Source organism: Ixodes scapularis, unplaced genomic scaffold (assembly GCF_016920785.2).
Source record: "Ixodes scapularis isolate PalLabHiFi unplaced genomic scaffold, ASM1692078v2 PGA_scaffold8__174_contigs__length_109621045, whole genome shotgun sequence".
NCBI classification, from domain to species: Eukaryota; Metazoa; Arthropoda; class Arachnida; order Ixodida; family Ixodidae; genus Ixodes; species Ixodes scapularis.
Window position 1 is genome coordinate 50,733,017 of NW_024609883.1, and position 72,089 is coordinate 50,805,105.

Consider the following 72,089-nt stretch of genomic DNA (forward strand, 5'->3'; position numbering starts at 1 on the left):
GAGGATTCATTATTTGACCCAAATCCCTTGAGCAGAGTGTAGGTTGGAATATGGTCACTCCCATGGCATTCGATGTCTGTGAACCACGTAATTAAATTCGAAAGACCTGCGCTAGCAAATGTCAGATCCAAGCAGCTACTCATCGTAGTTCCACGGAAAAAAGTAGGACTTCCATCGTTCAGCGAAAAGAGGCCATGCTGATGGGTAAGTGTCGCAAGTGAGGTTCCCCGTATAGTTGTCTTCACACTTCCCCATAAGGGGTGATGGGCGTTAAAGTCGCCCGTTAGGATGTGCGGAGAAGGAGTGTTGTCAATAATAGAGTTAATACGTTGGGTGTTAAACTGAGTATTTGGCGGAATATACGCCGCGATTATGGTGAATATACGGTGATCGTTTTTGACAGTCAACGCTACGTACTCGTTGTTAGCGTCAGGTGGAAGGGCGTGAGAAATATAGGTAAGGTCTTTCCGAACCGCGACTAGTACTCGACTTGGAGCTGTACCTCGCGTCGAGTGAAAAACCTCGTAACCGGATAGACGAAAATCACTAGCAATGTTTGATTCCGACAAGGCCATGATAGGAAATCGGTACTTATGGCAAAATTGTCGAAAGTCAGATAGTCGGCTGCGGAGACCCCTTGCATTCCATTGTAAAATGGTTGCTTGTGTCCGAATTTGCTCTACTGATAACATATGTAGGCTAGGAGGGAGGGCTTGGACAGAGCATAAAGTCAATCAAAACCAAAATTGTAAGCGCTATACTTGCAGGCGCCGTGCCTTCCATACCTTGTAAAATAGATCTTTGCGATTTTAAAGATAAATAAATAAATAGGCTGTGTTGGTACATGTATGGTGAAAATCGGTAGTTGCCTTGAAGCAAAAATGTACCGTTGAAAGCCAGAGTGTTAGCTTGTGAATCAAGAGTACAGTAACAAAATTTGTAAATAAAATTAAAAAAAAAAAGTTTACGAAATTTTTGTGCATTTTCCTGTAGTCGGGGGTTCCCTGGGGTCTGTTTTTCTAGTGATTGAAGCATAACATGACCAGTGTCCGTTTCTTCGGGTGAGGCGAGAGTGGTAAAACTTCAGAGTACCCTTACAATGAAGGACTCTAACGAAAGGATCGCTTCAATCGCGAGATGGAACGTTGATGCCGGTGGAATCGTTTTCAATATTTGACGAAGTGCGGTGAATACCAGTGGTATTATGGTTTTGAAAAACGATGTAGTACCTGTTTCCCCAGCCTGGTTTGGTGCCGAGGTACGCGAATCGGAAGGCGCGTGTGAAGTGATGTCTTTGATGTTTTGTTTTTCCCAAAAAGATGGTTTTCGTGCTTCTCTGAGTGCGGCTGTTGTAGTAGTCGCTACAGCTCCAGGGTCGTCGATTTTGTTCTCCAGGTTCTTAAGAGGAGGGTACTCCTGAGCATTTAGTGACGGCACACTACTGGTGGTGATTCTGGACGCTGGTTTGCCACCTTCAGCCGTTTCCTTGTTTGCCTGACGTTTAGCTTGCACGGCATATTTTGCCTCGCGAAAAGTGGTGTTGTGTTCTAGCCGATACCTTGTAACTTCAGTCTCTCGTACCTTGACTGGGCACTCGGCTGAGTTAGAGGCGTGCTGTCCTTGACAGTTAACGCAGTTGGGATTGGCTTCACACGTGCCTTCGTGACGCAGTCCACATCGATAACACAATTGAAACTCTGCTGTGCACGCAGCTGCAATATGGCCGAACTTGTAACATCTATAGCACTGCAAGGGGCGTGCTCGGTAGGGGATCACCTCAGTTCTTACAAGCCCCACTTTGACGTGTTGAGGAGCTACTTTCCCTGTGAAGGCGACTCGCACTACGGGTGACGTCTTCCCAAGTCGCTTCACCTCTGCCACGCCAACGGAGGACTGCAGATGTGTTTTAATGTCGTCTTCTGTGCAGTCAGGGTCAATGTCTCGCAGAATGCCAAAACAGTTTGAGCGATCTCTCGGCAGAAAGGCTCTGACCGGTACTGCGCATAGCTTGGACAGCTTGAGAAGCTCCGCTTTAAAGAGAGGTCGCTTCACATCAACTGCGACAATGTTCCGAGCTTTGTTAATCCGGACAACACTCACCATGCCTGGAGCAACGTTGTTCAGGTAGTCTGTAAGCTTGAGTTTGCTGAGCGACTCGACCTTGTGGTTCTCAGTCGGGATGAACAATACCGTGGATCCAACTTGTAGGTTGCCTTCATCCTTGAGAGATGAAGCATGACACCGTGGGTCCGTCTTACGTCTCTTCTTTCCCTGAGCAGTCTCGAATTCATCGTCGTCGGGCAGCATGTCGTCGTCATCGCAGGCAGACACGATTGTAGAGGAAGTGCAAGTCATTGCATCTGTTGTCGGTTCCTTGGTCGGAATTTGATAGCCGTCTTTGAAAGACGTCCCCGAATCTGTTATGTCTTGTAGGGCGGCGAGCATCAGTTGGTCTGTTGATTCAGGGTTCATTTTTGCAGGAAGCTTGGCCTCCCTGAAGGGGGCCCTTCGCGAAGAGAGGTCCGATACTTCTCTGCTGTTACGTAATCGGTGGATACGAAGTGCAGGCCCGCTATTTAGCAAATATTTCGTTAAATCTCAGGAGACACAAATAGTGTCTCCTGAGATACGGTACTGTGTACGTCCCTTTTTGTTTCCTTGTCTCAAGGCTTTATTTCTTAATTATGACTAAAAATAGACGCGAATTATCATCATCCCCAATTACGTCTGCGTCCATCGCTGGATTTTTATCCGATATGCTACTCACTTTTCCTTCAGTGGTGCTTGACGTGCTTGCGGAAGCGCCAGCAGTATCCATCGTTCGTGGTTTCGGTTTTTTTCGGATTTGGCTCGGCTACAACACCGGCAGTGAAGTGGTCTTCTCAAACAGCTCGCTCCCCCCTCAAAGGCCACGTGAGGGCGTTTCTGAGCGGCCATTGGCGGCGCCCTCGGAGTGATTGACAGGACTCGGCAAAGTTTCAGCAAAACCTCGCTCCAGAAGCGAAGTCTGCGCGCAGCTTTTTTTTTAGATGCGCGCGTCCTTTTCGGGCTCGTTCAGACGGCGCAACCATTTCGCGAAACTACGTTTCGCGACTCTAGATGCGCCAGAAAAATGCATCGTGTGAACGGTCATGAAACGATTTTCCTAGTTCTCCCTCCTTATCTTTGATTCTCAACTCAAATGCAAATTGTGAAATCATGTTGTCGTGACATTCTTCGGCACCAGTGCGATGACTCCTAGCTTCCACCGTGCTTTTTATGCACACCATAGAACTTGTCATTCCCCAGTGACGATAAGTTTTGTCAGGGCACTCACTGGCCACAAACACGAATCCAAATATTCGTCGACGGATTGATTGTTGACGAGCGCATACGTCCGAGTGACGCAGTTCTCGTGTCCAATGCGTGAGCTGGGCTCGGCTGACGTCAGGTTGGCACCGCTGACGCGCCTTGGGAACCGCTGATGTATCATAGTGAAAAGGCGGAGAGCTTTTGAAGGAAAGAAAATACAAAATAGTCCACTATATTTTCAAATGTTCGTACCGAAAAGCTGGCTGTTGACTTTCTACCCTCTTTCTTTTGGCCAACTAACCAACATGCGATTAGTAAAGTCCCAATTTAAAATCATTCATCCCAGCCCAAAATTCGTTTCATGGCCCCTTTAAGCCCTTCGACGTGTTTGCGTTGGTCTTTCAAGTAACGTCAAATGTGCTAGTGCACGAGGCCTGTTTCTCGAGCGGCCCTTGGAAGCAAATAGCGGTGTAGCACCCACTCGTGGAACGTGTCTTGCGCGTTTCCAAGACAATGGTTGGCGGTGCTCGTAAAAAACGCATTTATCAAGGGGCTTTAGCAGGGACCCTGGGTTCAGTCGCCTATCTGCATTCTACCGTTGTGCGATCATGTATCACATATGCTGCGTGATGCACGTTAAGAACCCTGAGCTAACAGGCGTACTGCGCTGGCTAAATTTATAGTCTACAACGGGTAACAATGTCGCCCTACAAAACTCCTGCTCTCTAGAAAACTAACGACTAATTTTGAATGCGCCGTTACATTGCATTTTTAATGTGTGTACGCGTGTTTCCGTTCTTTTTTTTTTTTCGTCTACATCTCTGATTATGCGGCTCTCTTATGATAAAACAGACTATAGTTAACGGATTGTAGAAAAATATTATATAACTAAGAAAATAATACGCTAACGCAAAAGACAAAAAAAAAAACAAAAAAAACATAGGCGCACTTAATTAAAAAATAAAATAATAGAATTGATTATAATTATGTTTTAAAAGGTTTGAGCGCACCAAAAGCTATAAACGCGAGCTCCATGCTTTGAACTGTGCGCTTGTTCACTTGAAGAGTAGTTCAAGGAAGCATGCTCGCGCTTGTATGTTCCGCTTCGCTCGCACGATAAAACTAAATACTTTACTGGTAATGTATTTAGAGAAACATACCTTACCTTCTGCATATCTGCATTGCCTCCAGTTTTCATGTCATTACACACTTATTTATCCTTATTTTTTTCGTTCCCCACTGTGATTCAGCTTGTGCTCTTTTGTGTGCTACATGGATTAGAGACCAAGGTAACCCAGGAGAGTTCTATTTCGCGGATTGATAAAAACCCTATACTACTTGCCACGTGTGCCTCAATCAATACAAAATATTCTAAGTTTCCCATATGGCCACTTGCGTGAGTAAACGGTGCTGGTTGTCATGAACAACTGCGATTGTATGAAATCTCGTGGGAAAAACTGGTTCTGAGCACTCGACCGTTGGCGTGCAGTGAATACTCAAAATTGGCGCCGAGATGATTGGTAGCTATCAGCAGGTGGAGTTTTTCTATCAACCCAGAATTAGAATCTTTCCTTCTTTCTGTTGTTAGCAATCAGGAGACAAATTACACCAAATCTGAGGCTAATTAAGTACTATGAACATTCAAACATAACAGTCTGAGCAGTATATGGGTACATGCTTTAGCTTTCGATGCACACTTAACTTTCGATACGCTCAACGCTAGTGTAAAATGTAGAGCTATTTAAGTCTTAACCAGAGTACCATATTCGTGCTGGTAACCGGACAAAAGCTCAACCGCTCTTCCACAGACCGAGACAAAAAGTCACCTCACATTCTTTTTTTTTTTTGCAATTTGTGAGAAACACGGGCTGGGATAAAGTTTCGGACGCAATGGACATTGCACCTTTTTTTACCAGAACTGGTACCCCATCCCATGCAAAGGTGTCGACAAATAAGCCATAAGAGGCAGAGAAGCAACGATTTGGGACCAAAATTTAGGTCACCGAAACTGAATGGAGCTTTTAAGGTCAAGCTTCCTTGACTCGAGATATGCAGGAGCATCTTTGTGCCACAACGACAATTATGCCGTTGCGCAAATATGGTTTATCAGAATGGTTTATGAGCACGCAACCACTCAAAAAAAAAAAAAGTATCGTAGTGCTATTTTATGCAGTCAAACCATAAGGAGCAGGATATTGTCCCGAATGACAAATGATGAGGCGACGATGACTGAAGCATAGCCTCCTCTATTGGGGTATCAGCACGAAGGAGAAATCCGCCACTTTTCTCCGCGGAGCGCGCATCACTTGAGAAGTGCGTCATCCCTTTTTGACGCCTCGCGGCACCGTTCTCCTTCGTGGCGGAGGCGCGGAGGCTTCGCACTGTTAGCACGAGAGCTCCGCAGGTGGGCGGCGGAGCCGAAGACGGAGTTTCCCGGGTTGCTGACGTCACGAAATCCGTCCGCGGAGTTCTCCTTCGTGTGGATACCCCTTTAACGGAGAAAGCCTGGCACATCGACGACGGACCATAGGGCACGCGGCCGCAGGAAAAGGGAGAGGAGAAGCGCGCGGAGCGGTGCCCAATATGGTAGCGCTGAGCAGAAAGGGCAGAGATAGTCTGCGAGCGCTTGGGTCATGGGCGGCCGCTCCCCGAACCACGTTTGTTTTCGTGTTTTCGTTGCCATCGGTTTCGTACTCCGGGAGCAACGCCTGCGGCGATTCGAAAGGAAGGTGGCAACAATGCACCATGCCGGTGGCGCCGGCGGTGTTGTCGGTGTGTCAGTGGAGTGCGCCGTCGTCGGACTATCGTGTCGTGGAGCGGAAGAACCAAACAGTTTTGACTAAGTAGTTTCGACGCCCAGGTGCCGAGGATGTATACAAGTAACAGCGCTACAGGACGAAAGTTCGGCGTGTTCCAGCGAGCACTGCGGCCAACTGCGACGGGAAACGAAGCTGCGTGCGCGCGTCGCGAAGACGAACGCTTTCAGGCAAGAGAGGGACAGTGTACGAACGTCGGATAAATATGTGATCAGTGGCAAAAGGCCACGAATTTACACTACCCGGAGACATGAGAAGAGCTTCCGAAGTACATATACTTCTGTACTTCCGAAGTACATATACTAAAATTGGAACGATAAAGAGAAGATTAGCATGGCCCCTGCGCAAGGATGACACGCAAAATCGTGAAGCGTTCCACATTTTTTTTTTAGGGGGATCGGTGGCCGAGTGGGCTGAAGCGCACACCCAGCTCGACGCGCGTGGAGCGAAAGCTCGCGCTGCAGAACCCAGGGATCCTGGGTTCGAGCCCCACCCCTGCCCGTTTCGATCTGGATGAGCATCGTACCGGCGTGCAATCGTGTATCACTACTGCGTGAGCACGTGAAAGACCCCAGGCTAGCGGTTGTACTGCACTGGCTAAATTGCTCATCTACAGCGTGTGACTCGTCGCAACTTTAATGGCAGACCAACTACACGCTGTATAAATATCCCCACAACCCAATTCAATTCAAGAGCTTCTTTGACCACCATCGGCAGTGGGTGGCATGGGCCGTTGTGGCTGCGTCGTGCGAGGCTGAGAAGCGATTGTGCATGAGGTGCGGGATTCGTTTTACAATTACAACTACGATGTTTACGTACCGCAAGCCTAGCACTGCCTTCGCTCGCACATAAGATCACACGAAGTATATCTTTGGCTTCGTTCAAACCTAAGGTGAAACGAAATATATGGCCCATGAATCGCCGCACACTCCAAGCACCAGATACCGACCTTTCCGGGCAGTTCGTCGAACCTCCAGCGCAAACGAAAGCGACGACCGGGACCGTAGCGGAGATGCGGACATGCGGACGCAGGGACGGCGAAGGGAAAGGGTGTGCGTTGAATTTCTCTTCTCCGCGATTCCAAAAAGAGAAGAGGAAAAAAAAAAATAGACTGTTTCTGCGTTTGGCCGCTCGCTCTTTTGTGGCGCTAGCAGACAAGCTTCCCTAGAGTGCCTTCATACACACGCGCGCTTTTGCTTGAGTGGTGACATCTCAGCCATTTTTCCGCCCAGTCGTTTCTTTATGCATTTTGAAGTGCGCGCAATCCGGTGTCAGTCAGCTCGAGCGCGTAGCTTTGGCTAACGCATAGACGCCATTTTACCGCCCAAGTCACGCACCGAGCGCTCGAGAGCGTCACGCGCTGACACATCCAGGGCAACAATGGATGTCTTCACCCTGAGACAGACAGACATGTAGGCACCCTAAGCTTCCCTAGGGTGCCTACATGTCTGTCTGTCTCAGGGTGAAGACATCCATTGTTGCACTGAATGTGCCAGCGCGTGACACTCTCGCGCACTCGGTGCGTGACTTGGGCGATAAAATGGCGTCTATGCATTAGCCAAAGCTGCACGCTCGAGCTGAGTAACACCGTATTGGGCGCACTTCAAAATGCATAAAAAAACGATTGGGCGTGAAAATGGCTGAGATGTCACCACTCAAGCAAAAGCGCGCGTGTGTATGAAGGCACTCTAAGCTTCCCTCTGCTCCGGATTCCCCGCCCCTCCTCTCCTACTTTCGGCGGCCACTTTTTTTCGCGACGTGCCAGGCTTTCTCCGTATAGAGGAGGTTATGACTGAAGAGACTAAACGTTTAATGGGGCGAAGTTGTGCCCAAAACAAAATAGAGAAAGGCTAGTGTCGCAAGAGTCGGTGTCGGCGAAACAGCAGGATCGAGCGCTGGTGCAACACTAGAGAGTTTTATACCTCGTTTCAGCTTCGGTCCGAGCGTGGCCGATGTTATTAGCCGAAGGGCCAATCAAACAGCGCAAAAAGCGCAGCGTCATGACGTGCTCTCTGCGCTTGATAGGACTAGCCGGCGGAGGAGCGCGCACAGAGGGACGGCGAATACCGGCTGGTCCTATCAACTTCGGAAAGCACGCCATGAGGTTGTGCTTCTTTCGCTGTTTGATTGGCCCTTCGGCTCATAACATTGGCTACGCTCGGACCGAAGCTGAAACGAAGTATAGTAGACCGTTTTCATCTTCCGCTCCGCTCTGAGGGTGCCAAACTGCGCATGCGTGGCCCGCTTGGCCGGAATGGAAAGTGGAGGTCCAAAAACGCGTTTTAGTAGAGCGTTTTTCTTCAGCGTAAGAGCGTTTTGAGCGGGTTCGAAAAATTTGCTTGCGTAGCCCCACAAGTGGACGTTTATAGTACTAGTAAGACCAAAAAACCTAAGCGTTAGTACCAAGAGCGTAAAAGGGAGCGTGATTGTAGAGGTAGTAAAAACGAAGGCGACAATAATAAACACAAAAGAGTAGGCACACACCTGAAGAAATATTAAGCTATAAAATATAAATACAATCGTTCCACCTTGTGTGCGAGTGAAGCCGAAGGTATAAGCATGAGCATGTTGCTCTAAACGGTACCTGCACTGCACGAGCGCGCGTGCTGGTCAAGGAGGCTGAAAGGCCGGCGCTCGCTCTTGTAGCTTCTGCTCCACTCGAATTAAAAATGAGACAGAGTTACTCAGTCGAAGTAGAAAAATGAAAGGAAAGGACGAAGTTTGCGCATTGCGAGTACATTCTTTTGCGAAGTACGAGTACAGCGTTGCTCAAGGCTAGCAAGGCATCAGCACGATGAATCCCCGCTGTTGTCAAGGAAGGAGACTTCTACTAACTAGATTAAGCTGGCGAGACATCGAATCTATGATTCGTATCCCTCGTGCCATCAAGCGCCGAAGCTTCCTTTCCGAACGCGGTTTGCTGGATATTTCCAACGTAGAAAAGAAACCCTTTAGGAAGCTATCCTGCTTAAAGAAGGACCTGGCAGTTCTGCGTGCGGGCCTCCAAATACCAGCACCCGACAGATCGGCGCAGGGTGTTGCCAATCTGGCGAGACGCTTTGCATGGTTCTTCCTCGACTGGCCTATCCCAACCGTCTGTTCGTACTTGTATGAGCGTTTGGACGGAACTTGTTGGTGTTCTTCAGTTCTGTGAACCTCATCGTGGGTCACATCAACGAGAGGTTCGGCCACCTGCTCGCTGACATGAACAAACATAGGTGGTTGACCCTGGCGAAACTAGAGCTGTGCTCACAGGTGAGACCCTGCATGGTTTGTGTAAATTTCGCGTTTCCATTGTTTCTAGCACAGCTGCTCTGTCTGGTAAAAAGTTACTTTTTTCTATACACCAAAGATGTACATGGGCAGTGTCAGGACAAGTCACGACGAGCGCGTTCGTAATCTATAAGTATTAGTAGGCCACTTTTGTGAGCCCTCTTTGCTCTACTTTACGCTCTGCGAGAAGCATCGTCCCCACCGCGCATGCGTCGCCCGCTCTGAGTTGGAGCGTATAGTTAGCGGAGTGAGCGTGCGCTCCGCTTCGCAAGTTGTAGAGCGGACTGCCCTCAGCGTCCTTAGCGTGATCGCTTAGATCCCAAGATGGCTGCACTTACTCAATACGCGTCGATGTTTTTGACCGTGACCTCAGCTTGAAAGAGGTCGAATCACGAACTAAAGCGTACGCCCCGCGCGTAAAAAGTAAACCATTCGATTTGAGTTCTATGTAACACAAAACAGCATAATCAAACGAAGCGAACGAGTATCACTTTGCAACCAGCCCGGCGTCGGTAAAGTCGTCGCGTTTTGTGGACGTCCTATGGCTATGCAGTCAGATGTACGGGTGCGCGTGCTTGAACGCCCATTATATCTGTGCATGCGCCCTCCTGTCGAAAATGCCACTGAAAGCTGACCACGAGCATAGCGCTCGCAAGCTGCACCAAAGAAACCATTCCTCTCAGCTTTATTTATTCACACTCGCTCACAATCTTTGAATTGTTTAACTTTCCTCAAAAAATGTTTGCATTAAATTTCCTTTGTAGATTTAGAAAATAATAGAAACTTGAATGCAGCCTTTTTAAAAGTGCAACCTATGGTGCCGCTAGTCTTCGAGGCCGCCTTATTTTGGCCAAGTGTATAGGGAGCAAGAGAGGTACGGTCATTGTTTGTCGCGGATGCGAGTCTAAATGTATTAGACACGAATGCTGCGTCAATACTGAATATGAAATGAGTTCTAGTCACAAGTCTCGCACTAAAAACGATGCCCAAAATATGGCGGCCGAATATGTTACCAGGTGGTGTTTTGAAAAGAGTTACCAATAACGGTCGAAAGAATATTCCACGTCAATTTTTTGTCTGGTGAAAACCAGACAGGCATAAACAATGCAAAATTTAGCAAACACAACCCTGGACTTCAAAGCAATAGTGGTAGATTAGAACAGTTTTCAGAAGTTTCGTTTTGAATTCTGGCGTAGCGGGCCTCGCATGCACAGTTTGACGGCCTCATACCTTAGCAGGATTAAGGAACAACTATATATATATGTATATTAATTTACGATACTGTCACAAATTCAGGCTTTTCTTGATTTTGTTTTTCATTTTTATTATCTTTTTTTTTTTTTTTTTTTCTCGGACCACTTTAAGTGTCGGTACGGTCCGGGAACGGGGAGTGCCGTGCCGCTTTTAATCTCCAGTTCGTCCCGTCGTATTATCCTTTCTACCTCCCCAACGGGTTTGCTCGTTTTCGGGGTAGGTATTTGTGGACGGGCGACTCAGATTAGGCTTCACCCCGGGGCAAAGTTAATTTGTGGCTTGGGCCTCGCGGACGGAGGGGTGCGTTTGCGGACTCTGGTGCCGATTTGACACGCGAAGGCGACGCCGGGATACAAAGATGTCTAAGCTGGCTGGCGCGCCTTTTGAAGGCGGCGACTGTCTTCAGTCTGGCGCCGGTCGTTGTTGTCGGGTTCTACGTATCGACGATAATTGATGTTTTGGACTCGTACGGGGGAAATGGATGGCCTGTATGTTTTCCCATTTGGGTCGGCGCCGGATACCTTTGCTTTTCTGGGAAGTGGACTGACCCGAAAGGCGGGAAAACGGGAGGTTGGTCGGTAGTCGAACCTATAAAAAGGGGTTCTGGAACAAAGGAGGTAGTCGAGCCCCGGAGCTGGCCGGGGGTGCTGCTCGACGCAGTCACTCCCTGCACGTGAGTTTTTGAACGTTTAATTTTTCGGCTTCTGCCCTGCCTGTCGGGCAAGTGTTTGAGTTGGTTGTGCTGAAGCGTGGGTGGATGTGTGGTGCGCGGTGTCGACCTCATCAAGCTTCTAACCGGACCGCCTGACTCCGAGACATCGTTCTTCGGCCGACATCTCCAGACAACGGACTGCTCTGGACTCAGCACCTACCGGAAAGCTAAGCTGTTTTTTGTTTGTTTTGTCTACTCCATCCTCCGGCTCTGAAGTACGAACTGTTGAACTTTGGGACATTTTTATACGTAGCGCTACTTCCTGTCGCGACTGTTTTGGGGGATTGTCCCTTTTGGGTAGCGGTAACGTTCGAGTTCCGTCTCGGTTTGCCCTTGTTTTTGGTTAGTGTTGGGATTTCGTCGCGGTTTTGTCGGCTCGATCCTGTTTTACGAGTGTCGTGACTTTTTTAGTATTAGTTTCTGGCCCGCGGGACCCCATTGCGTTTAACTGGAGCGAGGTTTGTGTAGAGTGCTCTTTTGCCGTCCGCGGCGTAGTATTTCACTTTATTAAATTTTTAATCTTTTGTTTGCTTATCCTCCCTGTGTCATCGTCTCTCTTTCCTGATTTTACACCTGGCGTGGACCTAGCGCTAGTCACCGGTCGAACTTAGCTCTTTTGTTTTTTTTCCGTAATTTCTCGTTTATCCTCAGAGTGGATCATTGCTTTATTTTTATTAATTTAACCACCCACTCCGTGAAAAACTGGCGTCCGCGACAGGACCGGTGGCATGGTGTAAGGTTGGGGAGACGACCCCACTGCGAAGGAAGGCCGCGAGGAAGAACGAGGGCGGGCGATTTGAGTAATCGTTTGTTTCTTGCTTTGAGTGTGAGAGTTATTGTGCTACCATGTCGCGAGTGGAATTAACCGCGCTTGGGAGAGAGCTGGGCTACGATGGGGTGGAACTGCGAAACTGGGTGAGAGATGAGATGGATCGAGAGGACGTGCGGCAAGCAAAGGCAAAAGAAATGATAGAGTTGAGGATTCGGCTGAAGGAAGTCGAAAATGCGAGCCCTACGAATGGGTCTGGGGCGAATCACGGCGCCGTGCTAACGAGTCCTCAACGCTGGATGGCGGCCTTTGATGAAAAGAAAGACGACTTAGACGCATATCTCCTTCGGTTCGAGCGTTTAGCCCTGGGACAACTCTGGCCTCGCGACCAATGGGCTACGATGCTGGCATTGTGTTTGAAGGGCGAGGCACTGTCGGTAATTTCCAGACTCACACCGGAAGAGTCCGTTGACTACGAGGGCGTGAAGAAGGCATTGATGAGACGGTTCCGTCTGACTGCAGAGGGATTTCGTGAAAAGTTTCGGAACGCCAAACCGGAAAACGGGGAAACGGGAGCACAGTTTGCAGCGCGCCTGGCGAGCCTATTCGACCGTTGGGTCGAACTTGCCGAGACGATGAAGGAGTACGACACTCTCCGGAACCTAGTACTCACCGAACAATTCATAAAGGGGTGCTCGCCGAAGCTTGCCATCTTCATCAAGGAGAGAGGATCAAAGACTCTGGACGACATGGCCGACTTGGCCGATCGGTTTCTGGAAGCACAAGGGGCCCAGTCTCTTGGGTTCAAGTCGGAAGAGAAGAGACCGAACCCTGATGCTCCACAATACGTCAACAAGAACCCTGCGGGAGAAGGACGGCCTCCCTTGAGATGCTTTCTCTGCAACCGCTTGGGACACCGGGCTGCTGACTGCCGAGAGAAAGGCCCGAAGACTCCCTCCTGCTGGAGATGTGGTCGGACAGGCCACACCGCAAATTCCTGCCAGGGAGGATCCCAAGATGGACCCCGGGGGCGATCTCAAGCTTCCTGCTGTGTGACTACTGAGAACGGCCAGATGAACGACGGGCTCAATCAGAACGGTTACGGGAAATTGAAGAACGAGGAGCGACTCCAGATCGTAAGTTCGATCATTGCGGTCGAAACGAAGCACTTGACGGATCGACTACCAGTACGAACGGGAAAAGCGGGAAAGCGAGTCGTCACGATCCTCCGCGACACCGGGTGCAACACCGTTGTCGTTCGGAGAAGCCTTATCTCAGACGAAGACCTCACAGGAACGTCTAAAGCAGTTTACCTGGTGGATGGAACGGTCAGGGTACTCCCCGAAGCCAGGCTGTCGATGTGCACTCCTTTCTTCAGCGGCGAAGTAACAGCACTCTGCATGGAGAGTCCAATATATGACATCATTCTGGGCAACATTCCCGGGGCTCTGGCAGCAGGAGAGTCCAATCCCGACTGGGATGTTGAAGCCGCTGATAACGGGATCACCACCGAAGACAACAACGGCAAGGAAGTCGAATCTACCATGAGTGCCGCCGTGGAAACCAGGCTTCAAAAGAAGAGCAGCCAGACGGCTGGACCTAAGCCACACAAGGTCCCGGAAATCCCGAATGAAACTGTCACTCCCGAAGCTCTGTTGGCAGAACAACGTAGGCACGAGGGCCTCCCGAGCTGTTTCCTGAACGAGGGCAAAGAAAATGACTGTCAAGAAGAAAAGACACCCTTGCGAGTTCTTTATGAAGAACGTAGATCTGGGGCACTCGACAGGGTTGTTTCACGGCAACCTCCTGACAAAGTACGAAGAGCGACAGACGGAGGGGGAGACCAATGTCTGCAACGTCGTAACTTAGGAAGAAGAGGATCGCGAACGGGATTTCTCCTTGCTGAGAATGGAAACAAGCGAGAGATCGAAAGACGTCGTGTTTGGGACGGGCCTTAGCGCTCAACAGAGGACGGACACTATTCTTTGCAGTTCGAGGCGCCATCGAACAGCAAGTTTAGTACACAAAGGGCGGGGAAACGTTGGAGCCGATTATTTAGGCCGGCTTTAAGTTTTCTTTTTGTCATTTTTAATTAATATTATTTTCATATTTGTAGAGTCCTGCTTACAGGGGCGTCGAAGCGCTCTCTCTGGTTCGTTTGTTTGTATGTTCTTTGCCGCCTGAAGACGTGTGTGTTTGTTTCTCCCTTTGCGTTTTGAGGCAGCTGTTTGGCTTCATGGTGTCTGAATTTGTGCTGTGTTTTGAATTTTCACGCGTGAAAAGTTCTTGAAGTGGGGAGTAGTGTCACAAATTCAGGCTTTTCTTGATTTTGTTTTTCATTTTTATTATCTTTTTTTTTTTTTTTTTTCTCGGACCACTTTAAGTGTCGGTACGGTCCGGGAACGGGGAGTGCCGTGCCGCTTTTAATCTCCAGTTCGTCCCGTCGTATTATCCTTTCTACCTCCCCAACGGGTTTGCTCGTTTTCGGGGTAGGTATTTGTGGACGGGCGACTCAGATTAGGCTTCACCCCGGGGCAAAGTTAATTTGTGGCTTGGGCCTCGCGGACGGAGGGGTGCGTTTGCGGACTCTGGTGCCGATTTGACACGCGAAGGCGACGCCGGGATACAAAGATGTCTAAGCTGGCTGGCGCGCCTTTTGAAGGCGGCGACTGTCTTCAGTCTGGCGCCGGTCGTTGTTGTCGGGTTCTACGTATCGACGATAATTGATGTTTTGGACTCGTACGGGGGAAATGGATGGCCTGTATGTTTTCCCATTTGGGTCGGCGCCGGATACCTTTGCTTTTCTGGGAAGTGGACTGACCCGAAAGGCGGGAAAACGGGAGGTTGGTCGGTAGTCGAACCTATAAAAAGGGGTTCTGGAACAAAGGAGGTAGTCGAGCCCCGGAGCTGGCCGGGGGTGCTGCTCGACGCAGTCACTCCCTGCACGTGAGTTTTTGAACGTTTAATTTTTCGGCTTCTGCCCTGCCTGTCGGGCAAGTGTTTGAGTTGGTTGTGCTGAAGCGTGGGTGGATGTGTGGTGCGCGGTGTCGACCTCATCAAGCTTCTAACCGGACCGCCTGACTCCGAGACATCGTTCTTCGGCCGACATCTCCAGACAACGGACTGCTCTGGACTCAGCACCTACCGGAAAGCTAAGCTGTTTTTTGTTTGTTTTGTCTACTCCATCCTCCGGCTCTGAAGTACGAACTGTTGAACTTTGGGACATTTTTATACGTAGCGCTACTTCCTGTCGCGACTGTTTTGGGGGATTGTCCCTTTTGGGTAGCGGTAACGTTCGAGTTCCGTCTCGGTTTGCCCTTGTTTTTGGTTAGTGTTGGGATTTCGTCGCGGTTTTGTCGGCTCGATCCTGTTTTACGAGTGTCGTGACTTTTTTAGTATTAGTTTCTGGCCCGCGGGACCCCATTGCGTTTAACTGGAGCGAGGTTTGTGTAGAGTGCTCTTTTGCCGTCCGCGGCGTAGTATTTCACTTTATTAAATTTTTAATCTTTTGTTTGCTTATCCTCCCTGTGTCATCGTCTCTCTTTCCTGATTTTACACCTGGCGTGGACCTAGCGCTAGTCACCGGTCGAACTTAGCTCTTTTGTTTTTTTTCCGTAATTTCTCGTTTATCCTCAGAGTGGATCATTGCTTTATTTTTATTAATTTAACCACCCACTCCGTGACAGATACCCAGTTTTTTACAACCCTACAATGGAAATACGCTTCATCTTAGAGGAGTAACATGTCCCATATCACATGTTTTGGTGGTGTTTAAATACTGCCGTGTTGTAAGAGTGCTTTTCTTTGTCTTTTTTATTAGGCCGTCAAGGACAAGGGAACACCCCTGAACAACTGTTGGGGTTTTGTTGACCGCACAGCATGCCCATATGCCGTCCATCAAAAAAATTAGAAGAAGACCACAAGAGGGTGCTCGTCGTGAAGCACCAGGCAGTGATGTGCGCAGACTGAGACGGCATAATTTGACGGCTGGACGAAACCTACAAAGACTATGGGCATTTTTTTGTTTGTTTAATATTAGAATTCATAAAATTATCACAGTAAATCATGTTCAAGCTTTTGTACTGAGCGAAATACCTGTCCAACTGGGCTGAAAGGCATCTAGAAATATTTTAATAAAAAAACGTTTACTAAAGACTCCCATTTTACTTCTCAGATTTGCGTGTGAATATTGCATCTAACCAAATTACAGTGTTACTGTTGAATTCAGAATTGTAAGAGTAGACTATGTTGCGTGGCCTTCTATTGCAAGAAAAGACCGTAGCACAAGTGAGGCAGAAACTGGGCAGGAGCTTAAGCTGAAAAACGCACTTTCATAAACACACAAAAGAAATAAAAAGAAGTGTATAGTCAAGCAAAATGGTTCCATGTCACCCCCCAAGGCAGATACATACACTGCGCTCCACTGTTAATACGAACACGAAAAAAAATCGCTTTTATTTGAGGTTTATTTCTTTGACAGCTATTGAAAAAGCTGAAAATTTGTCGCTCAGATTAGTGCCCCAAACGAGCGCTTTATTCCACACCAATAGGCTGATGTCAGCCCCTCGAATTTAAGGTGAAAAATGAAAACAGGATATTGAATGCTCCCGCTAACAGTGTCGCGCAGTGTACATAAACACCAAGGCACCATATCACAAACCGAAGCATACGAAGAAAAAAAGACTCATTTCATTGGGGAAAAAAAGTAGAGATATAAATGGAGCACTCGCTTTCGCTAATTTTCACTGTCTTGCTGCCTGGTGTAACCAAACAAAATATCTGTCCGTTTGCCGACTGCTTTAGTCCTTGGTCTTTAACCTTTAATTTTTGGCTCTGGAGAGCCGCGGCACCGCGGAAAGCAGCAGCCCGTACCACCGAGGCCCGCGGTGCCGCGTCTAGGGAACATGGTAATGTGATGAGTATATACGTGCAAGATGATGACGACGACATGGGTTGTTGGTATTGGGGAGGGTGGCAGTCCGATTTGCAGAAGTCCAGACTTCGTGGAGGCGGGTTGGGCGGGTGAGCAGCGAGCTATGAAGATCTTGCACGCCGTTCGATCAGTGCATGAAGGAGCACCAGGAACATAATGGCGCTATTGCTCACTGGGGTCCACTGGGGCCAAAGAATCATGGTCCAAGGAGGTAGTCCAGCCGAAGTAGAAGCTGCCGCCTCCGATGAACCGAGGCCCAGGGCTCAGATTGAGACACCGCCGTCGCCCGGTGTGTCATCCTCTCAACGTCGTCGTCGTCATCTCGCATAGAAAAATCGAGCCCGCTGGCTTAGACAAGGCAGCACCTGTTCCCACCGTTCAGGGGCTGTGAAAGGATTGCGGCCAGCGATTTCTCGGAGCAGCCAGAGGTTCTTGACCACCGTGAAACGTTTCCTGGGGGACGCCTTTTCAAACAAAGTCTACGCAGCTTCTTAGTGCAGCGAGGTTCATAACGGTCAAGCGCACTCCCAAGCATGATTTCAAATAGCGAGCACCCACCTTTCCAGAAAAGTACCGTCTAGTGAACCTTTACTGAGAGTGGAACGTACTTCTTAAAATGGCGACGATAGCGGAGCTGACGCTCCACGCTCAAATCCCAGAGCGGGTCGCGCATGCGCGATGGCGACTCCGCTTTCCATAGAGCGGAGCGGGAAAGCGAAAACGGTCTACTAAAACTCTCTACTGACTCTGGGCCGCCACTCGGAGCACCTTTTGTACCCGCGTGGGATTCTGGAACATTCCTCGTAGAACGTTCGGCGCGTGGAACATTCCTAACTCGATCAGACGACAGGGTTCTTGAACTTACTAGATTTTCAACTTGAAAAAAGAAATAAGAGAGGAGACCGCTCCCTGGTATCGAACCTGGAGTCTCCGCGCGAGAGCCAAGCGCGCGGTAACCATTCAACCACGCGCTCGCTTTCTTTTTTTTTTTTTACACAATATTTCTAAAAGTAAAATTATGCGCGCAAACAACTACGCGCACATAAACTTTAAAATCCCTTCAGCTGCTCCAGAACATCCTGTATGGATAACCACTCAGGCGGGCAAACCAATATGACATACGAAGCTTTTACACGGCGCACATTTTCAATAAAATACAATCTTAAAGGGCGCGCATCTACTTCACCATTGCGCACATCCATTTTGCAACGCCATATTGCGTGCAGGCCCAGGACCATGACAAAATCAACAGGAAGTTCAGCGTGTTTTTTCTACGGGAAGGAACCGAATTCCGTGAGGTGTTATCGGGAAGTTTTTTTTTTTTTTGTAATAGTTTGAGGACACCTAGAACAGGAAAGTTTCCCAACAATCTAAAAATACATGCTCTATTGTCTCCGGTACTTTGCATAGAAAACAGTGAACACCCAACGAAACGAATATATTTTTCTGATGCAGCCAAGTTTTCACGGCAAGTGTACCCGTGTGTAGTTGAAAGAGAAAAGTGTTTATAGATGGTCGCCCACGCACTCGCTGGTCAACGCGCGTGGCAATATCACCGATACATGTAACAACTCAATTCTGGGACAACAAGAAAGTGGTCGCTTTAGCTATCGGGGAAGAGATTAAGGCCAAAGAGATCAGACCGTCGCGCCTCAAGCGGTTAACTTTAGAACTACACGAATGGCGACAACGAATAACAATGCTCAGCGCTCGGTGGACATAACCGAACGCGGAGTCAGCGTTCGGCTGGAGTTCGTGTTCTCCAGAGAGGTGGAGGAGGGACTCTTTTGTTACCACTCCGGCCTGCATGAACAATGTAGCATGCACGGTGCCCAGCTCAGCACAAAAGTCCAAGTAGGTAAAGCTCGCATCCTCTGACGGCTGCTTTCGGGAGACATCCGGCACTTAACGTCACTTCACTAATTACTGGTATTTTTACATTACACTGTGCCCCGCACTGTATTAAAAAAGATGACATGAACATGTCCTGAAGGTCTGTGGGCATGTGCACAGGCCTTGTGTTGGGTAAACACCGAGAGGGGGCGGGGGGCAACAAGCGGGTCAGAGCGGCTCGCCAATAGTGACATCGCTGAATATTACGTCCTGCGGCGCTCCTTAGACGCATCGTTTAACTACAATCCATATTCCCTATATGGGGAATTCACTATAAACGAACTTGGGATACGGACATGAGTGAATGGATAACAAAGATAACCCCCATAATAGCCATGGCAGTGGTCGCAACTTCTTCAAGTAGGTTGCTTCAGAAAGGCACTCAACGTTGGGGGACACTTTGTTGGCATTTGGAGAGGTCATCCAGCTCGTTGTTCGTTTCCTGTCCTGGTCTCTGCTTATCAGTGTTCGATTACAGACAGTGTTCGCAAGAGCGATAAGTGGAGGGACTGACGACAGAAAGAAAAGATACAAAAGGAAAGCTGGACGTTTTGCCGTAGCGGGGTCGAATATACAAAAAGCAAAACAAAAATGTCTTTTTTAGTGTGTGTCCACTTCTCATTTTCTTCTATTTGTTATTATATTGACTCTCAAGTCTGCATTGTTGTCATAGGTCGTTTCTCGGTCTGCGTTGCACCTCAGTGTGGCAATCTTTACTTCCGTAAAACCACATTCTTTGTTTGAGGATACTTCGTGTGAAACTTCTAACTCCTAAACAAAAGGCGTCTTTGTGAAGGCGAGGGGGAAACCTTCATTGTTCAAAATTTGGGCAGAAATATGAGTCACAATCGGCAAAAAAGTGATGTTTTCACGAGCTCAGTCAAAGTCACCGTAGCTAAACGGAGCTATCAACAGGATCTGGTTGCTCGAAAGAATGTTTACATTTGCTCGTGCCACGCCTACGTCACTTCATACCGAAAAACTCTGAAAATGGAGAAATGTCAAAAATGTGTTTGGGACAATGAGTACAAGGTATTCAGAAATGTAATTAAAAGAGAGTATCAAATACTCTCGATGAAAAGTATTTGCAGGAAACCAAGACACTTCAAAAAGTATTTGGAATACAGTATCTTGAGTAGAGTATTTGAGATACGCACAAGTCTTGTCAAAATAAACACCCAGCTACTAATCCATCCCCCCCCCCCCCAAAAAAAAAAAAAGTTAATTTGTTTTGATTTTTGAGGTATTTAATTCTTCAAGCTAGAATTTTTTAAAACTCGTCTATCGCGTCATCACGTTTTCCTGGAAATCCACAGTTGGCCAAACACATCGACGACAAAAAGGGTGGCTCGTCATATAAATCTGATCACATTGAAATATGTGTAATTGCCCTCCGAAATCCCCGTGGGGTGCTAACGGCGCACAGGCGATTTTATATTTTTTAGCGCGTCAGTTGTTTTGTTGTGCATGTGTCTCGCCATTTGGCCCTGGACGATTTTGCATTTCGCTCTGACCACATGTGCTGGAGACGTGAGCTCGGAGCGTAGGCAACTGGCCACCTTGCACGAGAACTGGCACAGTCATGCGCGTTCCAAAGAAAGCTCGCGCAGAGACAAATAAGCGAAGGAGCAGGGATGTCAAATTCAGGATATAGAAAAATACCCCACTGTATCGAAGCGCCACCACACACGATTTCTCGCAGTGATGTACAGGTCTGAAAGGCGATCCCACCGCCATCTCTTTGTTCAGAATCACACTAACCAAGGGTTGCGTTGCACCTTAAAACTGGATCACACAGCCTCGATTCCTTACATTACGTTACGTAAGCTTACGTACAAGCCACCGGGATATCTGTGCTTTATATCAAGCGTGGCTACCGATTGGAGGAGGTATACCGGGCACACGACATTCGAGACACGAATGTTTCGGTGACTTAGACGTAACGCAAGATAACGGTGCTGTGTGAAACGTTGAACCAAACTCAACTCCTTACGTTACGTTACAACGAGCCTCGTGTCCTTGGTTGCCACGGCAACTCACCGTCCTAGCTCGTCGTCACCGAAACATTCGTGTCTCGAATGTCGTGTGCAAGGCTATCTCCTTGGATTGGTAGCCACGTTTAATACAAAGCAGAGGTTTCCCGAGGTGACTTCGACATAAGCTTTCAGAACGTAACGTAATGCAAGAAAACGGGTCTGTGCCAACCAGTCTTTAGATTCGTTGCTAGGAAGATTGTGTAATAATTCTTTGCTCTGTCGCGAACTGTTTAAACACTTGCGGAGAATAAAAAATCGTTTCCTGTGATTTCAGATAAAACTTCAAATAACTGGTAACCATGATTTTAAGCTACAAGATGGGTAAATGTTGTTATTCTGAACGGTAGCTCATTTAGTGGCTCTAGTGGAAGCTAACTGGAAGTTCGTGCTGAGCGGGGACGGGCCAAACTATGGCCGCTAATGACCGCCACCTTCGGCACCCCGACACGCTTGAGCCTAGGCTTGAGCGCGCATGGAGTCAACAATCTTTGTGCGTGATCGCCGAAGAGCACATAAAACTAAGGCCACTAAAACATAATATAACAAGCAGAAATCGTTCGCTGGGTCGCCTGAAAACGCAGCAGCAAGACACGGCAAAAGAGGTGGCAGTACGAACAAGAAACCTCCTTGAAAACGATGATGACATCAGGGCACGATGTTGTTTGACAAATAGCCAAACCAGTGAATGCCGGCTGAGAAGCTGGAGGTGGCATTATTAGTTCATTTCTTAAATGGATCGGGGTTTCTCAATAGTGTAATATGTAGGCAGTGCTCGTATTTAGTATTCATAAGTCTATATCAGTCATTTACTTTGGTTCGCCTTTTGACCGGAGTTACCCTTTGAATACTTCCATTTTGACCTCCTATGAATACTATCTTAACACAAAAATAATATTTTCGCAGATAGAGCGAATTCCGAAATTTTATAAATTTTTTGCAACAAATGTTTGCTGGCTATCGCGCATTCGTTCGCCTGGACACTTCAAGTTTTCGTAGCACATCAGTATTATATAAATATTTTAGGCAGTCAAGCTAAATAGAGGCCTCGCTTAATAATAAAATATAAAGTATTCGTTTCTATTTTTTTCTTTGACAAGAAAGCTTTTAAGTGCTCTATCACACAAGTTGTCTCCACTGCGAAAAGGCGCAAGAGAGTGGCACTGCAAAATCATTGCGTATTGGCGAGCACTCGCGCGCGCTTTTGAAACTTCCATGATCGCACTTTGTATTTTTTACGCTGCTGAGGATGATTCTCTTCAGACTTGTCGCCATAGAGAAAAAAATGAACAAATTTCGCCCGGTGGTGTTCTCTCTGCGCGCGACGCCAGGAAAGTGGCTGCAGCGGCCCCCGGGCAAAACGAACGTGCCACCGGACAAATTTCTTCGGTTTCTGGTCGAATTTTTCCTCCCTGAAGCTTAGGCTTTAGAAAGAGTATTAGCCATTTTCTTCAAGTGTTCTTGAACCTACTTTCACGGCTTCACCTCTTAACCGCCAGGCGCTGTGAATATCGGCTTCGCTCGAGGACGCTGGACGGCAAACTGGCCTCCACCGCTTTCTGCTCTAGCTGGCAGGTGCCATCGATTTCAAAGGAGTCGCTTAGAGAACCTGTATTACAGACAGTTTTCATCTGTTCGATTCCTCCTGCTTGCCTACTAGCCACGCCAAAACGCAGTGCTTGCGCACTGTGGCGACCAAATGCAAAAAGAGGTGTCTGCCACTAAATTGCAAACGCTCCCCGTAGTTTTAGATCAACCCTTTCTTCAATCTATGCTATCTAGAGTAGCCAATTAATAGCCCAGCACCACGAAATTTCAAGCAGTTTGAGAAAATGTCAAGACATGATAGTTTCTACTTACTGCGCTTGTTTGTTTGTGTCCACATGAAACCAGTATTCTTCCTCTCTCTTTATAGCAGCCTGGGAGGGTAAAAAAGCAGGCGGTGCGAATTGTGTGTTGCAATTTTCTATCTTAAATGTTCTTGTAACCTTTATAAAACATTAAAAAAAAATCAAACAGTACGGTTAGTGTTTTGGTTGCCGCACCTGTGAACTAACGTGTGCACGGCTCCGCATACATTTTTTCTCGAGACCGCCGAGAAATAAACTTACCCCTTCGCAGGAATATTTGAGTACGGTTGGTATATAGTTTCGCCTGTGAAATGCTTGTTAGTCACATAACCTCTACGAATATATTTCCGAAAAAATCAGAAGAAATGTGGTAGTGTCATTCTTGAAATATTTCCTTACGCAGGCCTACGTATTGTTACCAATGTTGTAATCGCCGAGTGTGTTATTACTTCCCAACATTAATTTTTTCTACCTCTAAAAACGTTAGCTTTTCAAAAGATAAAATAATCATTTAGTTTTACGCAATTTATTTCAGTATTCTACGTTATTCCTTTTTGTTAACCTATATGTGTTTTACTTTCAGACTCTTATAGGGACACTAAACTCCCCAAAAACATTGTTAAATGCCGGAATAAAAAAAAAAGGCTACCACACACACCCATTAAAAATTATTAGCCTAATACGTGGAAACCCAAACACGCCTCTATTCCGTGGTTAAGGGCTCAAAATAGAAGCACATTTAGGAATCCATGCTAACAAAAAATCTGTTTTTCGACGAAACTTTGCACTTAATAATTTTATGGAATATCTATATTATACATTAAAATAAGTTTTCCCTCCAGGTACTTACATTTTCAATAGTTCAGTGTCCAAGCAGCATTTCCGAAACACACTTCTACATCGGGGGTTGACGTCTTAAAGTAGCCGTCTGCCACTGGAGTGCTCCGAAACAACTTGTCTCACCACGTAAATATTTCCCTCATTTTTTTTACAGGTAAAACTTTATTTTGTTTTAATATTGCGTGTCCCATTCAGTACTGAAAATGTTTTTCTCAGACTTCAACATGCTCTGATGAATTCCAAAACACACGCTCCTATGTAGAGGTGGGTATATATTAATTCGTACCTTTTTACGCCTTTTTTTTATTATTATGTTGTGAGATCTCTGGAGCTTCTCATGTACGCGGATCATATCAACGTAAGTTTTTTCTTTAACTTCCAAAGTTCTTTCAGAATCTATGGCGAATGGGCACATATCACCCATCTGGTGATTGGGCTTCAAATTAACACTTACAACTAGACGTTAAGTAAATTACATAAATTGTTTTCACACCTGCGAAGTAATGCGACAACATTGTCATACCAATACGGGCACAGGATCTTCCCACATGACAAAATTGTCAGCAAATAGGGCCTAGTAAATGGTGAAAATATATAATACTTTATGTTACTAAAATAATAAACAGCAGAAAGCGCGTTGTCATTCATCTAGATAATATAAATAATTATACTATTCAAACACAGAATCAGACGACCTGCCAGAATACAGACAAATTATGGTAAGCAGACAAAATAAAAGTTTCGTCTCAAAATGCCCTAACGTAATTGATGGTCAAATCTACTTTAACTGCACTTTAATCAAATGTAAAAAAAAGAAAACACCAAGACGTTTCTGGTGGGCATTGACGTTGCTTTCTAATATCCTTTTTTGAAACGAGTCCCAAGTATACTTGATCAGCATGGTTCCACGTGTTCTTTAGTGGTTTCCGATGGAGGATGGTTGATTTTAAGTCGAATAAATAAAAAAAAAAAACGAGGGCTGGAGTTACACGAGTGCCAATTTCAACATGCTTTTGTCAGGCTCAACGGGCAATATATGGGAGATAGTTGTCAGGATAAATGGGATAATTAACTAAAATTGTTAATTAACGCTTCTAATTGGAGGTTTGATTGGTCATGTCGCAATTGCGGATATTGATTGATATTCATTGATCAACTCTTACGTTTTATATAGCCCAATTTAAAAATTGTACTCAAAGAAAACACCGCAAGTCCTTCCCCCATTAACGCTGGGAAGAGAAACGTAGTTCCAATCATGTCGTCACAATCTCGGCAGAGTGTCTTGGTGGGTGCGCGATCGACACATATGACGACGTGAACAGCCTGTATATATTCTTTTCATATTCGACTAGATCGATCTTTTGTTAAAAACAATTATTATTTTATTTTATGTTTTATTGAGAAGCTGATGTACATCTTCCCTATGTTTGTTCCTGGTGTTGTTTTTTTTTGCTATACATTTTGTGTTGCTTTTTGTGCTGCCACTGCTACAAGCGCAGAGACATCGTCAGGCATCACGCTTTATAGTCCCTTCCACCTTTCAATGAAAAGGAAACAGATATATAAGTAAAATAGATGAAAGTTTAATAATTGTGAGAAGTGCTGCCGAGTGCTTATGATAGGAGTTTAATTGCTGTTTGAAATTCACCTACCATTGATCCAACTCGTTTGCATACTGTTATAAAAACTCGAAGTGGTACTGTTTTAAAACTGCTGGATTACACTAAAATAAAATAGAATGTTGACTCGTATTCCTCAAAATATGCGGACAACATTTAGAACCATAAAATTCGGTTTTTGAGGTGTAAGGGGTGTTTGGTTACGAGCAGCTTTTCTCAGCTCGGAGGTTGCGCTAAGTCTGGCGGTCGTGTAACGAGTTTCTGTAACATTCTTCGTGACGTTTCATTGGTATAATATACAAGCCAGCCGTAGAGCACGTGGTGAGGTAAATGTTCCCGTAGGGCCGCTTTCCCGCACAACTAACTCGTTCATGGACCCACTTGAAAATCATGCTTCATCTATAGTGACCGCTGCACCAAGTACTAGATTTCTCAATTCTTTCATCACGCACTCTGAGCGTGTGGTTACACAAGGGCTGCGTCAGCGTTCAGCGAGGACTTGTATCCAATCACAAGCCTCGTGCCTTCGATGAGACTTCGAAAATAGTCTTTTGACGAGGATGCAAAGCAGGTTTGGACGAAAAGTTATATTTCAGTTGTCACTCTACAAATATATTTGCACGTGAGAGGTTCTGTTCTGCGCCGGAGAAAATGCGTGATTTGTTGACTGAAATGTCTACAATATAAGCACGAAATACCGGGAATCAAAAAAGAACACAAACAAAAACTAAGCGAGTTTTAGGACATTTATATTTCTCGTCGTTGTATCGGTTTTAACAGCTCCGTTTTAAAACGAAAGTAGCAGCTCCGGCTTGCAAGCGCGTTTGAGCTCGAAAATTCTTAAATCATACAAAACCAAGGAAAATAATTTCGTGAGGAAATGCACTCGTTGCTGACTAAAGTGAACTTTGACTTTCAGATTCCAAGTTAAAGCATTTGCGTCAGACCTACGGGGTGAGTGCTCCCCTCTTCTGAGTGCCTGGGAGTTGATCGTGAACTCTCGTTATTTTCGTCTTATAATTTCCGTAACACCGGTGACAAAACGTTCGCGGGCTCGTTGCCCCGAGCCGCAAGTAAAGCGGTAGCCGTACAGTCGCGCTGTTTTGCAACGAGTGGTGCATTCGCACCGCGCAAGGGGGACTCTGAATATTGAGTATGAAACACGAATCACTTAGATTTTTGTTGAAATGTGGTTGTTTTTTTGTTCTTGTTTTTTTCTAAGCCGCAGTCTTACTATTTGTACGTCATACGGAATACACCGTGTTCGCTGCAGGCATTGCGACAGATTTATCTACAGACACGCCTCAGTCATGTTCACACCATGTTTGCTTGATGTGTATGTTTCGGACATGTCTGCAGAACAGATATAGGTTTTGTATGAGCAATGTGGCAGGGACGACACGCAAGGAAGAAGCAGACCTTATGCAGTGCCTGAAGACTTCCTTTTGTAAGAACGTTTTAGCAGCGTTACTGGAGTTTAAAAGTTTCCCATAACACCGCAAATCGCATCAACGCACACCAGGCACGTAGCCAGAATTTTGTTTCGGGGGGGAGGGGGGGGGGGGGGGGGGGCCTGCCCATGACAAAATGCTGTATGAGGGGGAGGGGGAAGAGGAGGTCCCAGCAGAATGGGAAGATTTCGGGGGGGGGGGAGGGGGGGGGAAGCCGGGCCCCATGCCCCCCCCCCCCCCTGACTACGTGCCTGACGCGCACATCACAGGCCTATGTTTTCAGTAAAATTCATCACAAAGCTCGCATACTCACGACAATTTGCCTTCACCGCAGCTACACTATTCCGGCATTTGGTTGGCGAGACGAAACCGATAAGGCTTGGCTCTCTTTCCTTAGTGGCCTCTTCATCCGAGTGATCGTGAACATGCTTCAGTGACATCCTGGATGCACAATGAACTGCTTTGCAGCAGCCTACAGACAGGTCAGAGGTTCGATTCCTGCTGAGAGACGTAGAGTCATTTTGGAAGACAACGGACCGTCATATTTTCTTTCCCGTAGGTAACCCACTCGGTTTTGACGACGAACACGCAGCAAGGTCGACTCGACAGCATACCTCGGCAAACCTCACTCATGAGGGCCCTCACTCACCCTCACTCACCCTATTCTTCACAGGTGAGGTGAGGGTGAGTGGGTTTCTGAACCAGGAAATTTCATGAGTGTGAGGGTGAGTGAGGGCCGTGAGGGTTGTGAGGGCGGTGAGGGCCGCGAATGCGTGAGGGCCGTGGGGGCGGTGAGGGGTATGAGGGCCATGAGCGCGTAAGGGGCGTGAGGGCGATGAGTAACGTGAGGGCCATGATTGCGTGAGGGGTGTAAGGGCGGTGAGCGCGTTAAGGGTGTGAGGGCCATGAGTGCGTGAGGGCGGTGAGAGGCTTGAGTGGTGTGAGGGCCGTGAGTGCGGTGAGTTCATGAGGGGTGTGAGGGCCATAAGTGCGTGAGGGGCGCGAGGCCCCCTGCAGACGGAGCAACTTTCTCAGCAGTTTTGGTGTTGATGGCGGGTTGTTCTCTAGCTTTCCCTAGATCGACACGAATTGCTGAGATCGGGTCCGGCTCGAAATAGGCAAGCAACTCGGAGCAATTCGAAGACGTTTGAAGCGGCTGCATCCAACCAGGGACGCAAAATTTTCACATGATACCTCGTGCCGGAGATGATAACACCGAAAGACTTGGTTCTGATTTGAAATCGATCGCGTTTGGAAATATACTGTTTCAGAAAGGTGCATTTGTATTCTCAACGAGATTTAAACGCATAAAAACACTTTTATAACGCGTAATTGTGTGTAAATAGTGCAAGAAAAATAAAAGTTTATGATAATGATGGCAAAATGCAGCAATTGGTTGATGCGTGTGATCGCGGGCGGCCCGTGATGCTGGTATTGCGACGTCAAGTTTCTGGGCAAAATTGCCCCATCTTAAGCTGGCCTCAGTGGCGTGAGGACCATGAGTGCCCGAAGGGCGTGAGGGGTGTGAGGGCCGTGAGGGCGGTGAGTGCGTGAGGCCGGTGTGTGGCGTGAGGGCCATGAGTGCGTAAGGGCGGTGAGTGCGAGGGGGGGCGTGAGGGTGGTGAGGGCGGTGAGTGGCGTGAGGGCGGTGAGTGGCGTGAGGGTTATGAGTGCGTGAGGGGCATGAGGGCGGTGAGTGCGTGAGGGCGGTAAGTGACGTGAGAGCCATGAGTGCGTGACGGCGGTGAGTGCGTGAGGGGCGTGAGGGCGGTGAGTGGCGTGAGGGCGGTGAGTGGCGTGAGGGCTATGAGTGCGTGAGGGGCGTGAGGGTGGTGAGTGGCGTGAGGGCCATGAGTGCGTGAGGGGCGTGAGGGGCATGAGGGCCATGAGTGCGTGAGGGCCATGAGTGTGTGAGGGGCGTGAGGTTCAGTGAGGGTGAGTGAAGGGCTGAAGGTGAGTGTGACTGTGAGGATGAGGGTGAGTGAGGGGCTGAAGGCGAGTGTAGCTGTGAGGGTGAGGGTGAGTGAGGGGCTTAGGTGAGTGTGGCTGTGAGGGTGAGGGTGAGTGAGGGCGACCTAAAATGCCGACCTCTGCTCGACAGTTACGTGCAATAGATATACGGTTACCGCTGTAAAAGGAAATACACAGCACGGAGTCTGGAGGGGTCGTATTACTTAAATAAAAGAAATATATATATATTGTAAGGAAACGATGTTACAAACTGATGGGGGTTTATTATTTACAGTGTGGTAGCTAGGTTGAGAGAAAGGCCGTTGGGAATCCAGCTAGTCGCGCGCTCTGCCCGAACGAACCTCTTCCTCCTCGTCTTCCCTCAGCCTCCGTGTTTTTCCCCAACGCACCGTAGATCTCATCTTCGTCACAATGCCCTCTTGGTAGAGATAGCCATCCTGGCGAAGCTGGTATTAGGTGTGGTCAGTAGGGGGGCAGTAGAGTTTAAGGCGGTTGACATGGGCCGTTTCACGAGAACGTCGGCGGCGATCGGCAGGTGGGGAGAGAGGCTCAATTTCGTAGTTTACAGGTGAGGTCTGACGAAGCACGCGATATGGGCCTGTGTAGTTTGACAACAGTTTCTCGGAGAGACCGGGTTGGCGTTGTGGAATCCACAAAAGGACGAGATCGCCGGGTGTGAAAGAAGTTGGGTGGGATGTATCATCGTGATGGCTTTTTTGCTGTCCTTGCAGGTGTGTCGTGTGTGCTCGTGCTAGCTGGTGGCATTGTTCAGCATGATTTCTGATTTCGGTGACTGGAAGGCATTCAGAAGGATCGGGTGAATAGGGTAACAAGCGATCTAACGTTGAAGAGACCTGCCTCCCGTAAATAAGGAAAAATGGTGAAAATTGAGTAGTGCTTTGAACGGCGGTATTGTAGGCGAAGGTTACGAACGGAAGAACCTTGTCCCAATTACGATGATCGGGGGAAATGTACATGGCCAGCATATCGGCAAGTGTTCGGTTGAAGCGCTCGGTCATGCCGTTGGTCTGCGGATGATATGGTGATGTTGTTCGATGGACGACACTGCAAGCTCGCAAGACCTCTTGGATGATTTTAGAGAGAAACACAGTTCCGCGGTCGCTGAGGAGTTCTTTCGGGGCACCATGACGGAGAACAACCTGGTTCAAGAGAAAGTTGGCCACATTTTACGCTGTGGCGGTAGGCAAAGCAGCAGTTTCAACATAACGCGTTAGGTGATCAATGGCGACGATGATCCAGCGATTTTTAGAGGAGGAGTGAGGAAGTGGGCCAAAAAGATATATTCCGACACGGTCGAATGGTTGTTCTGGGCACGGAATGGGTTGAAGCAGGCCTTGAGATGAATATAAAGGCCGCTTACGGCGTTGGCATGGGAGGCATGATTTCAAAAACTTTTGGACGCTTCCATAAAGCCCTGGCCAGTAGTACCGTGAGCGTACCCGATTGTAGGTCTTGAGTAGACCTCCGTGACCACATGTTGGGTCGTTGTGGAGGCATTCTAAAACCTCACGTCGCAAGTGACGGGGAATGGTAAGAAGCCAATGGCAGCCTTCGGGCGAATAGTTGCGCCGGTAGAGAAGGCCATTTCGAATGCGAAAATGCATGGACTGTCTTTGTAGTGAGCGGTTTGGGGAAGATGCAGGGTCTCTGACAACAGCCGAAATTTTAGATATCCAAGGATCTCTTGCTTGTTCTTGCTCCATGTCGTCAATGTTTAACGCCGATAAGGTGATAGTGTCTTCATCAGTGTCAGGTAGGTCTGGTGGTTCAGAGTGCAGAAGACATCTAGAGAGACCATCGGCGTCGCCATGTTTGCGGCCGGATTTGTACAGAACAACGAAGTCGTACTCTTGCAGCCGCAGCATCCATCGACCAAGGCGTCCCGTGAGATCTTTCAAAGATGACAGCCAGCAAAGCGCGTGGTGGTCGGTCACAACGTTGAATTTTCGGCCATAAAGATATGGACGGAACTTGGCAACTGCCCAGACGACTGCCAAGCATTCTTTTTCAGTTACGGTGTAATTTCGTTCTGGTTTTGTGAGAGCCCTGCTTGCATAGGCAACAACTTAGTCGCCGAAACCTCTCTTGGTTTGTGCGAGCACAGCCCCAACTCCAAAGCCGCTAGCATCAGTGCGAAGTTCTGTTGGGGCAGTGGGATCAAAATGCCGAAGTATCGGGGCAGATGTTAAAATATCTTTAAGCTGGTTGAAAGCAGCCTCGCACTGCGATGTCCAAGAAAATGGGTGTGAGGATTTCTTTAGAAGATCCTGCAGGGGTGCCGCTATGGATGCGAATCCGCGTACAAAACGTCGAAAATAGGAGCAAAGTCCAAGAAAACTTCGAATTTCTTTTTGGGTGGTTGGCCTGGGCATGTCAGAAACGGCCTGAATTTTGCTAGGGTCGGGTTGAACGCCTTCTTTGGACACGAGATGGCCAAGCACTTTAATTTGCCGCGCTGCAAATCGACATTTCTTTGCGTTGAGCTGAAGGCCGGCGTTGCTGAGACAGGACAATACGGCGGTTAATCTACACAGGTGCTACTGAAATGTGTTTGAAAATATTACTACGTCGTCTAAATAGCACAGGCATATTTTCCACTTGAGGCCGCGCAACACTGCATCCATCATACGTTCGAATGTTGCCGGCGTGTTGCATAAGCCGAAGGGCATGACGGTGAACTGGTACAGGCCATCGGGTGTTACGAAAGCTGTTTTTTCTTGGTCGTTGGAGGCCATAGGAATTTGCCAATAGCCTGAACGGAGGTTTAGACATGAAAAGTACTCTGCTCCCTGCAAGCAGTCGAGGGCATCGTCGATTCTTGGCATTGGGTATACATCTTTTCGGGTGATCTCGTTTAATCTTCGGTAGTCAACACAAAATCTGATGGTGCCATCCTTTTTCTTGACAAGGACGACTGGTGACGCCCATGGACTCGTAGAGGGCGTGACGACACCTTTGTCAATCATGTCGCTTACCTGGTTATCGATGACGCTTCGTTCAGACGCTGAAACTCGGTATGGGCGTTGACGCAGGGGATTCTCGTTGCCCGTATCGATGTGGTGAACTACCGACGTGGAACGTCCCAAGGTGGATTGCGGGCGATCAAATATGGAGCTAAACTTGCGTAGAACGGCAAGGAGTGAGGCCTTTAGGGACGAATCAAGGTGGTTATCTATAGTCGCTAACAAGAACTGGTCCTCCTCCTCTTGCTGCGGGGCTAATGGACAACAATATTCAGAAAAAGAATTATTGAAATCAAAAACTTCGATAGCTTCGTATGGCTCAGCGAAAGCAACGACTGTATTTGCAGGAAGCATTATTGAAAGAGAAGACATATTTAAAGCCATAAGGAATGCGGTGCCATTGTGAAGCTGTAGTAGAGAAAAAGGAACAAGGATACCTGTCTTACGAAAAAAAACTGCGGAAGGGGAGACCATTAGAGGAGACGCCGAGACTCTGGATGATTGAATCGGTAAAGGAACAGATGAAAATGGAGGAATTTGTACGTCATCAAGGAGGGATAATTTGATCGTGTGCACAGCAATGTTATCGTCGGGAAGATGGATTTGAGCGAAATCTACTTCTGCACGTCCACAGTCGATAACAGCGTTTGTTGCTTTTAAAAAGTCCCACCCAAGAATGACGTCGTGAGAGCAGGAAGACAACACCAGTAATTGGACACAGTAACACACTTCTTGAATGACAACACGTGCTGTACAGACACCGGTCGGGACAACATTTTGTGCTCCAATTGCTTTAAAGGGGCGACCGGAAAACGGGGTTGTGACTTTCTTCAACTTACGACAAAGTTCAGCCCGAAGAACTGACACTGCGGCACCGGTGTCAATTAATGCTTGAGTGCGCAAACCATCAATAACTATATCTATCATATTTCGGGTAACTGGACGAGGACTTAAGGATGTGAAAGGATTTGCAGCTCTCGCCTCTGGAACTGCTCCTAGCAGTTTCCCCCTGCAATGGGCGATGTAGTGCGTGGTCGCAGGGGAGACAGCGAACGCCGCCTGGGAGATGGAGATCTGCCTTGCCTTTGCCGTGGTTGTGGTCCAGTGTAATCTTGGTGTGAATACTGATCACTGCGTCGACCAGAACCGAAAGCTGGTCGATACTGCGCTTGCAGTGGGGCAGCGTAACTCTCAGAGTTTCCACGGCGACAAAAACGGGCGATATGCCCAACATAGCCACATGAAAACCAAATGGGACGATTTTCTGGCGTCCTCCATTGGTCAGCCCTGCGTGCTTGCCAGCGAGGAGGAGAAAATGGCGGCTGTGGTTGGAAGACCCGAGCAGGTATCGGGCGTGTTAGCATCTCGGCATACGTTGGCACCTGAGGCACTAGCGGCGGTGACCCGGCCGGCGGCATAACGGCGCAAGGAATCGCGGCTTTGACTTGATCCTCAATTAGCGCTCTGATCGAAGGCGAGATAAAGGACTCCGGAGGGGTCGAAGGCTTTCCTAATTGGCGAGCCACTTCGTCACGTACGATGTCTTGAATGACGCATCGGAGTTCGGCCCATTTGTCGACGGAGCCTTCGATTGCAGTTGTCAGGCTGGCCAGCTCTGCGGAAGGTTCCAGTTTGCGTTTGGCTGGCAAACGCTGAAGGCGCAGCTCAGAGAAGTTCTGGCAGATGTCGATGACTTCAGAGACAGTCGTTGGCGCTTTGACGACAAGGATCTGGAAAGCATCTTCGGCAATGCCTTTCATGATGTTCTTCAGTTTTTCATCTTCGGTCATGCGGGTGTCAACGCGCTTGCACAACTTCAGGACATCTTCGATGTAGCTAACGAAGCTTTCATCGTGCAGTTGGGTGCGTGATGCCAATGTCCTCTTCGCGACGAGCTTCCGCTGGGCAGGCTTCCCAAATACTTCCTGGATCTTTGCTTTGAACTGGGGCCAGGTCACCAGCTCTGACTCATGGTTGGTATACCATAGTTTTGCAACGTCGGTCAAATAAAAAATTACGTTATTGAGCTTCACGGTGTCATCCCATTTGTTGTGGAGGCTCACCCTTTCAACTGACTCCAACCAGTCCTCAATGTCATCGTCACCGATTCCGCTGAAGAGCTTTGGGTCCCGCTGACGGAGGGCTCCCGCGCATAGGATAGTGGTTGCACTTGCAACAGTAGGTGCCTGGCCAGGAGTGGTGTCCTGCGCTGCCTCGTCCGAGGCTCCTTGGCGTGATACCAATTGGCGTCGCATCGATTTCAGTGGTGTAGGATGCAGGAACACTTACGAGTGAAGTCCGGATAGTTGGGGAAACCCGCACCTCCACCAATTGTAAGGAAACGATGTTACAAACTGATGGGGGTTTATTATTTACAGTGTGGTAGCTAGGTTGAGAGAAAGGCCGTTGGGAATCCAGCTAGTCGCGCGCTCTGCCCGAACGAACCTCTTCCTCCTCGTCTTCCCTCAGCCTCCGTGTTTTTCCCCAACGCACCGTAGATCTCATCTTCGTCACAATATATATATATGATTTCCTTAATCTACTTATCAGAAGTTGCGTAAATTACATAAGGAGTCTTTAAGCGGTAAATAGGTTATTGTTTGATCTTATATGTTCTCGTACGTTTATTGGACACATTTATATATATTGTCTAACCATGGTGTGTTTCCTTCCTCCTCCTTTTTACTCTCGCTTCCCGCCTCTAAAGGATGGTTCACGCATTTGCGTTTAAGTGTGTTCGAGTCCGTTGCAACCACTTGTAAATGCTTATAACTCTAGAACACACTGGTTCACTGACGCCACCTATCAGGTAGTTCTGGAACTGCATGTAACGGTACTCCATGTTTCGCAGTATTTCTGAGACCAAATCTAAGCAGTATCCGCGAAACAAATGGTCGCTAATGACATATTGTTTTAATTATTTCAAGCCCGTGGTGAAAAAATAATGCGTAAAATATTTAGATATGTACTCTTAGCAAAAAGCTAGTAAAAATCTAGTTCCTGCAACAGTTACTACCTTTTTCTGACTGTTAGTACCTTTTAATAATTATTTAATACCTCTAACGCGCGATAGGTACCGCAGTAAAACGTTTGCAAATGCTGCAGTTATTACCTTTTCCTGAGCGTTACTATCTTTTTACAAGCCTTTTACTACCTCAAACAAGCTACAGGTAGTAACTGCAGCTGCTATACTGGGAAGCCAGGACATGACTGCTGGGAACCTACGCGGACACTGTTTCATACACTGTCGCAAATAATTACTGCGTCTACCGTTACTTCTTGGAAAGAGATACATTCCTTGGAAGCTTTACCAACAATACTGGAGAACAAAATTGCTGCAAAAGCAGCACCATATTTATAACGTCGTTCACAAACGAGGTGGTCACTGACCAACCGACTTCTTTCAAGTGATCAGTATACGAGACGCATGGGTAGCCATTGAATCCGTAAGTGATGACGTAATAACATGGTGCTCCGTTCCAAACAAACTGTTCCTAAGGTCGTTGTTATGAACAAATGTTGTTATGGCCCTACCTGAGGTTAGAAATTGTCTGATAGAAAAAATGTAAATATTGTCACGAGTGACAAGGTGAAACAAAGAGTAACTAGGGAAACTAAAACATTTAATGAGGCGAACTGGTGCCCAAAATAAAAAGGGAACAGAAGAAAAGAGAGCGTCGCGGCCGTCGGAGTCGGCGTAACAGCACAGTCGAACACTGGGGCGAAACTGACTGCGGCTTGCCACGCGGAACCCCTCATGTACACGCGTGGGCTTCTGGAATAATCGGCGTAGAAGTTTCGGCGTGTAAAACATTCTGACCTCGAACAAGCAACACGTACGGTTCTCGAATTTACCAGAACATTACGTTAGAGTCACCAAAAATGCGTCCCCACGGCCAAGAATTGAACCCTGGCTTTCTGCGTGGAAGGCCACGAGCGCGCTGTCTGCTTGGTCAGCTGCACTCGCGGCAATATGTCTTTGTAAGCATTATGTCTTCTTAATATCGAATAATGAAGACTTTTTTTATCGTCTCAGTACGGCAAAGCGATGACAAAATCCTCTAATCAAGTTTCACAACCGGTTTTGCCGTGCTAGCAGACAACACGATGACTCCGCAGGTTCAGTGGTTCTTTCTGAATGAGTACGCGAGTGCGTTCAATAAAGTTGGTGATGATGGACAAAACTTCTATTCTCGGGGCCAAATTTCTGTGGGATTTTGGAAGCGAAGTGTGCCCGTGCACAGCTTTCATCGACTCTCGAGGTGGGCGAGCGCGCCAACGACTTCCCGTGGAGCTCGCTTCCGCCATATTTGAGAAGGTGAAAACCACTGTGAAACCAAATCACGTACGAAGACGACGTGAAGTATATCGAGGTCTGCGTTTACATGTATACGACAATAGTGTATCGAATCGAGATTTGACTATTTGGATTGGTAGTATATAGATGGGTAGAAGAGGACGAGGTAGAGAGACATCCCGTCTCTCTACCGCGTGTGATTGCTCTCTACGCGTTAGGATGCGCTACGATCGCATTCATGTAAACACAGCCAGTGTCGAAGTGCAGGCCAGCACAAGATTCAAGGTCGTCAAGAGAACCTGAGTGAGTCGGCAAGGCTCATGCTCGAATCCTTATCTAATGTACTCGGCATTTCAAACATTCGAGCTAGAATGTTCGAGACTGACTAGGTAAGGTAAGGACACCCTGACCTCCTTATCTTTTACATTCAGGGTAAGAGTAAACACGAATCTTTTAGAATGAATAAATAAATGTTTATTACAGAAATTTATACCGAGCCCTCTTAACTTAAGCCATTTGGGCCCGAACTTTCTAGATGCAAAGAGAAGCGCTCCTTCTCGATCATGCAACCGGTAATATCACCTGATGTTTTTTTTCCAGCGCCTTCGCTATTTGGGGTCTTACTTAAAACTGAAGAATCAGTAGGATCTTTTTTTTTTCGATGTGACGATTACAAGCAGGTACAAAACACACACCCAGACTGCGAGCCTGACAAATGAAGTTTGGGGCCTGAGACCGCTCATGTTACACTTCGTTTCAGCTTCGGTCCGAGCGCGGCCGATGTTATGAGCCGAAGGACCAATCAAACAGCGAAAGAGGCACAACGTCATGGCGTGCTTTCTGCAGTTGATAGGACCAGCCGGTATTCGCCATCTCTCTGTGCGCGCTGCTCCGCCGGCTATCCTACCAAGCGCAGAGAGCACGCCATAACGCTGCGCTTTTTGCGCTGTTTGATTGGCCCTTCGGCTCATAACATCGGCCGTGCTTGGACCGAAGCTGAAACGAAGTATAGTCAAAATAATTGCTCTCTCAATACAACGCGCGTCAACTGCAAAATAAAAAAGAGGTCCCGACGCTGCTTTTATATCCTGTCCTAATCAGATGCTTTTTCTCGCTGCATTTTTAGCAAACCTTCATGCGTGTGATCATTTTCGTCAGACGGTGTCGTATCGCACGCAAATACAAGTCCTGTTCATAAACCTGGCAAATTTCTTAGGCCTGCCATGTTCCAAATGATTGCAGACGGCATACTTCAGTCAATCTGTGTGCGCTCGTCGTAAGTTTGTCGTCTGCAGCAGGTAGCTCGAGACGTCTCGAGGACAGGAAGTTATCCTCGCAAATATTTCAGAAACTGCCGTTTCTCGGCAAATTTCATTCGTGGTATGTATGACATTTAGACTGCCTACATATAATATTTTCAGTTGTTTAAATTTGACGTCAGGTTTTGGACCAATTGTTCTTTCGAGGCGAAATCCAGTCCCATATATTCGTCCATACAACGCCCCTGGCATGGTTTGTTTGAAGCTGTGACGTCACACTTACGGGGACAATTCGGAGCAGCGAATGGATTAGCGTGTCGTCGCGTGTGTGTCGTGCGTGTGTTTCATAGCTGTTCGAATTCCTTCTCTGTGTTAAATTTATAATACGCTTACAAATTAACATGGGAGCAGCGTGGAAAAAAATTTAGCCCAGCCGTTGCAATTTATTTGCCTATTTTGATTTTGAGGTAGACAAGCGTCACCTGGGTCTTGTGAGAGTTAATGCCAGTCACTAGCTAAAGGTATTGAAGGATACTATATTGGTTAGTAACCATTCCTAGCTTGACCGTTAATGCCTGCGGTTACTAGGTGCCTAGTAACATATGTACTAGTAAATACCACTAGCATTTTCTTATTTAAGAGTGTTCGGAGATTGAAAGTGTTCCAGTGCTACCTAATAGATTGCGCCTCCGTGCCGGTGTGTTCTTCTTGTAAGCGGTAACAAACTAAAAACAAAAGAAAGGAAAACAAACGCACACGTGAACACTGAAACGCAAGTACGTAAACTCCGGGAGGTGTCAGCATCTCCTAGGTAAACAAGCCGTAGCGCTGAATTGTCGGCGTCACTTAAGGAACGCCACCGCGGTACAAAATCTGAACATCACTGCTGCGTCGCCGTTTGGCACAAATTCGTGTTCGCATTGGCTGAACACGAGTCTCACTTGAACGGTCACGTATTAGCATTCGTGTCTATAGGCCTTTGCATCACTTATCACTCGGGTGAAAAATGCTCAGTCACTGCGCTGTTGACGCATGCGCAGCGTCTGCTGTACAGCACAATAGAGCTACAGCGCGTGCGCATTGGACGTTCCACAGCCAGGCAGACACAGATGGCAGTGCGCAGAAGGCGATTTTCGCAAATGTCGATAGTCTGCGCCCCGCATTGGCCTCCTTTAGATAACGACCGAAAATTCCGCGCTACGGATTTTTTATCGCGAAGTTAAAACATATCCATACTCCGTTTCATACCGAGTCCGATCGCAACTAATGTTAAGATCCGATGTAGCCAATCAAGCTGTGCCAAAGGCCAATCGTAATGGCGCTGTCATACCTGTGCGTTTGCTATCGCGTGCTACACTTATCGCGCACAATTAATGCTGCGTGATCTGGCGCGTTTTCTCGTGCCTGATTGATCTAACCGCTGATAGCAAACGCACCAAAACGTATATGGCCATGATAATAACACTTTTAGCTTCGATTGATTGACTCTATTTAAACCTAGCGTTATATAGATGCGGCCGGACTTGATGCGAAACGAAGTGTATAGGACTTTTGAACTATTACAAGGTATCTTGAAAAGCGTTGTGTCAGTGTCAAGGGCCGCCCACATTAGCGAGAAAACGCGGCCGGCGCGCCGATAAATCGGTCAAGCGGGAAGATAAAGGGCGTGTCTCTGCACGCGCTCGTGGCGCTGACTGTGCTTCGGCGACATTTTGTTACTTGCCGCGATCGGCGTGCCACGCGCGTTTTCTCGCTAGTGTGGGCGGCCCTTCAGAGTCATTTCACTGGCTACTGAGGAAAGCCGAAGTCTTGATTTAGAGTAAACAATGCAGCGATGCCTTCGACGCCACCAAGCAGTTGTTTATTAACAGCCGCGCTCTCATGTATTACGACGCGTTCAAGCAGCTGTGCTTGCAGTGGTACGTTCCAACGTACAGCTGGTACAGCGTTGGGCCTTTCATTGTTCACGTGGGGCCGAAGCTCGAGGAGTGCCCGGTATCATTCGCTTCGCGAACACCGACTACGCGCAGGGTGAAAGAGGGGAGTGGCCTTTGCCTTTATTCTCAGACTAAGGACCTTTCATGAATTCCTGTTTGGACGGAAGTTTGTTTTGTACGCAAACCAGCAGTCGCTCTTGAGAACGTTGAGTCAATACAAAGCCACCCCTTCCCTAGCAGCGCGGCTAAGCTGTAAAAGTGGTCTCTGATGTCACTTACCAGTACACTCAAAGAATGCCTCGAGGGAAGTAATTATTGTCGTGACTACTCATCTCTTATACTTTTAAACCAGAAACCATTTAATGTGTTTCTGTTTTTGAGTGCGCTCCGCTGATTGCACGGGTTGTGGCCAAATAACGCGATGCCCCGCTTTCCAAACGTCTAGCAAAGCACCATATCAGGCCGGCCTGCAGATGTCGCTGAAAAACTGCCACCGTAGTAAGTACGGCGTCTGGAAATTTCAACTGAAAAAAGATATCCAACATAGCGATCGAGGGTTACAACTCCTAAAAACTTAATACCAGTTTTTTTTTTTTTTTGTCTTTCTTCTTGAGGATAATTCCAGCACACGCTAAAAGAAAACGTTACCTATAGAAGCTTTGCTTCGTGGCCCGGAGTCAGCAAAGTACTCGGAGTCTATGTAAAGTTGTGCAGAGCCAGCCAAGTTTTGCAGCCGTTTACACAGCCTACTCAGCTTCACCTTTGGCCTAATCCAACCTAAAATCACTGCTTCAAGGGAAAGTAACGCGAAGCTCTCGAATGGTCGCCATTTTGGTTCATGAAAAGAGCAGTTTCTTTTTGACCCTTCCATACTTGGTGAGCCGATTTAAGCTTCCGGTGAGAGCTAGATTGCATATAAAAAGACATTTCTTGGACATCAGGACTTTGTTGTCTACTCAAAACAAAAACAAGCACACATCTTTGCACCGTCACCACATGCGGCATCAATGCTTGGCGGAATTGAAAAATAATTTATCAATCCTCCTTGTTGGGCGATTTGGGGCTGAAACCTGAGAACATGGTAGCGCTTTTAGACACGGTCGACAGGAGAGATCAGGACAACACAATGCGCTAACTTCAACTGTTTACTATGCAGAAAAACATGGTTCGCAATACTCGGCGTCACTGCGTCACTGCGTCACTCAACCGATACATTGCCCTGCCGCTGTTCGCAAGAACTGGGCCTCATTTTCCACCAGATCAATCGAAGCCACGCTGACGCAGCGATCAACGTGACTTTTTATTTGGTCTGCCTCTATGATTTCCCGTACCGTTTCATCCTTGCGTCTGCTGATGATCGTGCATGACTTGAACTCACGTTTGCAACCACAGTCATGACAATGCATCGACAAATGTCCATCGCGTTGCCCACTCTCTTTTTGGTTGTGTTCACTTAATCTACCGTTGGCACTTCTTCCCGTCTGTCCCACTAGACCGGACAGACTAATTGCCCTCTCTTGAAATACGGAAAAACAAAAATATTATTGACCTGTGGAGATACGCATGATTCATAATTACGTTGATTGCATGCACGGTGCCAAAGACGCTCATATTGGCAAGGAACACTTTTAGTACGCTGATGCTTTATAAAGATATTTGCGGGACGGGTGTGAAACTACCCTTTCGAAGCTTCGAAGGTTTAAACGGACCGAAATGGCGATTACCATGACAACTTAGACCGTCCTGACGACCGTCTTGCAAGGTTTGGGTCGTCTGCAGGCACGCAGTGTCTTTATGCGCCCGGCTGGCAGGCGGAAAAGGCACTGGCGCAGCTTTCCGAGGATCCGGTGACTTTAATCCAACAAAGTGTTTGCAGAAGGTCCGTGTTGAGTTTCCAGAGAAAGATCGATGTTACCTTCTTGTTTTAATGGCTGCGTGTTCCAAATGAGTGAAAGTATGACTAACGACATTTACTTCCATTTGCAAACTATTTGGGAACTTCGCAAAGCACTTCACGGTTCGGCTTCCGTGAAAACAATTGTAAGTGACAAAGGCGCCAGTTTGCATCGCGAGGGTATGCAAAATATGTGACCGAAACATTATAAAAATTATTAAGACGCCGGCTTATCACCCAATTCTAAAAGAAACTGCCGAACGCGTGGTACAAACGCGTCTTTCTGAGAGGATCATCCACTCTCCAAATCAAAGCAGAAAAAGGCGAAAACTGATCCGTCAATCGCAGTGAAATGCTTATCACGCTCGCGCTCGCTTATCTCTTCGTGATTCGCTTTTCGGTGTTCTTGTCGGCTGCTATTGCATTCTCATTGGCTACGGAGCAGTAAGAAGTCCCTTTGTGCTCGTCACGCCTAGTGTTTCTGAAGCTGTCTGTGGCTTGAGTGCGCTAAAAGTTATAAGCCCCACCTTACGTGAAATGCAATTCCAGGATAGCTTTTCTCCGGACCCGCCAAAGCGTAGGGGAGCTTTTCTTCGGTGAGCTCTTATTTTTTCCGGTATTCATCCATTTCACCCTTCCTAAAACACCAGACACTGTGAAGAAGTGAATGTTTGTGTAATCCTTCCGATAATTAATTATCAGACTCATCGCCTATCATATATACCTTTCTCTTTTTTCGTGGTCCAATTTGTAATCCTTCGGGCTAGGTTCTGTTCGTGTAAATAATTAATCAGCACCAAAATCTGGTAGCTGCTTTTTCTTGTAGGAGAGAAACGTTAATTTTGGTGTAATAATTTTACTTTTAATGTAATTTTATTTGTAAATATTTTGCTTTTCCACTGTGATAGTCTATAATGTGATTTATGTAAATTTTTGTCGTATCATGCAAAGTAATTAGTCCTGTAATTTAGTTACAAAATAAAAATAATTTTGCTATCTCTGGTTTTCAGACATGCTTCAAGCGCAGTGGGACTTCAGCTCATTCGCCGAGTGGGAAGAAGCAAACCATAAATTAGCCACAGGGACGCAGGACTCCTGCGTGCCCGGGCATGTCCTTTGAGTGCGCCGCCTGACCACCTGACCGTGAGACTTGCGTTCAATAAGTTGTGCCTTTTTTCTTCGGTGCTAAGCTTTCGTAAAAGTTCTCACGGGTTCTCGAAAACAGCTGAGATCGTTTACACACTTATTTAAAGAACTTCTACGCCGAGTGATGGCGATCGAGCAAAAAATGTGTTCTTCAGCACTCAGCCCGGCCTCTGTAACGCTTCATCCAGGAGATTTCTTTCTACATGCCCGAGATGGCCGATTCGGAACTTGTTGTGGTCGCATGGAGGGGAGTTCAACTAGAGTAGGCTTGTTCGGTTTACGACCTCCTCTATACTTACGACCATGCCACTTGGGGCGCGCCTATGGGGAGCGCTGACTCTTGAGGCGGCCGATATAGTTTCGCGCCGTCCCAATAGATGGGGCCATAACTCAGCTGTTGAAGGTGTGCTAAAAATGCTTGGGCCAATGGGCATGTGCGCGCCTGGCGCAGTGCTAAATTGTTTATGCATGGCTTGCTTTTGCCCTATTATTTAAAACGTTTAGCTCAGTTTTAGACTTTGGCCTCTCTTCCCCTTTTTCTTTTCTGTACCACAAGCAGAACTTAGAGTGCCTAAATTGAAGAGAGGGTCTATCTCAAACCATGGGGAGCATTTGCATGCCAGTGAACATGCGCTGTGTTTTCGCGTTGCGAGAAGTAAAGAAGGCGATCAACGCTTTCGTCACCTCCTCGCAGCTCGTACTGTAAATGCTGCCCATAAACCACGCGACCCTGATCTTGCAGTTGGAAACTCTCTGTTTCCAACTGCAAGATCGCAGGACGGCAGAGCTGCCAGAGCCGTGTATTGGGAGAGTTTGGCCATTTATTGGTTTAATGGGCGAGCCTCTCGTGGCCAACCACCGGCCGAGAAACAGCCCCTAGCGGTGCTCGTGAGCTCTAAAAATGCGACTTGATTATTTTAAGCCGTTTAAGCGCAACTAGCGTAAAATAGTGTAATTCTTAGTAAGTGAAAACTTGCCGCATGTGAGGTTTTCGTCACGTCCATATTCAGCGGTAAAATAAACGAACGGGCGCTCCACGCCAGAGCAAACTCATTAGTTGCGATCTTGCGATCGTTGCTGCTGCGAAATTGAACGCTTCTATTTCACGTTTTAAATGTCGTTTCGAATATTGCGATGTAGAGGTCTGCTGATTGGTGGACGCTATGTCGCACTTTTGATTAACGCATTAACTGCGGGGGGAACATTCGGCGCTGGCGGCGGCCTTTGCTCCGCCAATTGGCCAAACTCTCCAAATATACGGCTCTGAGAGCAGCTGAAATGCACCACCACCCCTCGGCAAGAATGCAAACATGTCGGTCTCTAAGCGGGCGCTGTTACTCGCGTGCGACGAGGTCGTAAGTATAGAGGAGATCGGTATTCCATTTACCCGTGCCTCCTGCACCGGTGCGTAGAAGTGTAGGGCAGTGTGCTTCCGGTTTGTGTATTGAGACACGACCGAAACTAGACCGCCCTACACTTTACTGTGCCGATGCACGAGGTGCAGTTAAATCGATCGAGCCTAGTTAACTAGAACTAGAAGTGGTGGGGAAAGTAGCCGCGGTGCCCCATCGGGGGTGTGAAATTAAATGTGTTAAGAAAAAACACGCGTGGCGATGGTGCCGATATTCAGATAAGCTCGCGCTGTGCCCGCTAAAATGAAAATAAAGACCGAAACGCTTGGCACATGCTCGCGCCGCTTGGTTGTCGTATGCGATTTAGGCCAAGGATGGTTTTCTCGTGATGGTTGTATCTCTCCCGCGGGTAAAATCACCCGCAAGAGGAATACTCTGGACAGATGACCGGCTTTCTGGCACAAGGTGCCTATAAAAAAAAACACTCCGTGTCAAATGTTTCCTGACAGGTCGTCAACGCTAGCGTAGCTTCCAGAGGGTTGCAGCTCAGCACTGCTTCGTGAGTACGTGGCTTCGTCTTGCGTCTCATTCGCACAAGCTCTCGTGAGAAATCAGTGGCGCACCCGCGGTGTGTGTGTGTGTGTGGGGGGGGGGGGGGGGGGGGAGGGGGGGGGGGCGTGGTGGGGCGAGAGATTGGGAATTTACTTTTTTCCCCTCCTCTACACCATCAGAGCTCTTTTCCCCCTAACATGACGCCGAAGATGGGTTAAATGAGGGAGGAAAAGACATTTTTGCCTGGGTTGGAAATTCAGAAAATTCAGTATGCCTGCTTCACCCGCTCCTATCATCGGAGCGTCAAACATTCGTGAGAACATACTACTGGGGAGGAGATTGACGTGTGGCACTCCCTAGCGGCCACCTGGGAAACTAACGCTGTGTGACAAACAAGCCCTCCGACCGCAGCCATATTATTGCATTTGCTTGCATAGAAGACGACGACGCGAGGCTCGCGAGTGATATGTTAAACTATATATTTTCCTAAACGCATCTAGATAGAAGTAATCCAGTTCTCTCTTGCGTTCACTGTCATCAAACTCATCTTGGAAGGCAAAACAAGCGCATGTATGGTCGCACTATCCAGCCCCGTCGAGTCGGTCGCGCTTGCTGGATGTTGCGTGGCCGCCACGGCGTCCGTGTTTTTCTGAATGATTCGCAAAACACGCTGTTCAATTATTAGTTATCCTGTCTCTTGCGGCTATCATGGACTACATCGGCGAAAGCAAGCGGTGCGTCGTTAAAGGAAAGGACGGACTCAACTGCGATTATGTTATCGACTGCAGCGTCGCACCACGGCAGACGGCGGACAGTGTCCGAATCGTCGCGTGCGTGCTGCAGTCCACCGCGCTGCATGCACTCGGTTCAAAAGAATGCTTCGAGCACTACGCTACGCGGCAAAGTGCGCACCATATCGTTACAAACAATGATCAGCGAGCGCGGACACGATGCTGCGTACGCTAGGCGAGTGCTGGAGTCGGAATTGTTGACCACACAGCGATTTGTTTGTGGTCATGATGATGATTATGAAACTGCGCCAGTTCGATCTCGCCGCCAGTGCACTAACTGTCACAGGCAAAAAAGAAATCGAGAGAGAGGTCTCCGGGTGTGACGTTGTTAAAGGGTGGGCCACTGACCGAGCGATGGGTCCTCGCTCTGGTAACGAGTCTGACCAATGAAGAGAGACCGAGATGTAGCTCGAGCTGATTACGATACGTACTCTGAACAAAACGTTTCTGTAATATTGGGTAGAACGCTTACGAGAACGCTGACGAAAACAGCGTCTACAAATCCAGAGCCCTGGCCATTGAGCAAACCGCCGATGACTGCGTGGGCATGCCCTCTATCACGGTCAGCAAGAAAGAAAGGCAGTTTTTGCAGTGTGGCACAGCCCGTGAAAGGGAGTAAGGGCTCATTCACACTGGAAGCGGATCCGCGTTCGCAAAGCGGTTGCGAACGCGGTTGTATAAAGATCCAGTACAATTGCACGCGCACACGATGACATCAAATGCGCGTGCAATTGCACTGGATCTTTATACAACCGCTTTCGCAACCGCTTCGCGAACGCGGATCCGCTTCCAGTGTGAATGGGGGGTAAGAGGGATATCTGTCGAAGGTGGTCTGTGAGTTGGATCAGGGAGGTGTTACTGACCAAATTTAGTAATTTAATGTAATTAATTAATATTATTTCGTGTTTTAATTTAGTAGTGTAATGTAAAGATTTAGGATGATTTATTGGCATTACTTTAGGTGTGAATCTTTGAGTCAAAGTGATGAAGAAGAAATATTAAGTCATAGTTGATAGTCAGCGGTGTGTATGTCTCTGTTTCCTCCTGTCTGTGTTTTGTCCCTATCGTTCTAGTTGACAAATTATCTAAATTATGGAGTCTTATCCAGTCACTGATGAAGATGTTACGATTAACCGAATTAAGAGATGCTAATTCAAGAAGTACCAGCGAATGCGGAAAGTCTCATCTGGCGAGTCGATGGTTGACGACGTCTCCCTGCGCGGTCCGTCCAAGGTGAAGGAGTTCCGGCGGTCGGCTGGCTTACTATGGGCGGGGCCCCCTGGCCTCGCACCCACTTTTTCAGCTGACACGCTCACAGGCAGCAGAACTCCGTCCTGCACTTGGCGAGAGGCCATCGACAGTGGTCTTGTCGCCCCGCTCGACGACGCAATTCGTCCATTCGCCTCCTAGTCTCTTCTCGCACTGCCCTTTGTTCCTCAGACTCAAACCGAGGTTCGCGCACCAAGCGTAGAAATTCCACTCTCTCAGGCGGTCATTGCCCTGGGGATCTGCCCTTTAGCCCTGAAAACAGTCGGCCCTCTAAAACCCAAAACATTCCTCGCCATTTAAAGTGACAGCTTCAAAGACCTCATGTTATATTTCTGTGGTTTGTTTGTTTTTGGGCAGAGTTACGAAAAGTGTGCCTCGTAGTATTTATGCCTGTGGCCGCTACAGACGCGGCCGTCTGTGGCCCAAGGCTTCGAGAGTAAACTGAGCCTCCCGCAAGGCAGTCAAGAACCGAGGGCTACGCGCGTAATCATAAATAATATGATTGTGCTTCTCAAAAAAATACGTGGACATGGAGGTATACACTACGCTTCAGACGGACTCCCTTCTTCAAGTAATAGACGTGAAAAACGGCGAAAATCAGGCAAGGGTCGCAAACGTACTCCGATAGAGTAACCAAAGGGTTATCTCAACAGCGGCGGCGATCTCAAAGGAGACGTCAAAACTAGTAGCGCGGTCCCCACATCTACGCGGCAATATAGACGACGGTTAGGGCTACATTACCGCGGGTCGGTTCGATATGTTACCTCCGTCGGTGCCAATGATCGATCACCTTGTCTCACTCTCTCGAATATAGCGGAAGAGAAGACACGCGTACCAGACTGAGGAGAGAGTCCAAGAGCATTCATTAACATACCCTTCTAAATAAACTACAATGTCCCAATTCAAAACGCCACCCGCGCCGGTAAGGTAAGAAAATGTCTTTACCTCCCAGGGGCGGGGGGTTCCGGAGAGCAAAAATAGGGGAGGCGTAGGAGAAGTTGACGACACACGTCCTATCTCTTTCGCGGTCACCGGACGAGACCCTTTCACGAAAGCGGGAAAACAGGAGGCGAAACCTCTTCGCCTGCCAACAGTGGTCCGCATCCGAGCGGGGGAACGGAAAGAGGTCCCCTTGTGAGAGAGTGAGGGGTGGTCCCTCCGAGGCAGGGAACCCTCCGCTTCACGAACAGGTCCAAGCTCACGGCGAAGGAGGCCGAGTGTTCCGACCCGCGGCCGTTTCGCACCCATCGGGGAATGGAGATCACAGGATTCCTCACAAACTCAACACAGTATTTCGTATTGAATACTACGTCTAAACGTCCGGATGTTGAATACATTGATTTAAGAGAGCATACCAGTCTGAGCGTTCACCGAGATGGTCAAATACATTTCGTACATGTGATATAGTTTCGATACAATTAAACGTTGTTGTCCGGGGAGCGTCAGCCTTTCTGTCAACCATTCGGGTTTTCCAGGGACTGTGCAAACCCATCAGTGCAAACAGACCATAAGGGAAGCTGTTATTTGGGTTTAAAGGTTGAAAACAAATTGTGTAGGCAGATATATTTAAATCTTTTTTCACTGTTCTTTGTAACACATCCCAGAAGAGGTAAGCATCGGTGCAGAAAATAAGAGAATGTTTTATAGTTTCCGGTTGGTTACAAAGACGGCAGTTCTCTGACCACGAAACGAAAACGCTTTTTTCTTGAAGCCAAGGCTTGACAGGTAACGTGAAAGTGTGAAGTTTAAAAAAAAAAAAACGTTTCTGCAGGACGTGACATTTGCATTTCTTCACACGGTTAAAGACATCTTGTTCCGGACCGTTACCAAATATGCTTCGATACAAAAGTACAGAAAACACAACATCAATCAGATCAGCATCAATTGTTTCCCGGGGAACTTTAAATAAATACTCCAGGGAAAACCGGGTTTTCAAAAACTCAATTGCGCGAAGTGCTTCTCCAAAGAGACCGAAAGGACGCAATGTGCCCACAGGCACAGATGAGACTATCAAGTATAGTAAAGCTTCTGAAACTTATGTCTGCACACACGTGCGCAAAAAAATGATGGGATACAGTTCGGAAGAACATAAAACGAACAAGAACCTGTTTTAAAAATAGGTGAATCAGGCCAAGACCGTTTGTATCAAATGGAGTGAAAAAGGTTGTTTCGTTGCATCGGTTCCCGAGTGGAATCCCAGACGAAAGTCGCGAAAACTCTACGGAATTTTTGAATCTGGCCTCTCGCACAGCAAATCTCCTGGAGCACGCGCTTGAGTTTCACTGCAAGGAAAATGTTACAGGCCCTTGCGGGTCCAAAGATTGACCACCGATTTGATTTTATTATATTGGCTTCACGTTTTATCTTTGTCATACGCTAAGACCAGTAATGATCACTGTTCCGAATGCAGTTCAAGGAAACTCCTAAATACTGAGGAGCAACACAGCTCCACAAAATACCAGCATACCTCGAAGGTGCTGTGGCGCACTGGCCGCACCAGAAGCCAACGCCTTTTGAGTTATTTAGCAATGATCCCGAAGCTTCACAAAATTTTTGAGTTAAAGACATTGTTGACATTTTTCTTATCAGCACAGAAAAACGCTATATTGTCTGGGTAGGCCAATACTTTTACTTCCGCGGAATAGAAGCGATATCTGTCTACTCTAGGGTTGAAAAGTACACTCAAGCAACGAGGGTAGAAAGCAAACAACAGAGGGAATAAAGGACACCCTTGTTTAATAAACGATACTAAATTTATAAGAGTCGAGAGTGAACCATTAACAATGAGACGAGTAGCACAGCTTTAGTAGCATAGCTTGATTTCTTTCAACAACGTTTATGTGTCTAAGAATGGCGAAAACAAAGTCATGGGACACGCGATCGAAGGCTTTCGCCAAGTCTACTTGGACTATGGCTACCTGGTCGTTTTGCCGAGTACAGCTCTCTATGACCGAGCGTGCGACGTGTATATTGGTCTGTATACTTCGCCCCTTAATTCCACATGTCTGATGGTCGCCAACCACACTAGAAGAGACGAACTGAAGCCGTTTGTCAGAATCTTAGGGGATATTTTATAGTCTACATTGCAGGGAGTAATAGCGCGGTATCCTTCTTCGCGCATAAGTTTATCTGTATCCTTACTTTAGGGGATTAATATTGTATGGCTGCTGCAAAAAAGATGGTGGTAAGCGTTCACAATCGTAAGCTTCCAGAAATACTTTGCGTAATAAAGGGCACAGTAATTCCTTATACTCCTTGTAAAACTCGGCTGGGAGTCCATCCGGTCCAGGTGTTTTAGAGTTAAGCAACTCATCAAATTCAACTGAAGCAACATGCGTTGTAACGATGGCGAGTCACCGCTGATGACTTGCAACGCTGGCGAAACTGCGGCAGATCCGAAGGCTTGCAGCTTTCCAAGGCAGGCTCAGCGTCACAGTAATGTCGATGAAAATGAGGCAGATCCAGAGGCTTGCAGTTTTCCAGGTAGGCTCAGCACACCGCCAGTCAGGGTAACTGAAAGTAGCACCGGCAAGAAGTTAGAGTCCGTGTGCCATCCGCGCTGCCGCCGCTGCCAAACAAGGGTAATGATCTTGAACTGCTGTTTGATCAGTTCGGTGTTAATTTTGATATTATAATGATTACCGAGACTTGGTATAATGATGACTCTAACATTTTTCGTTTACCTTCACACGACACATATTTTTCAAATCGCATTTCGAAGCGTGGCGGGGGATTGAGCATTCTGACTAAAAAAGGTATCGACTGTGATGTATTAAGTGATTATTCCTTTATAACGAAGGACATAGAAGTGTTATGCTTACGTAATGGTCAAAATGTTTTTGCTGTATTTTACCGCCCACCGGATGGGAACCTATTAGCATTTTTCGAAGCCTTCGAGACTTTTTTGGCATTTATAAATGACAATCAATATAATGTCATTTGCGGGGGGGATTTTAATATTGATATGTATTCTGACACCACCTCGAAAAGGGAAATGAACAATCTTGTCAGTATGTATGGATGTACTAATACCATTGTCCATCCAACAAGAATTACCCTACGCTCTGAAACTGCGTTAGATTTATTTATAACTAATTTTTCACACAGATAGACTGAGCAGCGGAGTGATAAGCTGTGACCTGAGTGACCATCTTCCAATATTTTTGTGTGTTAAACTTATTGTATCTCGAAAATCTATGAAACATCGACCTGCGGTTTTTCAAAACATAAATAAAAATAGCCTCGATGCATTTAGACAGGACATCGCAGCTGCTGCTTGGGACAACGTGCTAATGCAAACAACGGTTGACGATGCCTATAACACATTTTTAGAGCAATTTCTTAGGCTATATGAACGCCACTTTCCATATAAATCTGTAGTGGTATCCAACAAAAGTCGTAAACCATGGGTAACATCCTGTTTGCTTAGAAACATTCGAAAGAAAGATGCGCTATATAAACGTTTCATCAAGACGCGTGACCCAGATGTCCTTAAGGAGTTTAAGACTTTCCGAAACAATTTAACCAAAGAGCTGAGGAATGCAAGAAAGAGTTTCTATTCTTCCCTTTTTTCGTCGGCAAACGGCCGTACCGACATAATGTGGAAACATTTAGGCTCACTGGTTAAAGGCGCTCCTGCATCAAATAATATCGAAACATTGCAGCATAAAGGTGTAAAGGTAACCAATCAAGAGTTGGCCAATGTGTTCAATGAATATTTTGTAGACATAGGTGTTAGCGCTGGTGCTAACGCTGATGTAGCTAATGCTTGTAAACATGTTTGTCCTCATAATTGTAGTTCCATCTTTTTAAAACCAACTGATAGTTCGGAAATTCTTAATGTGATTACACACGTAAAAAACAGCGGGAGCTGTGATGCCGACGGCTTACAAATTCGCCCAGTCAAGTATGTAGTTGACTTAATTGCATCGGTGTTAAGTTATATTTTTAATCTATCGTTGGAAACGAGTGTGTTTCCCAAAAGAATGCAAATTGCAAAAGTAACTGTTATATATAAAAAAGGTGATAAAAACGATTTAGGTAACTATAGGCCTATTTCTATACTGCCTGTTTTCTCTAAAGCTTTGGAGAAGATACTCTATCAACGTCTAGTAGATTTTTCAAATAAGTGGGACCTCGTAACTTCATCGCAGTTCGGTTTCAGGAAGAACTTTTCAACTGAAACTGCACTTCTTAATCAAAAAGAGTATATTTTGGAAAATTTTGAGAACAAAAAATATGTTTTGGGGGTCTTTCTAGACTTTACAAAGGCGTTTGACTGCCTTAGTCATGTGGTTTTACTTAAAAAGCTTGAAGCGTATGGCATCCGCGGACAAGCTCTGCTGCTTTTGCAGTCCTACCTAGAATATCGCCAACAGTATGTAAATGTAAACGGTTATTCATCCACTGTAAGGTTCATCACGTCAGGGGTCCCACAGGGGAGCATATTGGGACCTTTTCTATTTAATTTATATATTAATGATATCGTTAACGTAAATAAGCACGCAAAATCCGTGATCTACGCGGATGATACGAGCGTATTTTTTTCTTCCGATACTTGCGACGATTTAATCGATATGGCAAATTTGACCTTATTAAAGATAAAAAGTTGGGAAGATAGCAACTCCTTGAAAATCAATATTCATAAAACAAAAGCTGTGATTTTTCGTCCAAAAACAAGCCTGTGGTGCTGTCTAAAGTGCTCACTTTTAGCTCTACTCCAATCGAAATTGTTAGTTGTTTTAAAACTCTTGGAGTCATTTTTAGTGAGGGTATGTCTTGGGATAACCATATAAATTATCTTATCCCAAAGTTAGCTCGAGTAGTGGGTATTATAAATCGATACAGATCTGTGTTACCAACAAATGTTAAATTATTGCTTTATAAATCATTATTTTTCTCCCACTTAACGTATTGCCACCTTGTTTGGGGAACGTCAACATTTACCAATATTGATAAACTTTTTATGTTGCAAAAGAAAATATTGAGATATATATGTAACGTGCCACGCGACTTTCATACCGCTGATTTATTTAAGAACTTTAAAATAATCACTAGTCACAATTTATATCAGTATCGGCTTTCTACTAGTTATAAAGGTGAAAAAATAAGAGGTACATGTCTTTTGGAAAACCTTGCGTCGCTGAGGAAAGCTTCTCCTCCGTATCCTACCCGTAACCCAGAGAAATGGAAGATGGTCACGCAGCGAACAAATTATGGCTCTCAAATGTTAAGCTCCACACTCCCGCATTTGTTAAACAACCTTAACAGCAATAACATTGATCTAGAAAATCTAACCTTTAGAGACTTGCGCTTATTATATGCTTGTACATGATCCTTTTCTCTCTTAACATTTGCAGAAGGTGCTTTTAGTTTTGTGTACTGATTTGTAACATCATTGCCTCTAGCACGTTATTATGTTGTTTTTTGTTTGTTTTCCCGCATGCTTCCGCTGTCCATTGTAGGGGCCCAGGGACTCGTCAAGCTGCTTACTGCAGCTTTTTTTCTTGGGCCCCACCATCATAAAGGATGGAAATAAAGCATTATTATTATTATCTATCCCACACCGAATGTCCTCCAGCGTTACTGGTCCACTAACTAGTTCGCGTTAAATTTCGCTTGCTTTAGGCAACATGGAAACTAGAGTATCTGCCATTTGACTGTTAGAAGATGACATTTTCCGGAATAGGTTTTTGTAGTGGGATTCGAATGTGCGCATTATATCAACATCGTTGGTTGAGAGGGTTCCGTTGCAGTTTAAAAGTTTGATCTTTTTGAAAAGCCCATGGAGCCTTTCATTAGCAATGGCACGCCGCGAGGACGTTTCAGATGACAAGAAACGTCTACACCTAAAGCATACCAGTGCACCATTATAGCGATTTTGCTCATAGCGCTGCAGCTGACTTTTGACAAGTATGATTTCTTCCTGAAACTCACCAGGTTTTTCACATTCCAGTTCAGGGGTGGCCAAGCTGCGGCTTGCGAGCCGCATGCGGCTCTTCGCGTGTTAAAGTGCGGCTCGCGGCTCCCTCCCCCCCCCCCCCCCCTTTTCACTACCACGCCTCCCTCCCGGTCACACAAGCACTACCCTAAATGGAGAAATGGAACGCGTTTTACATCGAAAGACAGGTCGTGGTGTGGTAGTCTTATGCTACTGCTATCTTACGCACACTTTGAGTTCTTCTGACTCGGAGTGATTGAAAGTAGTTCGAGTTTTGTTTTTAGCCCAAAACAAAAGTTTCCCCCCCCCCCCCCCCCCCCCCGCGGCTCTTGGAAGTTTTGTGGTTCTGTTTGCGGCTCTTAGGCCCGGTCAGCCTGGCCACCCCTGTTCTAGTTCGTGAAGGCTATTGAGGTTTCGCAAAAGGGCAGTTTTGTCTTTCCTTGCGTGAAAGGACGCAGTACAAGCAAATTTAATCGCTTCATTGGTTGGCCTTTTGTTTAAATGAGTCCCATTGAGCGGAAATGCCAAATTTTTCATTTGTTGACGTATTGTTAAAACATTCACGAACACGTTTTTGAAAGTCATCACTACCAAGAAGCCTTGTGTTGAATTTCCATAATTCCCATTTTGGACGTGACTTATTACGTACGTCTGCCCCAATACGAACCTTTAGAAGGCACTGATCACAAAAGGAAGTAGGTTCTACTTCATAAGTAGCCACACGCGAGAAAAATTGGCTTGAAACGCAAACTCGGTAAATCCTTGCGTTACAGGAAGCATCAATGTGAGTGAGTTGGCTAGCAGTAACCTGAGAAGCACCGACATCAAATAGATGGAAGTCATATGTGAGGTTGTTTAGTATGTGAGCACTGCTGTCAGGTCTTGTAGGAGGCACTGATCTATCACTGATATTACAGACGCAGTTGAAATCACCAAAGATAACCACTTGCCTATCTGTGTCAAGGAAGGGGGCGAGATTTAAAAAAAAAAGTATTTGTCGAACATCGTTGTAGGCATAAAGACAAAGTAAATGCCAGGAGATACCGTTTAAGAAAAAAGTCACAGCATATGAACCTGCCTTTGTCATCCGTAGCATGTGAAAATGACAAGTATTCTAGTCTCTTCAAAAACAAAAGCACTTTCCCGACAAGCCATTCGCATGGCTTACACATACCTCGTAACTTGAGAGGAAAGGGTCCAAAGAACGAGCTGTGTCCTCGTCGGACGATATCTTTGTCTTCTGGACGGCAGCAAAGTCAATCTGTTCCTTTGAGAGGACCTTATACAATTGGGATTGACAGGCACGTGAACACAGACCTCTGACGATGATGGTAGCTAAGCTCAGGGGAGGAAATACCAGGGAGGTGTTAGTTAAAGGGGGAGTGCATCACCGTCCTCCATTACGTCAGCAGGCCGTGTGGCTTAATGTAAGGGTGCTTAAACACTTCCGCTGGCCTGCGTATTGCGTCGCCTCCCTCGTCGCTGTTGTGGCCGATCGCAGCATAAGAGGTAGACGACTGAGATGATTTCTCCGATGTTCGGGCAGATCGTGTGGCAGATGTTCCACTGGACATGGTCGAGCGCTCTCGTCGAGGTGATGATTCCTGTGAAGCAACCGCTGACGTCGTAGTTAAAGGAGGGAATTCGCTGTCTGACGAAAACTCCATGGGAGCTGTGCGAGAGTCGTCATGCACAAACGATTCAGACTTTTCATATTCAGCGGTGATCGTCGCCAACTCAGGGTTGACGTCAGGTGGCGGGTGCAGTGGGGCGGCCAGTGCCCTTGAAGGGGTGGTGGAAGGGCTGACTTCTCCTGGTTGCATCGACCACTTCGCTTACGTCCATGAGGTGTTCTAGAACAACGTCTTCAGCTGGGCCTCTCTTTCTTCGGAGCTTGTCCGAATGATGATGATGCACTCTCTTGTTGCATGACCATAGCGTCGGTATTCTCCGCATGGTGGGGTCCTACACTCGCGACGAATGTGACCGATTCGATAGCATCGTAGACATAGTGGAGGGTGGCTAGGCACGAGCACCAAGCTTCGACAGCCGAACACCGTGAGCTGGTGCGGGATCTGGCTCGCGTTCATTCCCTCGTGAAGGGTCAACGTCACTTCTTTGTTCAGCGTCTCCATCTGTTCAATTCCGGCGCAGCGCCATTTTTCTCAACAATCGATCGCACCGTGCCAAAAGGCGACAGTGCTTCTTCGATACGCTGGTTCTCCAAGTGAGCTGGTAGCCAAAGAAGCTTTAGTTTGACGTCCTTGATGTCCTAAACGATGATTAGGCATCGGCGCCCCTTTATGCGGAGCTCTGCTTTGATTACGAGCTTGGCCTTGGCCACAGCGTTTGCGCAGGTTACCGTCCAGACGTTACTCATCTGAAGTTGGCGGATTCCCATGATCTCCTGGCTGTAAACCACGTCCCGCAAAGCATCTCAGAATTTGGTTGCTCGGTATGGCCGCGCGGCGAGATCTCCGTGTAGAAAGACAAAATTAATGCTCAAATTACTTGTCGGTAGACGGGGAAGTACAGTCCGGTATTCTTCAGTTGTCATTACGGTGGTACTGGCCGAAGCCTCAGCAGTTCTCCTGCCTGTGGCAGGTGCGTTTTCACTGGACAGCATTGAAAGTATGACCGTTTCGAACAGCGTCTTCTTCCTCCCGGCCACCGATTTCCCCTGCGCGTAAAGGTTTTTACCCATCTGCTTTCCCTGACATGCCGTTGTGTGCGCACCAAGGGCAAATAAATCACTTATTACTTATCACTTATACCACTGCCATTGCGTGAAGAGAAAACAAAATACGTGTTTTGTGGCCTATGACTGTCAAGAATAAACCTTGTGTGGCTTGCACTGAAAGATTTTAAAAAATCGTCTTGGGTCTTTTTCAACACGGGCCAAAATATAATTTCGAAGGAAGAAGATAAAGAGAACCTGGAATCTGAACGCGACTTGGTTCCGAAGAGCAAGGTAGCAACGCTGGTAAATGGGTGAGTCTTCATGCTACTCGTTTATGTGCTCGCACTGCGCGACACAATGTGCGCACACAGTGGCATTTCGCATTGTGCAGATAGAGGTTGTAGTCGCATTTCGGCATTGTGCAGATAGAGGTTGTAGTGCACAACATCAGATTTTATCTGTCAGCCTAATGTCCGACATTAGCCATTGCAGACATATTTTAATACACTCCTCATCTGGTCACGACGTTCCAGATGTGAACGGAAACCGAAAAAAAAAATACACAAAACAACTATCGCTGTAAAACAAAACCTTCGATTCCTTCCCTAGTAGGCCTAATGAGCCGCCTCCAAATTAAGATCAGTAACTTAGCTTTAAATCAGTGAATCGTGGGAAAGTAGTGCCATTGCCATTCCTGCCTGCTAGCCGGACACAAACAGGTACCAATATACAGACGATCAAAACCTCTCAAGGAGATTCTCTGATCGGTGTTAGAGAATCACCTTGAGAGCAAGCGCTACTAGGCTTGGGGGCTGTGTTGCGCTTTCTGCACTCCCAGGAGACTAGGGAGAAGGAAGCGACGTCAACAACGCAGCAAATGCAGATTGGATGTTGATTTTGTTTTCCTCTGTCAACATCCTATCTACGTTTCCTCTAGTCGTTGACGTCACTTCCTTCTTCCAAATCTCCTGGGAGTGCAAAAAGCGCAACATAGCCACCCTGGGCACTTGATCGATTATCCTTACGATTAATCTAGTAATGCTTCAATCGCGATTAATTTTTAACTGGTTATTCGGTACTCAGTTTTAGAGCGCACCTCTAGGCGCTCGTTCGCGTGTTTTGCGGCTTTGGTATCGCCGTTGGCGTAACCGGAGGAGGAGGCGATGGCAGGAGGGAGGAGGGTACGCAGGAGGAGGAGAGGACGGTATGGAGGAGAAGTAGGGCATGGTATGGAAGAGGAGGAGGGGAGGATATGGAGGAGGAGGAGGGTTGGGTATGAAGGAGAACGTGGGGAGGGTACGGAAGAGGGGAGGGCATGAATGAGGAGGAGGGCAGTGTATGGAGAAGGTGAAAGGGAGGGTACGAAGGAGGTTGGGAGGGCATTGAGGAGGAGGAGGAGGGTAGTGTACGGAGGAGGAAGATGGGAGGGTGCGCAGGAGGAAGAATGGAATGTACAGAGGAGGAGGAGGGTAGGATACAGAGGAGGAGGGGAGGGTATGGAAGAGGAGGCATATCGCAAATTCAGAATACCTCTAGAGCTGCGCTCTAATTTCGCATTACAGATTTTTATAAACGTCCCTTATTTTTTAAAAACAAGAAAGAGTAAAGGTTTAACGCTTTCACCATGCATCGTGGGCGAGTAGAGCTGTATAAAGGAAAAGTTTAGGGGAAATTTCGATCTTAAGTAAACTGTTGAAACGATATTTGTAACCTTAAACAAGTGGAGTAGGGTATACATGTACCAGTTACTTCAATGCCCTTTGAGTGTTCGTGCAGCGCAGCAGAGACTACTCTTAACAATAAAAGGAGTTCGCAGTTTCTAGAGAATATTAACGAACCATATTTCTTCTGCGGTTGAAGTAATCATTTGTAAGTTTGAGTGTCTTTTGACTGTTCTCAACTGTACATCAAGGTTGATTTTAAAATCCGATATTACACATTTCGCCGCTTTTCACATATCCATCAAAGGCAAAAAATTTAATTTTGACTTTATCAAAATTATTTTGCTTGGGAATGAAGGAAACCGAATTATAAATTAATTAATCGATTAAAACGTAACGATTAATCTGGTTACAATTTTCCATCGACGCCCCGCCCTAAACGCTATTAAGCATCCGCGTACTGAAAGCTTTTCTAGCGAATATGTGTCTTTAGCACTGTGGATTGAATCCTCCTTTAAATCATGCTATCTCCATAGATCTCTTATAATGGTATTCTTGTTCTTTCGTATTTCAAGACAGTAAAATTATTTTTCAAAGCTACCAAACACCGAAGCCGCGTGTGGTGGTGGTACCAAGATGTGCGCGTGTTTCGCGGGTATGTGGGTAGAAAAACTCGGTGTTCAAAAAACGCCTTGATAAATCTACCCGTCACCAGCGGAATGATGTAGGTTTTGCCAAAAATTCAGAAGTCGAGGAAAAACTGCTCATTCCTTGAACCATAATGGAGAGCATTACAGGGAGCTCGACGCTACTTTCCCGGGATCCAGTTCCTTTAACTCAGCCTGCTAAGTTCCCTATCGTGTTAAATACACATCTTGCACTGACAGCACATCACCGTGATTGTCCTTACTGTGGCCTTGCTGCAGGGCGCGTAGCTTCTGCAACTAATATTTCGTAAAATCTTTTTTTTTTTTGTTTGCAGAAACAGGTGGGAATGTTTTTCGGCAGGATGCGAGGACGGTCACGTGCAAGACATGTTTATCCGTTCCAACGAGTTGCGAAAAATACTAATAATTTTCATTTACACTTCGCTTGCTCATAAGCGTAGCTTCAACCAAAGATAGCTGAGAGAGGGCACTCCCCTGGCTGAAAGGAGAAAATAAGGGCAATGATCTGAAAATAGCAAGAGCCCATGAGCCACTTGCAAGCTACTATGCATGTTTTCTCCTGCGGAACGTCGTACGCCGCGCTGGCGTCCACAGTCCAGTAGCAGTCCCCACAGTTCGCCAAGCCGACAAACGCTGTATAACCTTGCGTGCAAACACAGTCCAGTGTAATTGTATAATTCGTGGCTCTTAGTCGGAAACTCAAAAATCACCGGTTACCAACTCAAGGTCTGTAGTTTTTGTGTATCCCGCCCTTCTGACTTGTGACGGTAATCTTACATTAAAAATGCCGGCTTGGTGACTTAATTTTGTGCACAAACAATTCATCTCCTAAGCTTTTGCAAAGGCAGACGCACGGCCGAGACATTTTAAATGCGTGTTTTTACGCGAGGCTCTTCAGGCACACATTGTACAGCAGAGCCACTCTCTCTAGCCAAAACTCTAGCCAGTTTTGATGATTACTTGTGGAGAGAACAAAGAAGGGTTCTCGGTAGAGTATCTTCCGTTGTCTTTGTGTCCGGCATGTCCCAGTGAACCTCTATATAAAACTCATCATTACATTACCAACGAAAGGACCTATTAAGTAGAATCTATGTGCTGATCTTCTTTGTTTCTGTTTGTTAGAGACAACCATGGAAGTTAGGGAGCATTCTTCTCTAACGGAGCTAGAGTCATGTAAGTTCCACACCAATAAAATGGTTGCCGCTCTGTCTATCGTCGGTGACATGTTAAGAACCCAGTAGCTGCTACGTCGCGAGTGCGAGCTTTCTGCCTTATTTATTTATTTTGTTTGAATGTCTATATCGCCTAAGCAAACCTCATATCAGGGGTGTAAACCTTCGATAACATTGTCGCACGCGTTGCTAAAGCTTGGCGAAAGCAATCAGTGCGTGCTGGAAGCGGAGCTTCTAGTCTACAGTGTTCTTAACCTGCAACACCGACTAATGTCAATGGGCAACCATGAATTGATGTACGCACGTTTCTGTTTACTTTACAGGTTCGACATTTACGTGAGTAATAACATAGACTTTCGTCATCGCCAGGAACGAAATGCTTTCGATCGCACCTTAATTATAACATTTGGAACGAGTTACCTCTACAGTTCCAAGAGTATTGCGTATGATTACTTTCAAATACGATAATCAAAAGGTTGCTATTTGAGTGCCACCGCTACAAAATTGAATGAACAAAACCAGTATGCAAATTTTTTATTACTGAGAAGACCCCCGATTATAGCGGATTGTATACTGCCCGGAAAGAAAATATTATACACTCTCAGAAGAAGGGGGTATAGTCTGACAAGTGCTGATTATTGGGCGAGTTGGTATCGTACGTAAGAAAACATGATTGCGCTTTAAGACAAGGACAGAGGAAGAGCAGACACCACAGAGCGCTAACTTTCAACTGATCTAATCCAAGAGCCTCAGCGTAGATACACACTTCGTCACGGAACCACATCTTAACCAATCCGTGCCCCGCCAGGACCGCCAGTACACTATCGCTTTTTCTGCCAAGTCAATTGAAGCCACGCTGATACAACACGTGCCGGAACTATTGATGGCGTCGCCTCAGTTACCTAATAGGCTTATCTTTGTGCCTAGCAGGGATAGTGGAAGAAACATATAATACTTTGCACCCGCAGTCCTGACAGTGACATGAAAGATGGGCTCTAGCTCAGACATCTGCCTGTAGGCCAGACAGACAGACAGACAGACATCTGCCTGTCTGGCCTAGACGCCAGACAGGCAGATGTGTATAGTACGACACCCTCCTACATAATACACCCCAAAGCATCCGTTCAACGTGCAGCGCACTGCCGTCGAACCGACGGTACCAAATTTCACGAGAGGCTTGAAGCCGAGTGGTACAACTTAATAAAATAGCCAATTTTATAAGGACTATGACGACGGCGCACGCTGAAATAGCGTGCGCCGTCGTCCCGCCGTTTGTCTCCTGTTTTTCTCTATGCCCACGGTGGAACGTAATAACTGACAAAAACGTCATTTCTGTGCGTTGTTGCCTGGGCCAAGGTGCCAGGATGTGCTGGTGGCCTATCACTCCGGAAACGCAGCAGACACCAGCAGCACGATCGTTCATCGTGTGGTCTGCTTCTCAGACTTAGGAATCATGTTTTAAAACATCACTCGCATTATAAAGCAACACGCTTATATTGTACTTAGTGGCTGCACATACTGTTGAATGATCAAGGAACTTTCCAGTTCGTTCGATTTTAGTGTAGGATGTATATTTCGCAAGCACAAAGCGACCTTGCAAAAGGTCGCTTCCCCACCTGAGGATTGGATCCAGTTCGGCGCACATGACCGCTTCTCCGCCATCACGAATTTGGCAGCGTAAGGAAATGGAACGCGATACTCTGGCTTTGCAAAGGGAGCCTATACAGTTACTCTATAATGAACTTGGGGGCGAAACGATAAGCCATAATAGGGACAAAAGAGACTTTGGGGGAGCCCAATCTACATCAATGGAACTTAATAGAGTCCGCCGTACCTTGTTTCTCTGGTCGAGGGAGTGCCCGCGCTCACTTCAGCAGGTGTTCACGCATTTTCATACCAGAACGTTTTGAACCGGCCACGTTCGAAAATAGTCTAATAAAACAAATCGTAGGAAAATTACGTTTTTGCGCGTTATTCTCGTACCTCATTTCAACCTTGCACCTGCATTGGAACAACAGGGAACATGCGAAATAGCAGTGCCTGGGCAAGCACAGCGTTGCGATCTTCAGATGCCACTTTACTGGGACACTATAGCCTTGCAGAATGTCATTTGAGAAACACTGTTTTCAACCAGCTGGTGACGACTACGTAAACTCGAGCGTCCGCCTGTTCATGGTACTTTTATGCAGAAAGGTCCAATGTCATTGCGCGGTAATGATGCGATAAACGCGCTTCCATCAACGTTATTTCGTGTACCCTTAGTGATTACTACGCTACGCACTTTGTAGCCACTATTATAAAAGATACCGTCCCATACGTGTTCAAGTAACAAATAGGCAATATTGAGCTCTGGACGCATACCAAAACCGCTTTGTTTTACTGTTCAATATTTTTGTTTCCAGGTGTGGAAGCGCCTTTTTGCAGCTGGCAGCGAGTGCTGTTTTTACTCTCGCTACTGTTTTGACTATCGCTTACCTATTAAGCGAAGGTAAGCGTGAAACTTCCCGCACTCTTTGTTCGCATTTACACACACATTTTGAGCGTAACACCAACCGTATCCAGTAGGCAACAGTAGCTGCTGTCTTTGGTGGTGTTACATCAGTTTCGACCACTGCAACGGCAGCGGAAATGACGTCACCAGGCGGAAATACCTTCGAGTTCCGCTCGACGCCTAGGGAAAGAAATTCACCAGTGCCAGTAATTTAGGAAATCCGCCATGAGAAGTGTCTTTTACTAATTATTTTCAAAGTACCGGCGGTTTGCAATAAAAAAAATGCAACTGTTTTTTTTTTTTTCTTTTTTTCTTTTTAGCGCATAAACCGGATCTGTGCTCTCGAATTAAAGAACTCTCGTAAAATCAAGATAAAAAAAAGAAAAAAAAAAAAAACGTTTGCTCTGATTGCGGTTTTCGAACTTTTAGCATAGCGCTGTGCTCGGGCCAGCTGACATCGATTAGAAAATAAGATCGGCTGCTACGCGCAATGTCTATCCGAAATGCTTCTGCTACAGGAGCCGCACCGTGGCGCCACCGTCTGCTATCAGGCATCCACTATTCGCAAAAAAAATGAGAAGTGCGGGGCGAGTTTTTTGAACGCCAGGCCTCCAGCACGCGCTCCACGCCTTCCACCGTGCTTTGGCTGGGCGCGCGCGCTCGAGGCGCACTAGACGTCGAAGAATTTTCGAAGGTATGCGGAGAGCAACTTCGTCTGCTTCTTTTGCAGGGGATGTGGTGACGTCATAATAACGTCGAGCTCTGATTGGCCCTCATTGAAACCTCAAGGCAGCTTGCTTATGAGGTCTACTCAGAATCCTTGAGTCAGAGCCAGTCAGAGCTCGACGTCCTTCTGACGTCACCACAATCCCTGCAAAAGAAGCAGACGACTTTCGCTCCGCACAGGCAAATGGCTGCCTTTGACTCTACTGCACTCGTCGCACGCCTTCGAATACGAAAGACACGACGCCGGACGCCGGTGTTCCACGTTCTAACGCGTTTGACGAATGCAGTGGAAACAAAGGCAGATAGCTTTGCGTGTACCCACTAATTCCACCAACCAGAGCTCGGCGTTCTGAATTCCCCTCTAGTCTCCTCCTCTCCCTCACTTTCTTGCCGCATAGATTTAGTAATTTATGACGCCAGGGCCGACTTGCTAGAAACAGCGCCTCGGCTGACACAGGGAGAAAGAAAGCACTGCCAAAGCCAGCGCACGAGCAGAGCGGGACTCAAGCCGCGCCTCAAGACGCTCGCGCGACCCACCCTTTCCACTGCGTTCTTTCGTTCTGTCTAAGCTGAGACGCTGTTCTAGCGAGCCGGTAATGTTATTTCGTCTTCAAAATATGGTGGCAAAGTTTTATCTTCACAAGTGTAATTTAATATTTCCAAGATCGAGAAACCCTGAATTCATGTTTCTTGAATTCTTGCATCTCCGAAAATATTTCCGATTCATAAATATATGTTGTTGTTTTTTTTTTATATTTTATGTGGTCTATACATCTTGTTAAATTCTTAGGTATCGTCTAATATAATATATTTTTAATTTTGTAAGTTATGTGCTAATCACACTTGTTCATAACGCGGAAGCCTGCGGCTTTCTCCGGCAAGCCCTCGACTGGTGGTGTTCGCAGCAACTAACCTAGTCCCGTGGGGCAACATGGAACAACCCGCGCGGTGGCTGCCCTGCCCACTGCATCCGGGGCAGCCGACACACGCTACGCCGGCTTAATGGGATGTATGGTGAATATAGTTTTAAAAGCACCACCTTGCAATTTTTCTTTTTTTTTCTTGATGGTGACATTGTTGATGAACCATCGGGTTTTATTTTTATCTATTGATAGTGTTTTATGACGTGCTGGAAGAACGTCATGGAATCAACCCGCTCTCGGCGCCATCGATAGGGTGGACACGACACCTGTCGGGTGGTCTATTCCATACGTTGTCCCACGTAACTCAATTAGTTGCCGCGAATGCCACCAGTCGAGCGCTTGCCGGAGAAAACCGCACCTTTAGGTACAGCTTTGTTAAATTTTTAGGTTTCTTAAGCAATTGAAAATGATATAGACATAGATATATATCATGTTCAACGGTTTGAATAAAAACGGATGGATACTGTTTATATATAGGGTGATTATTAAAATACGACGACCAACCAATCCCTAAATCAGGGGCCCAACGTTTCGAAGCCGGTTCGGCTTCTTCTTCAGGGGCGAGGATTCGTGAACTCAAGGCTGATGTGCGCAACTTCGATCAAGAGCGCAGCGCGGTTGCTGAACACTGTGAAAAAAATGACCACCGGATTGACTTTCTAAACATACGTGATCCCGGACATTGAAACTAATCCTCGCCGGAGGCTCTTCCTTGAATCTTGGCACATTCAGACCACGCCAACAAACATTAATAGGTCTCTTGGCGCACTACCATCTGTGTATGTGAACGGACTCCACCAGTTGTCTTCAAAAAACGATCGAAGAGGAAGAAGATGGGATCATGCACATTCGCCTCCGTCATAGAGGAAAAAGAAGATTGCGGCTCCTTTCCTCCATAGTCGCCCCTGAAGAAGAAGCCGAACCGGCTTCGAAACGTTGGGCCCCTGATTTAGGGATTGGTTGGTCGTCGTATTTTAATAATCATTCCCCAACCAGACAGACTTCTGTCTAATGTTTACTTTTATATATAGGGTGGTTCAAGTCACCAGGCTGGATCTAAAATGGACCGTAAAAATCGATGCCTGCACGTAACAATCTCAACTTTTCGTCAAAGGTGGAATACACAAGTCGTTTTTTTTCTTTCTTGCAAAAATTACAAAGCTTAGCTCTCTCTCTGTAAAAATTAAGGTCCAGAAACTTGCCAGGGTCTACGGCGGGCAGCAACGCAGACAACAGGGGTCCAGTAGCGGGGTGTGTTATGCGTTCGTATTGATAGATGGCGCTACCTCCTTATAGTGTAAAGGGCTTCACCCTATGCCTACCGAAGACAACATAGATTTAATAAAGTCATTGGGTTTTAGAGACAGCGAAGGGAGAGTGGATTTCAAGACTGTAGAGATTACCAAGCAAAGATTAAGTGAATGGTGGCAGAAATCGAGAGAAAACTAGGTATTTTCTTAATCACTGATGGCAAGGGGGTTTCATAGCCTCACTTTCTTTGCACTGCGGAGTGAATATAGATTTCACATTTAAATATTCTAAGCTTAAATGGTAAAACAAAATGGCTAGGTGGCGTAAGCTACCGCCCGATCCAAAGGGCTCAGCCGTATTCATCCATCCATCCATCGACGGCTCGCGACCACCGTGGTTTATAAAAATGAATATTATCTTTTTGAAACGTACTTTCGATTAAAAAATAAATGCGAACAATAAAAGCAAAACTTAAAGTAAAAAAAACGCGTCTGCATAACGGCGGTGCTTTTGCTGCCAACGGATTTCGTTTGTGTGTCGTCTGCTATTGTTCGGTGGTCGACTGCACCTTCAGACGCTGCTCCTGACGCCATCTATCAATATGAACGCCAAACACACCCCGCCTCTGGACCCTGTCCTCTGGGTCGCCGCCTGCCGTAGTCCCTGGCAAGTTTCTTGGCCCTATTCTTTAGTAAAAGAGATCTACGCCTTTTAATCTTTAAAGAAAAAACCGACCTGTAAAATACATCTTTGACGAAAAGTTTAGATGGCTACATGCAGGCGTCCATTTTTACGGTCCATTTTAGATCGAGCCTGGTGACTCGGACCACCCTATATATCTATGTTCTTAAATGTATTCTGAAAACAGCTTCTCCTTTGCTTTCTTAGGTAGTGCAGGACTCCCGCCGTCAGAAGGTCTTGAAACTATTGATACACGCGATGAATCGCCGGAAAGGACATTGAAGATAGCAGGTGACAAGAAGGCGAGGCGTAAATTTGAATTTACAATCCCCAAGGTTCCGAACGGAAGCTCTACCGAGAGCTTTCAGGAGGACGATATACGGTTTGACAGACGAATGCATTCCAATACAGAACGCGAACTCACCATATCCAGCGCCACGGTAAGCTCTATTTATTTCTCATTCGTTTGTTTCACTGAGAACCCGATAAACATGTAGGTACCACATGCAGTGCAATGCCTCGATGGAGGTCGCTTGCTATACCATTGTGATGTATCTAGGCTACAGTAAAGAAAGCATAGCGTAAGATAGTTTAACATTGACATATGCACCTAGATTTAAAACGATAAAAACAATAACTTCATATAAATACACACTGTAAGAACATAAAATACAAGAACTAAACAGCTAAAATACAAAAAGACTCTTTATACTTTCTCTCTGTTTTTATAACACACGTACATCTCAAATAAAAGCAAGAAAAATAAAGAGAACGTGAAAATTGGTGTTCTTTACGGTCATAATAATTTGAAATTCTAAAGTACAAAGGAAATAAAAGGTACGAGCAAAATAAGAGCAACCAATTTTAAAGCAGAAAAATGTAAAGGCACCTTCCAAGACAGCATACTATCTTTTCATGATGCTTAAACCCTGAGGCTGGAACGGAGACTTAAAGATATATTAGAAGCAGAAGAAAGGTGACAGACAAGCGTCTGTCGCCTTTCTTCTGCTTCTAGCAGTCTTGTACACGTTACTAAAAAAAAGTAATCGATTACAATTACTATTACTCTTGGCTAAAAATTATTCGATTAGATTACTTGATTACTCGACGGCAAAAGTAATTGGACATTATTTAAAGAAGTAATCGTTACTTTTCCGATTACTTTATTGTGTGAAGACACATTTTTAGCGCTCATAACAGTGAACTACTTCCAACCTATATTTCACATTTGCACAAGTGTTGAATAAGAAAGAACTGGCTCCCTCTTTGTGGTCGCTGCACCGTCACAATGCGGACACAAGCATAGAATTCGTTTGAAGACGTTTAATGATTTAGGCGTTCGCCAGTGTGTGTGTGTGTGCGGGGGGCCCGGGGGGGGGGGGGCGGAGGGGGTTCGAGATTTTGTTAAGCTTGAGCAAGGGTTGTCGCTCAAAGCTTGCGTCGCTCATTTTATTATTCACATGTGGATGAGCTTGCATGTTATACAAAAGAGCAGCAGCTCCAGGATTTCGAACGGATCATGTGCAGTACCCATTAGCGGAAGAGATCGCCCCGACCACTTCTCAACTCGAAACATTGCTTGTCACAAAGACCACGTAGGGAAATGGGGAAATATTTCAACTGCCTTTGTTATATTTTGCATCCGCTTTAGGCATTCTTCGGTCCTGGTTCTCCTACGGACTGCGAGTAGGCGACCTAAGCAGGATTTTTTTTATTTGTGTGTGTGTGTGCTTGAGGGGGCTAGTTTGAACGAAGGACTCACAAAGCTATATTCTGCTTCCTTAAACTTCGCCTTGAATGGCCTTTGTCACGCACGGTGGCTTCCCTGGGGCTTCGCACTCCCAGTCCCCGAGCTCGAAAAAAAAACACAAAAAAACAGAAAAACAAACATTCTACAGGAACTGTAGATAAAAAGAGAATGACATCGTTTCCTACAGCTCCGCAAAAATCTTTCTTTTTTCCGTTCGAAAAAAAAAAAAAAAGCAAATTTTATTTTTGTCATTTCATAAAAAAAAGGCGAGTGCCCGGGGGGGGGGGGGTCCCGTGGAAAAATTGTAACGGTTACAAGTAATTTTATTACTTCAAAAAGTAATCAGATTACTCTTGTGATTACTGCCTAATAAAAGTAATCAACTGATTACAAAATTACTCCAAAAAGGAATCGATTACAAGTAATTTGATTACTTGTAATGCGTACGGTACAAGTCTGGCTTCTAGTAATATTTTTTCAGGTTTCTTTCCCAGTCTCAAGGTTTAAGCATTATGAGTAATACTCACCAGCCCGCCGGCACTTTCACCATTTTTATACTATCTTTGTTTGGAGTAGTACTTAAGTTTGCAACTAGTTTGTAGTGGAATAATTCAGCGACCACTCCGTAGATCACACAAAGCAGAGGTGTGCCTTATGGTACCACCGTCGTGCAGAGTACCTCTACAAGAATCCCGACGCCCGGTGAAAACCTCACGCAAGGAGCTACCAAAATGACCGAGACGGCCGACACTCCAGGCGAGTTTGAAGTTTGAAGTTTATTGGAATTTACACGGGCAAAGCTCGGTAGGGAGGTAGTGGCAAGAGGCATTTTCGCCTGACTGGGCCTCTACCCCCCCGCTGTTCACGGAAGGTGACACGGTACACAACTTTGTAGCATCCGTTTCTGCTTCCATATATATATGCCTGTATAAGCAAAATATATTTTATGTAACACAGTAAACGAAAATTACGTTTTACACAGCACAATAGAAGAAATTTTCGGTATTCACATGTCCTTTGGAAACGATCACTGGAGACTCCTTGCAGCAGGATATTCGGGCGACAAACAGACCTCTAATATCCTATTTGAACTACTGGCAGCGCCCTGCATCGGCGCCGAATATTAATCTGGGAACTGACTGTACAGAAGTGGCTGTAGCAGACGACATAGGCCATGTAGGCGAGCTTCTCAGCTGCTCGGCACCTTTTAAATAACGAGGCCGTGTCGCTGAATTTTCTATGTAACATACCAGAGACCGAACATAAGATCTGCGTCATCATTCGGCTGCGATGCGGGTTCAATGAGTGCTAACACGAGTCCGAACGCTGAGTCAGCCCCCGTATCTAATTAGTATCCCACGGTTGCCCCTTGTAGGTGACGTAATAAACTTCAGCGCAACGGCCTTGCTACATGTGAGGTGTTGGTTTTCGGTACAGCTCACTTTCTCTCTCCTCCTTATTAGCGTCTGGTTGTAAGGCCGCGGGAGAGAAGAGGAAGGTACAGGATGTTCCCACAAACTCCTGAATTTGTTGTCATTTTGAAACCTTTCAAAACAGTCTGTTCCACAAGATTAGTCAATAAACAGTGGTGATTTTTTTCTTTGGCGGTTTGGTGCTGAATTCGAGAGAACATGGTGGAGCTGGAAGTATCTATTACCAACTAGTCAATGAAATTCCCCAAAACGGACAGTGCTACAGTATAGCTTACCACTGTCTAATATGTGCGCGTATAACCAATTTGCGGTCTTACGCATATGCTGAGTTGGAACCATATTGGTTGGACACGCAAACGGCCGAATAAGAACGTGTCCAACAGACACCCGTTCGCACCGTCAACTTTCACGGCGTTGTCCTCGGCATTTTCAGCGAGGTGCATAGTATGGTCCAATATTATTATATAAATACTTTAAGGGCAGAGGACCCCTAGGATCTCCAGCGAGAGGGAGTGAGGAGTAATACACACTTTCTTCGACAGACTTGTAGATTTGTATCCGCAAGGCAGGAGGCAAGCTTGATTGCTCGCTTTATTCGTGTGAACACCTGTCTTCGCAGACAAGCTGGCTTCCAGTATTTTCCGTGCATATCCGGAAGAAAATGTCTTTCATCGGCCTTGCGGCCTAACATAACGGATATAGGGCTGTGCGGCTGAAGTATCACCGCACCAACGCAGCGCCACTCCTCCCCTGGCGAGTAGCGCTCGTACTTGTCAGCCGCACGTGGAGCAGACGACGTGGGAGGCTGGACCGCTTGTCGTGCTGGCCTCGCGCTTGCAATTAATGTACCGAATCCAAAAGGGCCGGGCACCAGGTACTGTGGCGTAGTAAAATGCCACAGCATCGCATTAATCAGAAAGGTAAATATGTCTGTCCCGAAAAGTTGTGTTCGGTTCCTGAGAGGTGATTTCAGAGATCGCCAGGAAGCATAACAGGCCAGTTGTGCGGAAGACAGGGTTAATTAGTGTCTGTTTATCTTGTCGCATGGTTCAGTAGTGCAGCTGTGCATACTTGTCACGCTAATAGGGACGTCTCCTAGGTCACACTCCAGAGCATGCAAGAGTTTTGCGTTGCTTGGGGGAGCCGTTACTTTGAGGGCGGACTGAGCTCACGCCCGCAGGTCCCGCGATGTGCAGCTGACGTTCTGCAATAAGTCCCTCGTGTAGTAGATACGATGGTGCCCCGTGGCTGTCAACAAAAGAAACCGAAATACGAAGTTACGATTTTTAGCAACTTTAAATCTGAGAGCCACGCTCACTTTGATTACAAGTCATTCTTGTTCCTCCATGCTTACAAGAGAAAGCGAGTAAGCTGCGAAAGGCCCGTTGTAAAATGAGGCAGATAATTACAGCCTCTATTGAGTACTGACTTGAACCCATAATTGAAAAAAATTTACGGCTTTTCTCTAGTTTCTCTCTCTCTTTATATATATATATATATATATAAATATATATATATATATATATATATATATATATATATAACAATCTACTTGGCCTACAACACGTACAATTACTATGCATCAACTCTGAAAAAGTAGACACTAGAATGTTCCTGGGTCGACCATTTACAGCGTGTTAGCAATGTTATATGTATAAAAGGAAAGCAGCATAAAGACGACAAGGTAATGACACCTCGCAAAGGCAAATAAAAATGTATGGCTTAAATTCAAAATCATTACATTTTCGCAGAGAAAAAAGTATTATTGATGACCCTTTCCTGGCGCAGGGGTTAAGCGCGAGACAGATGCGCGAAAAATCCATCCGATCCGACGTCCGATCCGGCAATACGACTGCCTGATCCGAAAAATTTGGTCGCTTCAGACGTCGGAACGGCGATCCGACGTGCGTCCAACGCGCCAGATAGTTTCGCATGGCGGACGGATTGTCGGATGCGTCTAGCCAATGACAGCACAGCTAGCGCGAACGTCATGATGACGTACTATGTCTGGCAGGACGAATAAGAAAACAGGACGGGCGACGGGAAGCCGGACGCGCGGACCCCCCGCTGACTCATTCGAAATAGATGGCCCCGGCAGAGAATGCACGCGCTAGCGAGAACGAGCTCCCAACTTCGCCCGTGCAAGCTAAACCGTCAATCTGGGACCAGAGATCTATGAACGCGAACCTCCGCTGGAGTCGCTTGGATCTCCTGGGCGGAGCCGAACGGATCGTCGTGTCGCATGCAAGGTCGGAAGCGTGTGTCTCAAACTGTCGCGTGCGGCAATTCGGAGCGGCGTTCGGACTGTCGGATCGGACGATTCTGCCGTCCATGTGTCTCGCGCTTTATAGATATAGTAAGTATAAATGTGCCTAGGCAGCAAAAAAAAAAAATACATACGCGAAATACGTATTTGGGAACTGCCTTCAAAAATAATCATTTGGGGTCACTTAGAATAGCTAAAAAAAAAAAAAGAAGAAAACAGTACTGGCACAAATATAAGTCGACTGACGATCACTTCTTTGCTCATAAAAGTATGGGTGGGTTACTGACGCAGGTGCGTGAATTCCGATTTTACTCCTTTGACAACAGAGATGCACGTGCGCAAAAACAAGGTATCGCGGCGTGTAGTATTTTTTTGTTCTGCCCGCTCTAAATATTTGGCAACAGATGAGCTTTGGCTGTATTCACTTCCCGCTTCGTTTTTGCTTATACAGCTTGCGATCTGGTAGTGCATGCCTCGTCATTGACTTCATTCGCATGAATGAAGAGCTGAGAGCATAACGCGTAGCCGCGTTATGCTCTCAGCAGTTGGTAACTCCGATTTTCCCCGAGCCCTTGTCCGACTTCAAGCAGTGTGTGCGACAGTCCAACTGTGCACAAAGATACAATTTAAACAATCTAGCATCCTCATCTTTGCCCGAACAGCTGACTTTCAAGAGTGAGCGAAATCATAAAGAAAGCTGCACTTATCTTGAGGCGTATTTCATAGGTGACGCCGTCTTGCACTTGCGAGATGCACTTCGCGGTCGACAAATGTTCTTATGCCTGGATTATCTCCTCCACTTTGGAGACCTAGCACTAAGGAAGCCTTTCTTTGGGGAGGTTCACCTCCCTAAATGAATAAACACCCAATTTCAACAAACAGAACGCCGCAATGTACCCCTTCGAGAATTACGCCTCTTCTGGTCTATATAAAGATACTGCACAGTGGCGTGCGCCAAAGACACCATAAAAGTGGCACGTCTTTCAATTGTATACAGCCCTTTGGAAGTGTGTATTATATCATTTACAGATTTGCTAGCTTGTTGGTCTATCTTGCGCACGCCACATGGCAGCATTTTTAGATCGACCGTAAGAAGGCGTAATTTTTGACGGAGTCTATAATATTAGAACGCGGCCGCATTAGAACTTTAACGTTTTCGTCGCCATTGCAACTGGACGCGTACTCCAATGTCGATTTTGTGCGAGGTCGCGGCGCCATTGGTACTGCTTCGGCAGGCCCTCTGGCCAGCCGGGCAGGACTA

At 46.6% G+C, this 72,089-nt stretch overlaps 1 protein-coding gene and 1 non-coding gene across 2 annotated transcripts; one reads left to right on the top strand and one right to left on the bottom strand.

Moving 5' to 3' along the window:
• The first annotated feature begins 6,389 nt into the window (after window positions 1–6,389).
• On the top strand, window positions 6,390–6,492 carry LOC115326768. Its single transcript, XR_003919661.2, has one exon. It is a non-coding gene; the product is annotated as a U6 spliceosomal RNA (small nuclear RNA).
• Window positions 6,493–15,779: 9,287 nt separating this feature from the next.
• Window positions 15,780–33,944, bottom strand: LOC115328077. The gene is made up of 2 exons (XM_040212389.1): window positions 33,228–33,944; window positions 15,780–15,821 (listed from the first exon to the last, which is right to left on the bottom strand). Exons 1-2 carry the CDS (start codon window positions 33,942–33,944, stop codon window positions 15,780–15,782), a joined length of 759 nt encoding a protein of 252 aa, XP_040068323.1.
• Between the last annotated feature and the right edge of the window lie 38,145 nt (window positions 33,945–72,089).

What these genes read in the sequence shown, in the direction of transcription:
- LOC115328077 (XM_040212389.1), bottom strand. Translation starts at nt 33,944, where the DNA reads ATGCGACGCCAATTGGTATCACGCCAAGGAGCCTCGGACGAGGCAGCG. An exon ending in GATGCGTCATTCAAGACATC is followed by an intron (nt 15,822 to 33,227) that starts GTACGTGACGAA and finishes TTTCCATTGTAG; the next exon opens with GGTTGTAAAAAACTGGGTAT.